At 41.6% G+C, this 72089-nt stretch overlaps 1 protein-coding gene and 2 pseudogenes across 1 annotated transcript; all 3 read right to left on the bottom strand.

Moving 5' to 3' along the window:
- Positions 1 to 21732: 21732 nt before the first annotated feature.
- LOC115637881 lies at positions 21733 to 22721 on the bottom strand (annotated as a pseudogene).
- Positions 22722 to 31092: 8371 nt separating this feature from the next.
- On the bottom strand, positions 31093 to 31978 carry LOC115637969 (annotated as a pseudogene).
- Positions 31979 to 42786: 10808 nt separating this feature from the next.
- On the bottom strand, positions 42787 to 55735 carry LOC115637879 (olfactory receptor 10A4-like). The gene is given in 2 exon segments (XM_030539478.1): positions 42787 to 43768; positions 54915 to 55735. Coding segments are annotated over 2 exon segments (1803 nt in total).
- Between the last annotated feature and the right edge of the window lie 16354 nt (positions 55736 to 72089).

Below are 72089 nucleotides of genomic sequence, written 5' to 3'. Positions count from 1 at the left end.
ACTGACTGCACCACCAATGAGCAAGAAGCGGGATGTACATAGAGGTACTCATATCCCTTGGATGGTAACATACATTTTCTTTCCACTCCGCGGGCCGTGGGTGGAATGGAGGCCGAAGACTGCCATATGGTGTCCGCCTTCGCTTGTATCGTTTTGATGAAGGGGAGGGCCACCCTAGTCGGTGTCTCCGCAGAGAGAATGCTGACCACGTGGTCCTCCACTTCAGGGACCTCCTTTACAGGGAGGTTCATGTTTTGGGCAACTCGCCGTAGAAGGTCCTGATGCGCCCGGAGGTCAATGGGCGGGAGCCCTGTTGAAGATGTGCCCGCTACAGCCTCATCTGGGGACGAGGAAGACAACAACCCAGAGAGAAGTGGTTCCTGTATGGAAGCCTCATCCTGAGGGACCTCCGTCTCCAGGGCATCCTGTTGCTCCGTAGGATTTGCAGGGTCTTCCTCCAAATCTGAGGGGGGGGGGGGCAGCTGACTTTGGCCTCTGGTGCACGACGCTCCGAATGACTGGAGCGGGCTGGGCCGAAAGGTTCACCCTGGGCTTGGTGGTATGCCCAGGGCATCCAAAAGGGCCATTGTGGTGGTCCCTGGTCCGGGTGGGCTTGTACGTCCGAACCCCCTTAAGAGGCGCTGTCCATACGAGAGGAGGCGGACGAGTGCCTTGAAGGCCATGGAGGAGCCGTAGATGACTGCAGCAGGGCCCTGTGCATGCCGATGTCCTCTCTGCGTGGTGCCGGTGATCGGTACCAGGAGTCATGGCGGTACCTAGATCTTGACAGGGACCTGCTACCAGCTCGGTGCTGGGAGGTCGACCGGTGCTGCACGCTGCCGTGCCGGGGCCGGCTGCGGTAAGAACGCCAGTGCTTGGATCTGGATCGGTGCCAAGAGTGGTATGACGGCGACTGGGATCTTGATCGGTGCCGCGAGTACGACCGGTACTGCGGGGAGCAGTCCCGGGACTGCTAGTGGCGTCCGGATCTTGAGCAGCGACGCTGAGCATAGTCTCTTGATCTAGAGCGGGACTGATGCTCAGTAGTGCCTGGTGAACACGGCCGCACTATGGCGGGCTTGCCCATCAATTGGATAACCCACACCGAAGGTGCCAGGGGTTGGGGCAGCTCGGGCTCCGTCAGGGTGATGAGGTCGTGTGCGACGGACAAGGTCTCTGGTGTAGAGGGCGCGACAAGCTCAACCGCTGTTCTTGCTGGGGAGCTGAGAGGCACTGGACTCAACGGCTGCTGAGAAGCCGGAGTCGACAGTGCGCCGCAGCGGATGACAGTGCCGGGTGGTCAGACTTAGAAGCACGCTCCGACTGCAGTGCAGCTGTAGGTACCGCAGGAGTTCTATGCTTCTTGCTCCTCAGGGAGAGGGAGCAGTGCCGGCTAGGGTGCCGGGCTGGTGACGAGTGGGATGGAGTATTTGCTGGCATTGGGTGATCCGGAGCGGATGCGACGCTTGGTCCTGGTGCTGAAGTCGATGCCGACGGTGGGGGAGTGAGCGCTGCCTCCTTCAAGATCTGCTTCAGGCGACAGTCCCGCTCCTTTTTTGTACGGGGCTTGAACGCCTTGCAGATCCGGCACTTGTCCACAAGGTGGGACTCGCCTAGGCACCTCAGACAGGAGTTGTGCGGATCTCCTGTGGGCATCGGCCGATGACAGGCTGCACAAGGCTTAAATCCGGGTGAGCCAGGCATGGGCCCCGGCAGTGCAGGGAGGAAAAGGGGCGAACCCCCGATCCTCTATAACTATTTACAAACTACTTTTAACTAACTTTATACTAACTATAACTAATACTATTAAAGAACTCTATACACAATACTATAGAAGAGTGAAATGCTAGGGAGGTGGAGAACAGCTAGCCGTGCTCCACAGTTCCAACGACCGACACCGGTGGTAAGAAGGAACTGAGGAGCGGGCGGGCCAGCAGGGGTATATATCAGGCGCCATACCAGCACCACTCCAGGGGGCGACCTGCTGGCCCACCGAGTGTTGCTAGGGTAAAAAGTCTCCTACGAACATGCACGCGGAGCGCGCACACCTAATTGGAATGGATATGAGCAAGCACTCGAAGAAGAATAATGAGTTTCCACCCTATGGAAATGTGCAGGCATGAAGCACAAATCTAAAGATGTACATTCAGAAAGACCAGAGAATCACAGAATCATAGGATTGTAGGACTGGAAGGAACAACAAAAGGTCGTCTAGTCCAGTCCCCTGCACTCAAAGCAGGACTCAGTATTATTTAGACCATCCCTGACAGTTGATAGATGCAGCTAGGCATGTAACCGTAACAACTAGGATTTAGCCATTTACTTTAAAGGGATCTGGATTTGGCCAAGGGTGTTTTATCCCACAAGGATCCAAAGGTGACAAAACATGCCCCGTATCACAGAAGTTAGCTGCTTATTGTTACTGTTATTATTACTACAATATTTGTGCATATAAGTGACATTAAAGGAGAGTGTGATAGATAGATAGATAGATAGATAGATAGATAGATAGATAGATAGATAGATAGATAGATAGATAGATAGATGATCCATTTAAATTACTGTGCTTCAGCTTCTTTCCTGACTACCAAATGTTGAGATCATGATTTTCTTAAAAGGATTAATGTCACCATTATTCACCACAGAATTTCTGTGACCATTTCATGCCCAGTGCTCATTTACAATCAGGTCTTGATTATTATTAAGTGTTTGAACTTTTAGCTGTTTCATCTGGTCACATTTTAACATGCTTTGATTCTCTTTCCTGACCAGATATATTGACAAATTACAATCCAGATTCTGGAAAATGGAAAGGCAGATTGTCAGTTGGTATAAACCATAGAATCATAGAATATCAGGGTTGGAAGGGACCTCAGGAGGTCGTCTAGTCAAACTACCTGCTCAAAGCAGGACCAATCCCCAACTAAATTATCTCAGCCAGGGCTTGGTCAAGCCTGACCTTAAAAACCTCTAAGGAAGGTGATTTTGCCACCTCCCTAAGTAATCCATCCCAGTGCTTCACCATTCCTAGTGAAAAAGTTTTTCCTAATATCCAACCTAAACCTCCCCCACTGCAACTTGAAACCATTATTCCTTGTTCTGTTATCTGCTAACACTGAGAACAATATAGATCCATCCCCTATAAAACCTCCATTCAGGCAGCTGAAAGCAGCTATCAAATCCCCCCTCATTCTTCTCTTCTGCAGACTAAACAATGCCAGTTCAGTCAGCCTCTCCTCATAAATCACATGCTCCAGCCCCATAATCATTTTTTATTGCTCTCTGCTAGACTCTTTCCATTTTCTCTACATACTTCTTGTAGCGTGGGGCCCTAAACTGGACACAGTACTCCAGGTGAGGCTTCACAAATGCTGAAGAGAGGGGAACGATCACATCCCATGATCTCATGGCAATGCCTCTGCTCATACAGCCCAAAATGTTGTTAGCCTTCTTGTCCGAACACAACGTGATTACGAAGTTAAAACTCATCTCCTTTAAATATTCTGAACTAAAGGCACTGAACTAGAAAAAGCAAGTTGTTGACTTTAAATGTATGGGAAGTCCCATTGCAGGCTTAAAGATAAATTTATGAATGAGTCCTTTTCTGGATTTGGGCATATGAATAAGACTGTCAACTGGGCCTGTGGTAATTAGACATGAAACTCCTGTAGACTTCCACTGGGTGTTCAACACCCAACTTCCCTGGGCCTGTTGATGAATCCCATCCCAGTTCCTTCACATTCTCTGCTTCTGTCAAAGGTTTTTTCCCCACTTTGAACTTTAGCATCCAAAAAGTGGGGACTTGCATGATCACTTTTAAGCTTAATTACCAGCTTAAATTTGGTACGCTGCCACCAGCCAAATGTATAGTGTTTGGCACATTTCCTGTTCCCCCAAAACCTTTTCTGGGGAACCCAAGACCCAAACCCCTTGGGTCTTAAAATAAGGAGAAATAAACCATCCCCCCTCCTTTCCCACCCAGACTTTCCGCTCCCTGGGTTGCCCTGGGAAGCTACACAGATGCAAACTCCTTGGATCTTAAAACAAAGAGGAATTAACCATTCCCTTCCTTTTCCCCCATCAATCCCTGGTGAGTTTAGACTCAATCCCTTGGATTCCAAAACAAGGAAAAATCAATCAGGTTCTTAAAAAGAAAGCTTCTAATTAAAGAAAGGAAAGGTAAAAATTATCTTTGTAAAATCAGGATGTGAAAATGCTTACAGGGTATTCAGATTCATATAGACTAGAGGGACCTCCCTTCCCAGCCTTAGATTCAAAGTTACAGCAAACAGAGGTAAAAAACCTTCCAGCAAAAGACACATTTACAAGTTAAGAAAATAAACATAAGATTAATCTGTCTTGCCTGGCTATACTTACAATTTTGAAACATGAAAGACTGATTCAGAAAGATTGGGAACACCTGGGTGTACCTCTGGTCCCTCTTAGCCCCAAGAGCAAACAACAAACAAAACAAACAGCACAAACAAAGACTTTCCTCCACCGAGATTTGAAAGTATCTTGTCCCCTCATTGGTTCTCTGGTCAGGTGTCAGCCAGGTTTATTGAGCTTCTTAACCCTTTACAGGTAAAAGAGACCTTAACCCTTAAATATCTGTTTATGACAGCTTCCTTGAACATTCACATCTGCATTGGAGTAATATTCATGGAATGTAACCAAAAAGAGGCCATGACCTTACCTCAGTCAAAAGTATTTTAAAAGTAACATTACTACGCACACATATATGGGTTGCTGTATTCATTCAGTTCTTCATATGAAAGTGGGTAGAAGCTCACTCAAGCATCTAGGAGACATAAATCAAGATGCATCTTTTGTATACTGCTATGCTATAATATATATTTCAGTAAATACCAATGTCCATTCATTGCCTACCAGGGCTAACTCCTGACTACACAAGAGTAACACCTTCCAAAGCTAGGCCTTATTTTAACATCATGTTATAGAGTTTCTGCTCTCATCTAATAATTTACACCAGTGTAACCAGAATCTGCTGAGGCAGGTGATCTAACAGCCGATGGTTCATTGACAATGGAATTATCTTCTTGTGCTACATCCCAATTCTTTTGACTTTAATGATGTGCTGTATGGCCCATGTATTTTTCCTAGCTTAGGAGAGGCCTAAAGACATGGACCTAGGCTTCCAAACTTACTTACCACTTTATAAATAGAGAGAAGTTAGTATTTTTTGATGGCTTCATGGTGGCCCTCAGAAATGGACTAGAGATCCTTGTCCAATCCCTAGAAAATGTGTCTCTGCCACACAAACATCAACATCACTGGAATTATATTTGCACCTCTGTGTTCTGTTACTATAGAGATGTCAAAGTATGGAGAAGGGAATCCTCTGACATATCTGGAAAGGATCCCTCAAAGGCAGGGTAGAAGCACATTTCTAGGGAATGCAGAATGGCAGAAAACTGCTCAGCTGCTCCTGGGTTTCTAAATATACTACAGAAAAATGTGAGACTTCAGACCATTGGGTGAATCATCTGGCCACTCAGAGTTTGGGCAATGCAAAGAAAAGTAGAATACAAGGGGACAGGACAGAAATCTCTGTTCATTAAGGCTGGTGTATTCCAAGGGATGTAAGATGTTTAATTCCCATTGACCAGTAGATATGAGTTGGGCACCTAATTTCATGAAGTCACTCTGGATATCCCAGTCTTAGCTCACAGCTTGGAGCAAGACTCCACTGAATCATTTGTGCCACATTCGGCAGCCCCTTGTTTGTGCTCTAATTGCTCAGGATGCTGCTCAGAATGCTCAGGTTCAGCCACAGGACCAAGATCATTCCTGGTGCCTCTCCAATGAAATCAGCAGATTTGTACCCAAGATACATTGGACCCATGCTGTTGAGCTGTTTTCTTCTCAGTCCCCTGCTAATGCCCACTGAGGACAACCACAGCTCTGTGTCCCTGATGATGGGAGGCAGCCTTTTTCATAATCGTTAGCTCTGGAGTTAAAGCATTTACCCAGGAGGTGGGAGACTCAAATTCAATACCTTACGCTGCCTGGTGAAAGGGATTTGAACAACTGCTGTCCCTTCCAAGGAACTGTGATGTTATCTGATTGAAATATGACCATGTAAATCATTGTTGCTACCACTGTTATATAATTGCAACAAATCTTATACAAAGTGTGTCAAATAAGGTGTCAATAGAAACACTATGATTTGCTGAGTATGCAATTGGTATGCATGGCTCATTTTTGCATCTGAAGTTATGAGCTTTAGCTCTATTCCTGTATTTCAAATGTTTGCTTCTGGGTAGCGTCCACAAGGTGTTTAGCGAGCACATTGTGAATGAACTTTTCAAGTGAATGGCCCATTAAAGAACACTTAACTCACAATGGAAGATGGCTACCTACACTTAATGGACTTTCCTGCTATGACTAAGTGAAATCATGCTTGGACATGATAGCCCATGTGACTCCAAACACCATCTTATTACCTGTAATTTTCCACAGTGAGAACAATGGGTTTCCCTTCACTTGAGTGAAGCTGTAAAAGGTGATAGAAACATCTCTTTTTTGCCTTTTTCCTGCTCTAACCTCTGGACTATGAACGTATACTGAGAGCATTCTAACCAAGGGACTGAGGACCGAAGAGTCCAGAGACTTAACAAACCAGCAGTTTATTCCATCACTGCTACAAGCCTGAACCAAGAACTTTGCCATTACTGTATGTGAATGATTCCTTTAACCAATTTTAACTCTCATATTTCTTTCTTTCTTTCTTGCTCAGCCATTACATTATTTTTTCTCTTACTGGAGACAGCACTAATTTAAAAGGCTCACTGAGCTGCAGATGTAATGCAACATGGCATTTAAAAATATTTAATTTACATTGGTTATGGAGTAGGTGTAAATTGGCTGTAGCTCCTTTGGACATTATGGGCCCTGCTGATAGCTCAACAGAGTTGTGTTAATTGCCCATTTCATTTTAAGTGGTCTCCTACGTGTATGATCCCACTCTGCATAACAATTAGGGCTGTTGATTAATCACAGTTAACTCATGTGATTAACTCAGAAAATTAATCACAATTAAAATTAATCATGGTTAATCACAGTTTTAATCGCACTGTTAAACAACAGAATACCAACTGAAATATATTAAATATTTTTGAATATTATTCTACATTTTCAAATATATTGATTTCACTTACAACACACAATACAAAGTGTACAGGACGCACTTTATATTATTATTTTTATTACAAATATTTGCACTGTAAAAATGACAAACAAAAGAAGTGTTTTTTCAGTCCACTTCATACAAGTACTGTAGTGCAATCTCTTTATCATGAAAGTACAACTTACAAATGTCGATTTTTTTGTTACCTAACTTGATTCAAAAACAAAACAGTACAAAAATTTGGAGCCTACAAGTCCACTCAATCCTACATCTCGTTCAGCCTATCGCTAAGACAAACAAGTTTGTTCACATTTGCAGGAGATAATGCTGCCCTCTTCTTGTTTACAATGTCATCTGAAAGTGAGAACAGGTGTTTACATGGCAGTTTTGTAGCCAGCATTGCAAGGCAACTACATTCCAGATATTCTAAATATTCATATGCCTCATCATGCTTCAGCCACCATTCCAGAGGACATGCTTCCGTGCTGATGATGGGTACTGCCCAATAATGATCCAAAACAGTGCAGAGTGACATTTTCATCATCTGAGTTAGATGACACCAGCAGAAGGTTGATTTTCTTTTTTAGTAGTTTGGGTTCTATAGTTTCTGCATCAAAATGTTACTCTTTAAGACTTCTGAAGCATTCTCTCTCCTAGTTCTCAGGTTATGAAGGGCATCTGCCATAGGTTAGATGCAAGCAGTTGGGCAGCTTCATCTGCCCCGAGGACCTCAGCAAAAGTCACACATCCAATTCCAAAACACCTAGGCATTGGTGCAGTATACAGGGAAGCTGAGGTACACACGGTATTAGTACAGAGCAGTAAGACTCATATGTAACATAACAAGGGGAAAACCCCACTTAGTCACACAGCCTTTTCAACCTTTTAAAAGGGTATGATATATTTTGACAAAGTATGCCTTGTGAGATATCATTTGAAAGCTCATAGAATCATAGAACTGGAAGGGAGCCCGAGAGCTCTTCTAGTCCAGTCCCTTGCACTCGTGGCAGGACTAAGGATTATCTAGACCATCCATGACAGGTGTTTGTCTAACCTATTAAAAATCTCCAATGATGGGGATGCCCCAACTTTCCTAGGCAATGTATTCCACCCTGAGAGTTAGGAAGTTTCTCCTAATGTCCAACCTAAACATCCCTTACTGCAATTTAAGCTCATTGCTTCTTGTCCTATCCTCAGAGGTTACGAAAAACAATTTTTCTTCCTGTTCTTTGTAACAATATTTTACATACTTGAAAACTGTTATCATGTCCCCTCTCAGTCTTCTCTTTTCCAGACTAAATAAACCCATTTTTGAGTGAAACTTTTAGTCATAATTATCTTATTTTTGACATTTCAAAAGTTCATTTGGCATTTTTGATGTATTGAAAATAAGATGACAGTGAAATAATAGAAAGAAGCCCATTTGTGTGTTCTTGTTATGAGCAAAGGTGTGTGTGTGTGTGTGTGTGTGTGTGTCCATGTGTAAAAGATTAGTTTTGGGCCTGGTGACAAACAGGGAGAGACAAGAGCAAAAGGAAAAAAGCAAAGCAGCAGTCTGTAAGTACAGTGTGAACCTGGGAAGAGCCTACAAGGAGGTTCTGGGCTTGTGGATGAACTAAGCTTGGATCTGTAAATTAAGAAACTGCTCCTTTTGTCTTTGGTTCCTCCTCCTACAGAGAGGAGGAATTTGTACATTCCTTGTAAATAAACAAGATTGCATCAAAGAAAGTATTGCATCAAAGATTTTATTGTCATTTTCTACCTCCAGTTGGAACGAGCTATCAGGTCCCAAACTCTGGCTATCCACTTGTGTCAAAAAGGGGAAACATATCCAAAATCATGTTATTGAGATCAATGCAGGGGTAAACAGGTGAAATCTAATGGTTTGTGATATACAGAAAGTCAGACCATATTATCTCTTGGTCCATTTTGCGCTTAAACTCTAGGAATCTATGGCTTTATAGAGTTCCTTTCCACTATGTTGGCATCTAGTTCTAACAGATATTAGCACATTGATTATTTCCCCCTAAAAGGTTGGACTGACACAAAAAGGAAACAACCATGGTGTCATAATGACCCTTGAGAAGCGTAATTTAACATTGATAAGAGGAAGCCATTTCCCCTTCTGGATTAACACCCACCAAAAATAGCCCAGATATTCATCCAGGGTCATAAAATGCAATATATAAAGTACAGGAGGAAAAAGGCATACAACCATCAGCCAGCTGCTCTGTATTAATGAATTTATGGAAATTAATACCCTCAAAGAACACAGAAGAAACATGAATATGCAATTGTTTGCTTTATTGGGACTAAAAACTTTCTAATACAATGTAGAAAGCCCAAGTTTTAGAAGAATGTTAACATTGATGAACTCACTAATTAATGAAAATGACACCTCAAAGGGCCTGATTCTCATTGGTAGGCCAAGCCTATGAAGATCTTACAATCAACTTGACAGCATTTCTCTATCTGTCTGTCTGTATACTCTGAAAACTTTTGAAAATTACATCTGATAAGTTCCAAAAATTCAGGGACTATTTTAGGAATCAAAGGCAGACATAGAACCACTGCTATGGCGGAAGGATGGAGGCTCTGGTATTGGAGGAGGGCAGGATGAGGGGCACAAAAAACTTCTGGTGGAAGGGAGATTGGTGGAGCTCCAGGGAGGAAGGCTAAAAACACATCTATTTGTATAACTATTCACGCAAATTATTATCAAATACTTCCTCTATGGTAATTCACTCTACTTAAGACCAATTAAATCTTATTCTCTTTAGCATAAATTGCATACGTTCCCCACATCTGAAATAAATATAGTTACTATAATGAGATATCCATGGATTTTGGTGATTAATTTTAAATATCTCTATTTAAAAGCTGTGAACACCAAAATATTTCCATGAATGAATCGAGATATAAATATTGAAAACTACTGTGGGGTTATGGATGCTCAACTCCCATTAACATTTTCAAAAATGTGTAGAAGTAGTTGGCAAAAAAAATGTTCCCAATAATGTTCCCAAGAAATAGTCAGTATTTCTAATTTTTTATGGTTAAATTTCTAAAGCAAGAAAATGAAAATGTTCACATCATTGGTAATCAAATCCCATTTTTCATTTAATTTATAAATAGGATTTGTTTTTTTTTAATTTCAAATTGAAATTTACTTTTAACTTTAATTCTTTTTTATTGGTGGGGAGTCAAACATATTTGAAATTTGTTGTTATGAAGAATACTATCAGTACCTGGCTCTTTATATCTAAAGACCTCAAAGTGCTTTACAAAGGAGGTTGGTGTCATTATGCCTGTTCAACAAATGCAGAACCAAGGCACAGGCAGGTGAAGTGAGTTGTACAAGGTCCCCCAGAGAGACATTGAAAAAGCCAGGAAAAGAACAGAGACCTCTGCAGTCCTGGTTCCATGCTCACTCCACTAGGCCATGATTCTTTCAGTCTGGCAACATTCCCCCATTTTTATCCCTTTTTTTCATTACTTCAAGATTTTCCTCTCCAAACATTGGGTTTTGAGGAAAGCGTATATTTCTACAGGAAATAGATTTTGCCAAAGAATGTCAGCCAGCCTGAAATGTCTTCTCCTTTATGGATAGGGCCATGTTACTATGTGACATGTGTAAGGAAAGGCCATACTGGATCAGACAAAAAGTCCATTTAGCCCAGTATCCTGTCTTCTGACAGTGGCCAATGCCAGGTGCCCCAGAGGGAAAGAACAGAAGAAGTAATCATCAAGTGATTCACTTGTGCTGTAGGGGTGATGACTCTGTGGATAAAATACTGGCCTCAGACTTTGGAGATTTGGGTTAAGTTTTTGCCCTGCCATGGATACCTTCTGGGACCCTGGGTAACTCACATTTGCACTCGGTCTATGATTTTCAAGGAGTCAGAGAGTTAGGCGCAGGGAATCTCATTCAGGTTTTATCTCCAGATCAGGGCACTTCCCTGGGTTTTTTCCAGTTTTCACGCCCCTGCTCCAGAGATAAAACCTTTCAGATCAGAGCAGCACAGACCCGCTGACATAGGAAACTCCTGGTCAGACAGAGCTAGTCATATAATTTCGGGTGGTAAAGGATCTATGGATTGTTCTCCTTCTAACTCACTTAGGCTCTTGTAAGATCCAAGCCAGTATATGAGCTCACCAGTGCCCACTTCCTCTCTGCAGTAACAATGCCTAACGCTAGTACCACATTGTAGATCTTATACAACACGAATCATTACCTCACTCAACCTTTGTGCTGTTGATCTCAGAACCGGCCTCCTCTAAACAATTGAGATGATCTGGGGAAGTCACATCTCACAGCTGAAACTTGCTCTTCTTACTGGCTGGAGCAGGGGACCTGGTTCCAAACAGGAGAGAGTGGTGGAAATCTACCTCTTATATCCCATCTGAGCCAGGCACCAAGACTGGTGCTAGGATCACTGAAATCCCCCTGAGCTTTTTACTGAGCCAGATCAAGAGAGTTGCTGCTTGGGAGATTTGAGAATTCAATCTCAAGGGAAATGATTAATACGTTCCTGGAGTTTTTCATTTTGTTTATGTTTCTTTTTAGCCACTCAAACTGAACAAGTTTTGGAAATTGACTAGATGGATTGAGCCTGAGACAAAGAGGCTGTATGGGGCACAGAGATTTCTTACGTTGACCTAGCTGTTAATATCTCTTCACTTCAATTTGGCTCCCACCAAGGTAAGTGCCCCGCCACACTGATTTAATAACACCACCTCCCTGAGTGTCACAGAGTCATGGGCAATGTAATTGATGCATTGTAGATACTTAAACATCAACTGTTATTGGTGTCCCAGAGTTGTCCCACAACACCCACCACTAACCATTCTAGTCACAATTGTGAATTCAGCTGTCCAGGGTTCAGGTGGACAGGAAGCCCCTCCTCCCCTTTAAAGCACTGGACATTTTTTGAAATTATTTTTTGCCTGATAAGGAGAGCCCACCTAGCAGCTCTCCTTTGTTCTGTATAACTGCCTTGTTGACTATACCGGCTACATGTTCCAAACGCATTCCCGCCTGTAGTATGCAGAAGTTATTGGATTTCTTGGGCCTGTGGGGAGAAGAGGCTGTGTAAACACAACTCAGATCCAGACATAAAAATGTGAACATCTACAAAGCCTCCCTCAGTCAGGAGCGGCAACAGGGTTTCTGGTGCCCTAGGCAGAATTGAGGGGGCAGCATTTTGTGCGCTCCCCACAGGGTGCGTGGGAGCTTCCAGTTCCACTCCCATGGCGCCGCCGAAGAAGGACCCTCTGCCAAAATGCCACAGGCGACAGAGCCAGTCATTGAGCTGCTCAATTGCCTGCCGCTGTTTTCTGTGGCATGTTGGCAGAAGGTTCTTCTTCGGCAGCGCAACGTTAGCGGAACCGGAAGCTCCCATGCACCCCGTGGGGAGCTCACAAAATGCTGCCCCCTGAATCCTGGCACCCTAGGGACCGCCTAGGGTCACCTAATGGAAGTGTCAGCCCTGTCTCAGTCATCTAACTCTGGGTTGAGCTCTTTTATAGCCCTTGTATCTGGCTGTTCAAATTCAGCAGACAGCCACTCCACCTCCACCCCAATGGAAACTTCTCCCCCTTCACTTCACAGATGTTATGAAGGACACAGGAGGCAGCTATAACCAGTGGGATACTTTTCTCCCTGAGTTCCAATCTTGTAAAGTATCAGAGGGGTAGCCGTATTAGTCTGGATCTGTAAAAAGCGACAGAGTCCTGTGACACCTTATAGACTAACAGATGTATTGGAGCATAAGTTTTCATGGGTGAAGTGGGTATTTACCTATGAAAGCTCGTGCTCCAATACCTCTGTTAGTCTATAAGGTGCCACAGGACTATTTGTCACTTTTTACCAATCTTGTAAGTAAACAACATCAGTGTCCCTTCAGATGGCCAAGGGCCCATTCATTTGTCATTCTATGCCTGTAGTTGAAGCAGTTCTTGGTGCTGTTAAGGTGGCTGGTGTATGGCTTCATGAACTATGGAAGCAAGGGGTTGTCCAGGATGACTATTGGCATTTCAACATTCTCAATGGCAATCAGTTGCTCAGGTTAGATAGTCTCTGCTTGCACCTTTTTGAACTGGCCTGTGTTCTTAAATATGTGAGCATCATGCACCTTCTCTGACTAGCCAACACTGATGTTGGTGAAGCATCCCTGATGACCCACCAGCACTTGCATAGCCATAGAAAAGTAACCCTTTCTGTTGATGTACTCTGTGACAGGGTGGTCTGATGCTAAAATAGGGACACGTGCCATCTATGGACCCACAGCAGTTTAGGAATGTCTGCAAATCCATCTACTATGTCCTGCACATTGCCTAGAGTCACAGTCCGGCATAGCACGAGGCAATTAATGGCCCTGTACAGTTGCATGACAGCGGCCCCTGAAATGGATTTCCTGACTCCAAAATGATTCCTGAGTGACCTGTGTTGCATGTTTCCACAGTGCAATCACCATTCACTTCTCAGGTCAGCACAGCTTCATTTTGGTATCCTTGTGCTGAAGGGCTGAGGCGAGTTTGGTACACAGATCCAGGAATGTGGTCTTGCACATCCAAAAGCTCTGCAGCCACTGCTCATCTTCACAAACCTGCCTGACATTGATCCCACGAGTCAGTGCTTGTTTCTCAAGCCCAGAAGCACTGCTCTGCAATATCCAGCTGCTCCGTGAACTCCAACAGCAACCTTGAATTGTTTCTTTCTAAGTCCCACAGCAAGTTAGCCCCTAAGGAATCATTGTTTTCTCCATGGCTCCTCTGGCAGCTCCACAAAATACTGAAAGATCAGGTGCCCAGAACTTGTGATGCTCATAACAATAGTGCAGATCTGTGCAGTCTCCATGCTTCTGTCAAAGATGGTGGACAGCGAGGAAGGATATGCACATTTATGGGACTTTGAAAAGAAGGTGTAAAATATTATGGGCTGCAGATGAAATTATGGGATGGAGAACATTGCATTATGGGATGTTGACTCTATGCTCCCAGTCATCATGCAAAACTTGTTTCAGCTTCACCAGGCACTGCAAGAACTTCGCAAAAGATCCTATGCTGGAAGGCAATGAGTTGCATGCTGGAATACCTACCCAAGATGTCCTGCTCTCTGAATTATTACAAGTGCTCCTGGTGAGGATGCGCACCATTGACACAAGGAGTGTAGTGTGCACATGCACCAAGTGATTTAATAGCTGTGGCTATTAATTTATAAAAGTATATATTTATTTATAAATTTATAGAGTAGACATGGCCTTAGAAACATCATTCTTTAGACAGCAAGGCTAGAAGAAGGACGAAAGGAAAGGGCTCCTCTGCACACCCATCTGCAGCACTGGGGGCTCTGAGAGGTGTGACAGGGCCAGTTCATCTGAATAGGATGGTCTTTACTGAATGAGAACACTCTATGGAGATGATACAGCCTGGGACAATAGCTTTAAGATGTGGAAACAGCTCCATTAATCTCAGTGGCTGTTCTCCGCCCCCTCCTGTGTGTTTCAGAGTCTCTGATAGGTAAGAAGTTTCCCTATTCTCAGCTCCTCACCCAAAAGGACAGGACCTCTCCAGATCCTGGCCACAAGAGGAGTAGGGAGAGGGCCTCCCCTCCCACGTATGGACACAGATCCAGGAAGGGAGAATGCTGGACTGATGGTTGCCCCGGCTGTTATTCTCATTCAGTCCTCCTGACACTCAACTCCTCCTCTCCCTGCCCAGTGTCACACTCCTCCACTCCCCAAATCCCCATGCCTCCCTCACCAGACCTCCCAACCTCTCTCCTATCTTGCATCTCCATTTGTCACCCTTCCCATAAACCCCACCTCTCACTGTAGTCCAAACCTCTTTCTGCCAGTTTCCCCACTCCTCTGCCCTCCAATTACCTCTCCCCTTCCAGGAAAGAATTGCATGTCTATTTTTTTAAATCCAAAGAATGTGATTACAGCCCCCAAAATGAAACGGCCATCAAGAACTCACAAATTCACAGCCAGCAATCTCAGTGAGGTCTGTAATTCCTCCAGTCATTAGTAACTCTCAGTTTAACAGTATCAGGCAGCAGAACAAAACCATTTTGGGTGGGGTGTAACTTGTCAACCCCATGGTCACATGACTCAAATCTGGAACATTAACAGGACCTTGTGCCCCAATGAGACACACTGAATTTCAGATCAAACCAAGTAACTATTTGAATTTTTAGAGCACTTAAAAGAGTTGAGGTTGAAAACATATCAAATGGGGCTCATGGAAACCATCTGTGTTTCTGTATCGGTGTGTACACACTGTAAAAAAGAACAACTTCTTAAACACTATTCTCAGTTTGGGTTCCCCAAAGATTTAGTAGGTGCTATGCGCTATCCCGGGTTAAAAGTTGGCAGATAGAAACCATTTTGACTTTCATCACACCAACAATTTGATCCCCAGGTCTGTGAAAAAATAAATAAATAAAATAAAATAAGGCCATTTTCTTAGGACTTATATATCCGGTACCTCTGCTCAACAGACCCCAAATTTGGGTTGCTAACTTACCCTGGGCTGTCCATAGGAACATCATATTTCACAAGAATGTAACTAAACTGCTGCCCTGCTACAGCATTTTGTTAATGGCTGGGTACACATCTCTCAGATTTCTGTCTATTAACCATGATCTTGGAATCTTCCATGAGGTTTAATATGGGCTAGTGGTCTTAAGAAAAAGAATCATAGATGAAAAGATAGACAACATTAGGCATTACAGGAAGGATACTTAGCTCATGTAAATTACCATAACTCCATAGCACTAAACTAATTCATCCCATCTTTGGAAATGGCACAATTGACTATATGGGGTTATGTCTGGTTTACAGCAGCTGGGAATCTGGCCCCATTCATTTCAGTGGAACTGCAACAATTTACAAAAGGGGGAGAACTGTCCCATTTAATCCAGTGGAGCTATGGATGTTTTATACCAGCTGGAGGTATAGACCCATTGACTCCAATGGAGCTACACTGGTTAACACCAGCTTCTGGTCCTTTATAGATGTTCAGTCTCTCTGAGATAACTACAACCCATATGAATTAAATGTTTTTAAAATGTCATGAACCATTGCACCTGCAGCCTAATGGTGTTTTGTTTTAGTGTTATCTGAGTAAAGAGGAAAATAGTAATTGCTGAGAAAGAAAGAAAGAAAGAAAGAAAGAAAGAAAGAAAGAAAGAAAGAAAGAAAGAAAGAAAGAAAGAAAGAAAGAAAGAAAGGTTGGGCCATTCATCCCAGTAGAAGCTGAAAATCAGATACAAAAAATCTCTGCAACACTGAATTCCTCCAACGTTCTGACCCAGTGGGACTGAATCACTGCATAGCCATTAACAGTTCCACTCTTGTAGTTAATCCCATGGCACAAAGAGCCATGGAAGGACAGATGGGTTAAGAACTTTTGACTCATCTTTGGTTCAGAATGACAGGCAAAGTTTATGGATCTGAAACTGTGTAACGGACTGGATCCCAAACAGGTGTAAATCAGCCACAGCTCCGTGGAAATCAATGGGACAAATCCCCAGGTCATTTAAATCATTGTAGTTCCACTGAAATCCAAGAACTGGATCCTGAGTTGGCATAAACAGCCCTAGCTACTCTGGAATCAGTTGAACTGTGTCAGTTTACACAAGCTCAAGATCTGGCCCTTAGTTTTCAGTCTTTGACTCTGGTTACCTCTTATAGTGTGTCTGCCCTGCAATTAAAAATCTGTCACTGGCCCACGCCAGCTGATTTGAGCTCACTGGGTTCAGGCTAACAAGTTTTTAATTGCAGTGTAGGCGTCTGGGCTCAGGCAGGACCCTGGGCTCCAGGACCCTGCGAGGTGGAGCAGACAGATAGGCCTATTACTTGTCCTAACAATCTCATTTTGTCATAATGATAGATAGATAGATAGATAGATAGATGATAGATAGATAGATAGATAGATAGATAGATAGATAGATAGATAGATAGATAGATAGATAGATTCTCTGTTTGAAACTCTTCCAGGAGTCTGCTGCGTTACCTGGGAGTTTCAATTTTTTGATGCTCCATCTCCATGATGACTCCTTTATTCCTTCACCACAGTCCTCTTTTCTCTGTCCTCTCTTCTACCTTACTCTGGTACCATGTGTTGTGAATTCATAAGGAGGAGAAACATTCTGGAGTCTACAGTGTAACGCATTATTAGAACTAAAACATGTTCCAAAAGCTAAAGGAGAGCCCAGAGCTCCGAGTTGTGTGTCTGGCAAAGGTGACAATAGAATGCTAGTCCCAGTCCAGTGCTCTGCTCTTAAAGACACAGAACGTACTCCTAACACATACTAACCCTGGCCATCCACTTCCCCATCATACTCTACCATCTACCCTGAAAGGACTGTGTGCAGCTCTGTACCTTTAACACCATGTTCTTAGTAACTCCTATGAAGCCCTGTCCTGTCACACCCTGAGAAGTATCATTACTTCATAATGTGCTCTCAGTTACTCCTGTGCATGCCTGTTGACTTCAGGTCTTTGACACAGATGTCCCTGGTGAGAACTTTGTTTGTGATGTTGCTGATGATATTCCAGCCAGGAATAACATCTGTGCTCGCCAGAGAGAAGACCTTCACTGAACCGTAGTTTTTCAGCCCTGCCGAGGACCTGGCCAATTGACTAAACTGGAATGATGTTGATTTACACCAGGTGGGGGTCAGTCTGATTGATCACAATTTAGCTATGCTAATTTACATTAGCTCATTGATCTATGTCATCTGAGAATCTGATTCTTTATCATCAGCAGAGTGATTCCAATCTACAGCAGTGGTGGAGCTGTCCCATTAGTGTCAACAGTGCTGTACAAATTTACTCCAGCAGAGTATCTGGCCCTATGGAGTATAATGGAGCTACATTGATTTATACTTACTGGAGAACTGGCACATTGACTCTAATGGAGCTGAGCTAATTAACACCAACTTTCCCATGAGTGTCAAGGAAGCTACACTGATTTATGTTGTCAAGCATTACCAGTGTAGTGCTCTGCTCCACCCAGTGTTGATATCAGTCAGCTGCACGTGTTCCCCCTGTGTGCTTCCACGGCTCTGCAGATCGCTGGCACACCACACCCTGAGAGAAACCCCAATGACCACAGACTCTGCTAAGGTACGAAGGCACTCGGCCAGGTTTATTGTAAAACAGTCTCTAGCTCCCCGGATCAGATGTCTTCAATTCTGCTAGTACATATGTGCTCCCTGACAATGGGCTGGCTTAGTCAATGGTGGGATCTACCAGTGCCCCCCTAGGCCAGACAAAGATAACCCCTCAGGGATGCATTCTTATACACAGGTACAAAAAAGTGTCCTGATGTATTGAGGTACAACCCCTCTATGTAGCAAAGTGCCGCCTCTCACCTTTTACATGTTGGTTCGATTAAAACAATCTCATTCATCATAAAAAACAATAAGGAGTACTTGTAGCACCTTAGAGATTCACAAATTTATTTAAGCATAAGCTTTCTTCAATGGATGCATGTAGTGGAAAATACAGTAGGAAGATATATATATACACACAGAGAACATGAAAAAAAGTGGTGGATCTGTGGCACCATCCACCCCCCTCTTTTTCCCCCGCCCCCGCACACACACATAATGTAGTTTCTGTGGGTGGAGGATGAAGGAACCCCACATGGCAAACCCTGAAATTGACCCAAAAGAGTGGAAAAGACTCCCCTATAGTCCCATCCTCCCCTAGCAGAGGAAATAGAGGATGAAGAGCGGCAAACCTGGCAGTTGGAGAAGGGTAGGAACTTTCTTCCATCAACCTAGCTACCATTACTCAGGGAGATGGAGTTGCAACAGTGACAGACGAACCCCTTCCATTGCTGTGATATCTCCTAGGTAGTGTCTACACAGTACATTATGGCAGTAAAGCTGAGCTCTTACCATTGTGCTCCCTTGAGACAAAACTCCCCCAAATGCAGATGGCCACCACAATGCATCACTTAAGAGCCAAATCCAGTGCTCAACAGGTGTCTTTCTATTGACTTTAATGAGTACTGGGTCAGACCCTAAAGGCCAGTTTTTCAAAAGTACTTAGGTGTCTACAGATGCAGGATATGCACCTAATGGGATTTAGAAAGGTTCCTAAGGAGGTTAGACACCACATTATTTCAATTAAACAAGAGCTAGGTACTAGGCATGGTTGAAAATCCCTCTAGGCACCTATGTGACCATTAGACACCTACATACCTTTAAAAACTAGGGCTCATAGGCACTTAAAATGCAGATAGGCAATTAATGGGATTTTTCATAATCATTCAGGTGACTAAATCCCACCTCACTAAAAACCTTTCTGTATATTTGAATGCATTTCAAAATCTAGTCCTAGACATGGTTAGGTGCTTTGAAAATCCTACAAGGTGCAACCCTAGGCACTGAGTTTCCATTTGATTGTTCAAATTCCTTAGCTGGCTTTGAAAATATTCAGTTTGACCCTTTAAACCATATATTACTTGAACAAGTTTCTTAGAACCTCAGGCTATCTCCCTTCAGGTTCAAAGGAAAGGAAAAATTATTTGGTTTAATTTAAGTTGTTGGATGGATGTGAGGGTGCTGGGTGGTGGTAGTGGCTAGTAATATACTGGAGGTTGAACTAGATGATTTGATGGTCCCTTCTGGCCTTAAATGCTATGCTGCTTGCTTATGTTGCTAATTTGTTTTCTAGACCACCAAATAGTTTGCTTTTGTCCTGAAGAGACAAACAATAAGTAATTGTACTTGATCAAGTTACTTTTTATTTACAGAACATTTCAACTGCCTTTGAGTGATAATTTTTTTTCCTTACAGAGAGAAATACTTGAATTATTTTATTGCCAATTACAAACAAACAAACAAACAAACAAACAAACAAACAAACAAACAAACAAACAAACAAAAACATTTCTTTCTTTCTTTCTTCTACATTATTGTGCCATAACCATACATGGAAATTTATAGCAATTTAACAGAATGAAATAGTTCTCTGGGCAGTTATGATCTATAGCTCAATTAAACACAGAATGAAAAAAATAATTATGGAAGAAAAGGGGAAGATGATATTACTTTAAGATATTTGGGCATGTCTACCAAATAGCTGGAAGTTGAAGCTAGAAATAAATTGTATATTTTTAATTAACCATTGGAAAAAATTACTGAGGTAGGTGGTGGATCCAATCAAGACTGGATGTTTTTTTCTAAAAGTTATGCTCTAGCAATTATTTTGGGGAAGTTCTATGGCCTATGTCATACCGGAGGTCAGACTAGATTATCACTGTGGTTCTTCTTGGCCTTAGATTCTATGAATCTAGACAGACTCCAGACAAGATATATTAAAAGTGCCTATGGGAGAAAACCCTATAAATGAGGTTACCCAATATTTTGCATTACAAGACCCTGTTTTTAATTCCTTATAATTTCCTGAAACTTTAACCATTTGGGCTGAATTTTTTCATGTTGGGTGTCTGCCTCAGTAGGAAATTTTCTTAAGAGTTCCGCAAAAATAAATAGGTTCAGTCATTTCCAAGAAAGAGATTATGGGAAAATATATTGGTTCCCCTGTGTTAACAAAGGGGAAGAATTCTCTTTTCAGACATGCTAACTCTGGTAGGCACTGAAGCAGGAAATGAAATATGAGGTGGGGGCACTTTGGTGTCAGGGATGAACTTTTTGCTGGTTCCATGAAACAGCACCCAGATTTGGCTAAGTTATGACTATTTGGAAGAACCTTGGTTTCCACATGCTCAATAGATGTTTCTTAAGAGTTCTGGGCTTAGAGCTCCTATCCATCCCACAGGGTGTGCTCCAGCTCCAGGCTAAACTGGCAATGTTGGACTTCCCTGGAAATTGCTGATATCACACTAGATGATCAAAATGGTCCCTTATTACCTTTAAATCAATGAATCTATGATATACACCATAATCTTACAATCTGATCTGCTAGTAAAAAATGCCATGGAAGTCAAGAGCCATCTCCCAGAGTTGTTGTGTGACCTGATCAGGTTAGGCATTGAAAAATCTATCCGTGTCTTATATAGGAAGTCTGCATAAGTGGGGAGCAATGTTATTTAAAATTAGGCCAGAGGGAACCCTAACCCAACCCAAAACCTAAAATGCTGCACTGAGCAGCCAGAGCAAGAAAAGGGGAAGCCTAAATGGACTTTTCTGTAGAGCTGGTTGGAATTATTCAAGTATTAAAATCTTGGTGAAAATTGTTAAATTTCAACACACCAAGGTGAACATTTTATGAAATGTTTCTTACGTTAATTTTTTTTTTTTTTTGCTTTGACATTTCAAATTTTGAAGATGTAAAATCAGGATACTAGTTTGACTAAAGATTCTCATTTCATTTTTCAATTATCTTTACACCTGGTCAAAAGGTTCTGACTATCAAAAGTTTGACAAAAGTTTATTTATTTATTTATTTATTTCATTTTTTAAAAAGTTTCTCTTATCATTTTCCAAACAGATTTAGAACAGGTCAAAGTTTTTCAAATGTTAAAATTCCAATTAAAAAAAGTGAATGTCATCAGAAGAAATTCAACAAAATATTTATGAATTTCCCTCATTCCCCGTTTTAACTAACTCTATCTTTCATTCTCTGATTTCTCCACTTGTGTGAAAAGGTACTCTTTTCTATTGTTTTTCTAAAGGCTTCCTTCACCTCTTTGTTCCTCAGAATGTATATTATGGGTTTCAACACTGGGGTCACAACTGTGTACTTGGGGAAATCATTTGATCACTCACTGGGGTGGAGATAGACTTGAGCCTCAGGTAGGTGAAAAGGGCTGTTCCATAGAACAAAGTCACCACCATGAGATGGGGGGAGCAGGTGGAGAAGGCTTTACGTATTCCCTTTGCTGATGGCACCTTGAGGATGGTGGAGATAATGCAGATGTAGGACACGGTTATCAACAAAAAAGGGCCCATGATGAATAAAACTGACACAGTCAAGACCACAATTTCATTTCTGGATGTGTCAGTGCGTGCCATCTTTACCATCAGTGGGATGTCACAGAAGTAGAGGTGGATGTGGTTGGAACCACAGAAGGGCAGGCTAAAGATCCACGTGGTCTGAACTACTTCCACTGAGATACTGATTGTCCATGAAGCAGCCACGAGTTGTGCACACACCCGACCACTTGTGATGATTCTGTAGTGCAAGGATTTGCATACGGCTATGTAGCGGTCATACGCCATGGCTGCTAGAAGGCAGCATTCTGTGAAGCCCAGGATGGTGAAGACATACATCTTTGCTGTGCAGCCCACAATGATGATGATCTTTTGCTCCATGAGAAGGTGAGCCAGCAGCTGAGGGACCACACTGCTGGTGTAGCAAACTTCCAAGGACAAGTTCAGCAGGAAGAAATACATGGGGGTATGAAGTGATGAGTTTAGCTTTTAAAGGAGGATAATGAGCAGGTTCCCCACCAGAGTGACCAGGTAGGTGAGCAGAAACACCAGAAACAGAAGGATTTGGAGTCTGGTAAGGTATGAAAACCCCACCAGGATGAACACATCAGAAATGGTCTGGTTCTCATCAGGCTCTCTCTCAGAATATGTCATCTGCAGGGGTGACAAAGAGAGAGACATTGGAGCTGAATCTGAAGAATACCATATATGTGCATATGAATCATACAATTCATACTGGTTTCCTATGTGTTGGGATGCTTCAGATAAAAACCTGCTGCAGTTCTACATGTAACTGGGCCCAGTCATCATTGGGTGTAAACTGGTGTAGCTGCACTGATATCAATCAAGCCATGACAATGAAGATCAGCTGGAGATATGACTGTGATGCTGCTCCCTATATTTTTCATAGTAATAGTATGATATGATTGTGTCATAATCCTAATGTATTTTATTTGAAATAGTTTATATGGGGTATCATTAGAAAGGTTATGATTTACTGAATATGATTAGCTTATTAGTGTGCATGTATAATTGTTGTATCTAAAGTTAGCAACATTGACTATACATCTGTACTACAAAAGTGTTTGCACCCGGGGAATGCCCACCAGACAGAATGCAATCAGTCTGGCTGGCTAGCTGGGAACAAGTTAATGGACCATTAAGAAGAACAATAGGTCTTTGAAGATGCTAATCTCCCACCTTCCTGAGAAGCTTTCCAGGGATGCTACAAACTGCCTCTAATTTATGGCTGCTTTGACACTACAGGGTCATGTGTTCAAGTCACATGATACTTGTTTCCATGATAAAACATGAGTATTTTTCCACTGAGGGGTATGGGAATCACACTGAAAGACAAAGGATTCTGCCATATGTAAATCTTATTTAAGGGAGGAGGAGTGAAATAATCGGGGTTCATTCTTCACTGAATCCCCACTCAGGATGACTGCTGGAAACATCTAAGGAACAAAGATAAAGGGGGAGATAGGGACTGAGCCGAGGCTGAAAGGTGCCTGACCTGTGAAAGAAATATTTGGAGTTTTAAGCTGCAAGCAAGATCAGCTTGCTTTCAAGAACCTCTGCTATCTGCCTAAATCAACATTTAGCGTGAGAAATTACTACTTGTAACCAGTTTTTTTAGAATATTAAGCTTATATTGTGTTTTTGTTTTATTTGCTGGCTAATCATAGAATCATAGAATATTAGGATTGGAGGAGACTTCAGGAGGCCATCTAGTCCAACCCACTGCTCAAAGCAGGACCAACACCAACTAGATCATCCCAATCAGGGCTTTGTCAAGTCGAGCTTTAAAAACTTCTAAGGATGGAAATTCCACCACCTCCCTAGGTAAACCATTCCAGTGCTTCACCACCATCCTAGTGAAATAGTGTTTCCTAATATCCAACCTAGACCTCTCCCACTGCAACTTGAGACCATTGCTCCTCGTTCTGTCATCTGCCACCACTGAGAACAGCCTAGCTCCATCCTCTTTGGAAACCCCCTTCAGGAAGTTGACTGTTCCTGATCACCTTTCTCTCCTCCAAGTGCTTCCAAATGGATTACTTTAGGAGCTGCTCCATGATTTTTCCAGGGACTGACGTGAGGATGACCAGTCTGTAATTCTCCGGATTCTGTTTTACAAGATGGACACTATATTTTCCAATTGTACGGGACCTCCCCCCAATCTCCACAAGTTTTCAAAGATAATGGCCAATTCCTCTGCAGTCACATCAGCCAATTCCCTCAGCACCCTCGGATGAATTAGATCTGGACTCATGGACTTGTACATGTCTAGCTCTTTCTAAAATAGTGCTTTGATCTGTTTGCTATCCCTCACAATCATTTAAAATCTTTTGTAGTTAATAAACTTGATTATGATGTCTCTAAAACCAGTTTGTGGAATTCATAAGGGGGAGGCAAAAAGTTGTAGATATCTTCCTCTACATCGAGGGAGGGGGTGAATTTCAATGAGCTTATGCTGTACAGTTCTCTGTGTTTTCTTTCAATTTTGGGTTTACACTTCAGTGTGGGGGGGTGCACTTGAGTGCTGGGCAATTCCCTAGCTGAAGCTTCCCATGCAGGTCTGATTTCAGTGTCTGTTTTGTTCCACAGCTGGGTGGGGCCCAACCTGCGTGTGTGCTGGAGGAGGCTTGAGGGCCCGGCTCAGCAGCACAGTGTAAGGGAGCCCAGGCTGGTGGAACAGATGGGCTGAGTGTTATCCCAGTAGATCAGGTGGCACCCCTGGGGAGGGCAACCCATCACAATGTCCACTTTGACAACCAGTGGAAATACAACTGATTTACAACAGACAGGAGTCTGATAAATTTTCTCTAAAGGAGCTACATCAGTTTATACCAGCAATGGAGACATAGCAGTTTCCAGCATCAGGGGTTCTGTTCTTCCTCTTCAAAAACATTTATTTTCTGTCTACATGAAAATTCAAAAGGGGATCAATGCTTTTCTTTCTTTCTTTCTTTCTTTCTTTCTTTCTTTCTTTCTTTCTTTCTTTCTTTCTTTCTTTCTTTCTTTCTACAGCCACATTAATCAAATAAGATTTCTCATATGAGAGCAAATTCTGAGCTCATTTGGATCTTAAACACAGAAATTCTTATTCGAATGCAAATTTTCCAACTGCAGTTACAATTCACATAAGTGAAGACTACTCACATGAGTAAACTGGTGCTGCTGAGCCCAATATCATTGAAGCCCTTTGAAGAATGGAAGCATGATAAATGCTGAAAACAATGGGGGATTTTGGTCTTTTATGTACTATTAAATGTTATTCTTCCCTAAATATTAGAGAACAATTTCAATAATTCCTGCCTTTATCATCACAGCATCCAAAATGCATTGGTTTCTCTCAATATACAGAATAAGAACTAGGGACAGTTCCTTAGCTGGTGTAAATCTTAACAGATTCATGGGTATAAAAAAGTTCTATACTGCTTTACACCAGTGGAGGATCTTTGTCTAATCACCTTGCTACAAAGAATTTTACGAGAAAAAAGATCCTACAATGTACAAAGGGACAATTTCCACAGATTTATTACTTCTAGGTTGTTTGTTGACAAGGAACTTCCTAATAAAGGCATGACACTGAAATGACAGAGTTGAAATAAAAATGAACAACAACAAATATTGTATTTTGCATACCCTTAGCACCTTCAATATGTGCTATAAAAGCAACACGTCAAAGAATAGTGAGCTACTAAGGGGAAAACTGGAAATGATTGGGTGAAGAGACTGGGTTTACACAGCGAGCCATCATTCCTGATACCTGAAACTCTGCCATAACCACAGAACCATTCTCCTGGAAATTGAACGCACTCAAACACTCACACACATTCAATGAAATAGAGAAAATTAAATCCAACAACCAAAGCACACTTTAGTGCGCGCTATGCAGAGTGCACATTTTAAAACAAAAGAGAATGTTTTTCTCTAAATAGGAAGCCTTGGAGAAGAGGTGGGAATTCTTCAGCATCTCTTAAGACCTACTTTGGGGAACCTCTATTGATGTTTGTGAATATTTTCCTCAGCACAACCATTGTAGTACATGTTAAACTGGCTGGAAAATGGAATTTTTATCTCATGGGAAATTCCAATATATATTTTCATCCTGAATTTATACGAAAAGTTGAAATAGTGAAAACCTTAATTTTGATTCAAAGAGTCCACATGAAATTGAATGGAAAATTGAAAACTGCCATTAACATCAATGTTTTCTCATGGAAAGCATCAGTACTGATTAAACTATTTTTTCAGAAGGAATTTGGATATATTTCTTTATTTAATGGCTGGCATTTGGAGCGGCTCTAAATAAATGTAGACATTTACTTACCATTAGGAATAAGGTCTATAAAGATGCTTGTCATTGGCAGTTGAGTGACATTTTCTCAGCTCTTCAAGGCATCTGGACACTCCATTAGTATACAGGAGGACATGAAAGCAATTAAAGAAGCATACATGATGTGGAGGAAGGTTTGAGAAAAATTCAGCTAAAAGAGATCGCCATTTAACTCTTAGGCAGTAGGTGCAGAGCATGTGCCATGGTTGGATTCTGGGAGTGGACTTTCTTATTAGAAGAGGTCAGACTGAATCTTCCAAAACAATTGTATTCAGACCCAAATACAAGAACCACTTCAAGAAACAAAATTTCCACTCAGACTCAGTGAGTGATAATAACATTTGAGGAATAGAGCAGAGTAAGGATGAGAGGAGGGAGAAGCAAGAAACATCAGTGATAGAACAACAACAACAAAAATAAATACCGTCATGGCATGATGATGAGCATGTTTGGTGCTTATTTATCACTTTGGTGGACACTATGGAATTATGGGACCAGAACTTCACTTGGTGTAAATTAGCATAACACCACTGAAGTCAAGCTCACAACCTGACCCATGATTATTAAACTAGATGTATTCGGAATGATAGATTCAGACATGAATAGATCAATTTATATATTAATTAAAAGATAGATAGATAGATAGATAGATAGATAGATAGATAGATAGATAGATAGATAGATAGATAGATAGATAGATAGATATGAACACAGACACAACCCATGTGCTCAGACACACATTAAGATTCTCTGCCCATGTATGGAAAATTCAAATGAAGAAATCAATGATATGATCTTGTTCACATTGCAGACTGGGCCACAGCACCCATGGACTTCAGTGAGAGGATGGTTGGGGCCTTAATTAATTCATTTATAACCTATTTTGTTTAAGAAGAGTAGTTCTATCTCCTAGCTACAAGTGCAAAATGTGTTGAAGGAAACAGAAGTGTTTTTATTTCATTCACTGGCTTCTGGGACCTAGTCCCTGAAGGAAATTTCTTGTAATATTCCTCAGAGGAATAACAATTCTGCATCACACTGCAACAAAACAAAATACACTAGGGCAATAATTTCAGAGGAAGTGGTATCATCATCATCATGATCATGTATTTTCTAGATGAAAATTGTAATGGGATTTACTAAATAGGGTAAATTGTATGATACTATTTTGTCTCGAAAGAGGAATGATTTATCCAACGCACTTACTAAGGAGGCCTCAAGTGATTTGCCCAGTACCACACACTGACTCAGTGATTCAGATGCTTTGAAAACCATGCTCTTCCTGCTTCAGAGCTCTGTGCTCTAAACATTTGACCACACCACTACTTACTCAATGGTACATGAGTATCCAGCTTGAATCATTAGGTTGAATTTTGTGGCAACAAAAATGATTAGGAGGCTGGAGCACATGATTTATGAGGAAAGGCTGAGGGAACTGGGATTGTTTAGTCTGCAGAGAAGAATGAGGGGGATTTGATAGGTGCTTTCAATTACTCTGAAAGGGAGTTCCAAAGAGGATGGATCTAGATCATTCTCAGTGGTACTAGATGACAGAACAAGGAGTAATGGTCTCAAGTTGCAGTGGGAGGTTTAGGTTGGATATTAGGAAAAACTTTTTCACTGGGAAGGTGGTGAAGCGCTGGAATGGGTAACCTAGGGAGGTGGTGGAATCTCCTTCCTTAGAGGTTTTCTAAGGTCCAGCTTGACAAAGCCCTGGCTGGGATGATTTAGTTGGGGATTGGTCCTGCTTTGAGCAGGGGGTTGGACTAGATGACCTCCTGAATTCCCTTCCAATCCTGGTATTCTATGATTCTAACACAACACAAAGAGTCAGGGGCAGAGTCAGTAACAACACCCAAGGGTCATGACTCCAGTTCCCTCACTTTCAGACTATGTGCCACACTATCATCTCAGACCCATGATTACAACATAGGAGATCTGATTCCCAATTCCCATGATTCTAAATATTACACCCCACTCCCCTCCCAGAGCTGGGAGCAGAACCCAGGAATCCTCATTCTCAGACTCTACTGGTCTTACCAAAAGGTCCATTTCCCTTCTTGAGGACCAGATACAAAGTCTTTAGAAGTCACTGAGATTATTCCCTTTGATAAAGTTTGCAGTGGAACTAGAATCAGGACTAGTTCACAGGAGCAGTATAATAAACTCTATGTAGATGCTGAGAGGTGCTAGAGGGTAGTGTGCTTCAGGGAATGGGGTCATGACCTCAGCTGGGAGCACTCTCATTTCTTAGACAGTTCTGACTCCATTTCTTCAGCATGGCCATAGGGAGCTGAGGCTGTGCTACTGCGAGTGAGGTGGGGTGCTCAGTTTAGGGCAATCTTCCCCCTTAGTCATTGTTGCTAGCAATATCCCAGTCTAGCACTAAGGGGTGCTAAAATACAGGCACGGACCTGGAGGATGTTCTTAGGTTGATGGATCTCAATGTCCCTGTTCAGCAGTAGGGGGTGCTGTACTGCAGGGAAAAGGGTGGATGACTCTTTAAGGGACATTCTCCCCTGGGGATCAGTACTAAACCCAGTGCTCCAGCACAGCTCCAAGTTATGACATGCTGCAAGGAGCTGAGTGGGGTCTCACTTTGGGGGCACTCTTGTCTCTTGGTCCATGCTGACCCTTGTGCTTCAGCAGGGAACCATGTAGCCCTGTGCCACAAGGAGCAGAGGGAGGAGCTCAGCTGTAGACCTGCTCCCATCAGAATCATTGTTTACCACAGTGCTCCAGCATAGCACTCAGGAGCCCTGTGCTGCAAGGGTGGGAAGGGTGGCTCACTAGGGGGTGCTCTCCCCTTGAAGTTGGTGCTGACCAGTAGCGATCCATCACAGTGGAATGGAACAGTGTTTCTGGTGGATGAGCTCTAAATGAAAGAACTTTCCTGCACACCTGTGGTCATTGAGAAGTCAGTGAGTCTATTTACAAAAAGAAGGGGCAGCAGTGGCATGTACACACACACACTGAACATGGCTCATTCCCTCCAACAGGGGGTGACAGTCACACAGACAGACAGGCACATACATATACACGTACACATACACACACACTGAGCAGGAGTCATTGCCTTGTGGTTACATATCTGATGTTTGCAACAATTTTGATTATGACAAAACAATAAACAGAGCCTTGTGATGTTTTGTGACTTAAGGTCACTGATACTTTACTTCCTTATGGCAACTCATTGAGCAACTGCTCCTGTTTAGACTGGAAAGCCTTTTACTTACCCTAACTGCTTAAGATATTCTTGTATGCAGTGCTGTTCTAGCCATCTGAGTCCCAGGATACTAGAGACACAAACTGGGTGAGATAATATCTTTTGCTGGACCAATGTCTGTCTCTCTCACTAACAATAAAAGATATTACCTCACCCATCTTATCTTTTTAAGTAATTTTTATAAGTCTAAACCTATAGGTCTCTTGTGTTTCTGCTATCATTTCCTCAACCCTTTATCATTTACTTACTATACAACTATCATTATTTAATGGCTATATAGTCATTACATGGGCTACAAATCTCTCTCTCTCTCTCTCTATCATACACACACACACACACATGGACATAGTTTCTATTTTGCATAAGGTGTTCTTTCCTTCCTGCCTTAAACATCTGTTGAACAGTGTTGTACGATGCATCCCAGACATGACTCCATTTCAGTGGTCCAGCACAGGGACCACCATTTGATGCCTGGCTAAAGTGCTCTGTGGGCCTGTGTGATGAAACTCAACACAATGTGAGACAGAGGAGGTCAGATGAGATAATCTGGAGGTCCCTTTTGTCATTAAACTCTGTGACTCTGACAATATGAAATACACCAGTGATACGCGACTGTAAGTGTTTGGGGTGAAGCAGGCACAGATATGGTAGAAGTGAATCTTAAAAACAAACAAAAGGAATCTCTCACTATCAAACAATGCCAGAAGAGTAGGAACGATTATCTTGTGTTTTTTTAGAGACGCAGTCTACAGCATAAACTCTGTAGGGAAATGTTGTTAGGAGAAAGTTATAGGCTGTTGCATCATTCTTGTTGCTCTACATGAAATGTCCGTTCAAGGGCCATGGGGAAAAGGTTCTGCTCTCACAGGGGATTTATTTGTGTCCTTATTCTCCAGACTCTGATCAAACCCTTGGTTCTAATGTACAGCAATATTCAAGACATGCATCTCCCATTGAAGTCAATGAGACCTCAGCCCCTGTGCAAATCAAGCCCACTCTGAGCTGTGATGAGTGGAAAATGATCAAGGACAATGGCAAGTCTAGGCACATCCTCTGCCCTGGTGACATTCGCAGGTATAGGGGAAAAAGTCCAGCAAAATACATAGGGAATTTTTACATTAGCTGTAGCAAAAAGTTACACTGTAGGAGTAATGAATTCCTCTGGCAATTCCCTTGGTAATAATTAATTTTCCTAGCTGACCTGAGGCTTTTTCAATGATCTTTAGATCTGGTCAAAAGATTCTGGCTATCAAAAATTTGACTAAAGTTTATTTATTTATTAATTTCATTATAAAAATTTTCTCTTCCCATTTTGTCACCATGTTTAGAAGATGTCAAAGTTTCACACATGGTAAAATTTTAATTAAAAATGTGAGAGTCATTCTGAGAAATTCAACAAAATGTTTACGAATTTCTCTTATTCCTCCATTTTGATTGACTCTGCTTTTCATTCTCTAATTTCTCTGTTTGTGAGAAGAGATGCTCTTCTCTACTGTTTTTCTAAAGGCTCCCTTCACCTCTTTGTTCCTCAGTGTCTATATTCTGGGGTTCAACACTGGGGCCACAATTGTGTTCATGAGGGAAATGATTAGATCACTTTCTGAGGTGGAGCTAGACTTTGGTCTGAGATAGGTGATAAGGGCTGTTCCATAGACCAAAGTCACCACCATGAGGTGGAAGGAGCAGGTGGAGAAGGCTTTACGTCTTCCCTTCGCTGACTGGAGCTTAAGGATGGTGGAAATAATGCAGATGTAGGACAGGCCATCTTCACCACCTTTGGGATGTCGCAGAAGAAGTGGTGGATGCGGTTGGAGCCACAAAAGGGTAAGTGGAAGATCCCCGTGGTCTGAGCTACTTCCACTGAGATGCCGATCGTCCATGAAGCACCTGCAAGCGGTGCACACACCCGACCATCATGATGGTTCTGTAGTTCAAGGGGTGACATATGGCTATGTAGAGATCTTATGCCATGACTGCTAGGAGGCAGCATTCCGTCAGGCCCATGATGTTGAAGATATACATCTGGACCACACAGCCCACAATAGAGATATTCTTTTCCTCAACCACTAGGTGAACCAGTAGCTGAGGGACCACACTGCTGGTGTAGCAGATTTCCAAGATTGAAAAGTTCACCAGAAAGAAATACATGGGGATGTGGAGAGAGAGGTTTAGCTTTATAAGGAAGATAACAAGCAGGTTCCCTATCAGGATGACCAGGTAGATGACTAGAAGCAACAGAAATAGAAGAATTTGCAGCTTGTTAAGGTATGAAAACCCCACCAGGATGAATACATCAGAGATGGTCTGGTTCTCTCCAGAGTCACTCGCAGAATAGGTCATCTGTAGGGGCAACATAGAAAGAGACTGGATCTGAGGAATACCAAATATGTGGGTATGAATCAAACAATTCATAGTGGTTTCCTTTCTGTTGGGATGCTTGTGAATAAAACCTGCTGCGATTATATATACAAATATGTAACTGGGCCCAATCATCATCAGGTGTAACCTGGTGTAGTTGCATTGATGTCATTCAAGCTATGCCAATTTAGATCAGCTGGAGATCCGACCACTTTGACACCAGTGGAAATAGAGCTGATTTACAACAGACAAGGATTTGATAAATTGACTCTAAAAGAGCTACATCAGTTTATACTAGCAATGGTGGTATACCAGTTTCCAGTATCAGGAGTTCTATTCTTCCTCTTCAAACTCATCCTTCCTCTTCCTTAATCTTTCCTCTTCAAACCATTTTTTTCTGTCTACATGAACAATTAAAAAAAGAATCAATGCTTCTTTCTTTCTTTCTTTCTTTCTTTCTTTCTTTCTTTCTTTCTTTCTTTCTTTTTCTTTCTTTCTTTCTATCCCCTCTTAGAGTGTTATGCTACAGCCACATTTATCAAATACAATTTCTCAAATGAGGGCAAATTCTGCTCTCATTCAGCTCTTAATCATGAGAATTGTTATATGAATGCAAGTATTCCCTCTGCAGTTACAACTCACATAAGTGAGGACTACTGACATGAATAAACTGATGCTGCTAAGCCTAATATGTTTGAAGCACTTTGAAGAATGAGAAGCACAATAAATGTTGAAAACAATGGGGGATGTTGGTGTTTTGTATACTATTAAATGTTATTATTCCTTAAATATTAGAGAACAATTGAAATCATCCCTGGCTTTAACATCGCAGCATCCCAAATGCATTGGTTTCTCTCAATATACAAAAGAAGACCTAGGGCTGGTTTAAATCTTATTAGCTCAATGGGTATAAAAAGAGCTATATTGATTTACACCAGTGGAGGATCATTGTCCAATCACTTTGCTATAAAGAACTTTACAAGAAGGAACATCCTACAATGTAAGAAGAGATGTTTTCCACAAATGTTTTACTTCAAGGTTGCTTGTTGACAAGCAACTTCCTAATAACAGGCATGACAATAAAATAACAGAGTTGGAATTAAAATGAGTAAACAAATATTGTGTCTTGCATATCCTTAGTAACTTCAATATGTAGCTCTCAAAGCAACACATCAAATAACAGTGAGCTATTAGGGGGAAACTGGAATGATAGGATGAATAGATTTGATTAATATAGCTAGTCAGCATTCTGAGAAAAGGAACTGAGGTGTCCTGCTACCTGTAATTGTGCCATAACCACAGGACCATTCTCCAGGTAATTTAAGAGAAAGAAAGAGAGAGAGAGAGAAAGAGAGAGAGAGAGAGAGAGAGAGAGAGAGAGAGATTCAAAGGGAATCAGACAGATAAAATTTAATTAAACAACCGAAGCAAACTTTGATGGCACACTATGCAAAGTACACTACCTAGAACAATGTAGAACAAAAGGGAATGATGTTCTCCAAATACTGAGATCTGGTGGAGAGGTTGAAATTCTTCTGCCTCTCTTAAGATCTACTTTAGGGAACCTCTGTTGATGTTTGTGGGTACTTTCCACAGCACGACCACTGCAGTACATGCAAAGTTGCCTGGAAAATGGAATTTCCATCTCATGGGAAATTCCAATATTTGTGTTTTCACCCTGAATTGATATGAGAAGTTGAAAACCTTAATTTTGATTCAAAGAGTCCACATGAAATTGAATGGAAAATTGAAACTGCCATCAATAGCGATGTTTTCTCTTGGAAAACATCAATATTGATGACACTATTTTTTCAGAAGGAATTTGGATTTATTTCTTTATGTAATGGCTGATATTTGGAACAGCTCTAAATACATGTAGAAAATTACTCACCATTAGGAATAAAGTCAATAAAGATGCTTGTCATTGGCAGTTGAGTGACATTTTCTCAGCTCTTCAAGGCATCTGGACACTCTGTTAGTATACAGGAGGACATGAAAGCAATTAAAGAAGCATACATGATGTGGAGGAAAGTTTGAGAAAAATTCAGCTAAAAGAGACCGCCATTTAACTCTTGGGCAGTAGGTGCAGAGCATGTGCCAAGGTCAGATTCTGGGAGTGGACATTCTTATTAGAAGAGATCAGACTAAGTCCTCCCAGCTGACGGTATTCAGATCCAAATACAAGAACCACTTCAAGAAACAACATTTCCACTCAGACTCAGTGGACGATGATGACAGTTGAAAAACAGCGTAGAGTAAGGAGGAGAGGAGGGAGGAGCAAGAAACACCAACAATAACAGAACAACAACAAAAATAATAAATATAATCATGGCATGATGATGAGCATGTTTGGTGCTTTCTTGTTACTTTGGTGGACACTATGTAATTATGGGACCCGAACTTCACTTGGTATAAATTAGCACTGAAGTCAAATTCACGACCTGAGCCTTGATTATTAAACTAGTTGAATTCAGAATGATAGATTCAGAGACAAATAGATCAATTGCTATACTAACAGGTAGACTGCCAGATGGATTTGACTAGATTGCATAGATAGATAGATATGAACACAGACACAACTCGTGCTCAGACACACATTAAGATTCTCTGCCCATGTATGGAAAATTCAGATGAAGAAACCAATGATATGATCTTGCTGCCATTGCAGACTGGGGCACAACACCCATGGACTTCAGTGGGAGAATGGTTGGGATCTTAAGTCATTCATTTATATCCTACCTTGTTTAAGAAGAGTAGTTCTATCTCCTAGCTACAAGTGCAAAATGTGTTGAAGGAAACAGAGATGTTTTCATTTCATTCACTGGCTTCTGGGACCTACTCCTTGTAGGAAATTTCTTGTAATATTCCTCAGAGGAAAAACAATTCTGCATCAACCTTCAACAAAATAAAATTCACTGGGGTAATTATTTCAGAGGAAGTGGTATCATCATCATCATCATCGTCATTTGTTTTCTAGATGAAAATCATAATGAGATTTACTAAGTAGTGTAAATTGTGTGATACTATTTTGTCTGGAAAGAGGAATGATTTGTCCAGGGCAACACAACACAAGCATCAGGGGCAGAGTCAGTAACAATACCCAAGGCTCATGACTCCAATTCCCTGATGTTCAGACTGTGTGCCCCGCTCCTGTCTCAGACCCATGATTAGAATACAGGAGATCTGATTCCCAGTTCCCACTATTCTAAACATTACACTCCATGCCCCTTCCAGAGCTGGGAACAGAACCCAGGAGTCCTCACTCTACTGCCCTAATGAAAGGGCACATTTCCCTCCTATAGAGCCAGATCCAAAGCACATAGAATTCAATGGGACTATTCCCATTGACACCAGTAAATTTGCAGCAGGACCAGAATCAGGAGAGTTCCCAGGAACATTAGAATAAACTCTGTGCGGAAGCTGAGAGGTGCTAGGGGGTAGTGTGCTTCAGGAAATGGGGTCATGGGCTCAGCTGGGAGCACTTTCATTTCTTAGATAGTTCTGAGTCCCTTACTCCAGCATGGGCATTGGGGGCTGAGGCTGTGCTACTGCGAGTGAAGTGGAGTGCTCAGTTTGAGGCAATCTTGCCCTAGTGTTGCTAGCAATACCCCAGTGTAGCACTAGGGGAGACTAAAATACAGGGATGGATCTGGAGGGCTCTATGGGATGTTCTTGATTGATCCCAATGTAGCGGCTCAGCAGTAGGGGGCACTGTACTGACAGAAACAGGATGGAGGACTTATTACAGGATGTTCTCCTCTGTGGGTCAGTAGTACTTACCCCAGTGCTCCAGCACAGCTCCAAGGGATAGCATGCTGCAAGGAGCTGGGTGGGGTCTCACTTGGGGGCACTATTGTCTCTTGGTCCATGCTGACCCCCTGTGCCTCAGTCGGGCACCACGTGACCCTGTGCTACAAGGAGTTTGGTGAGAGGCTCAGCAGTGGACCTGCTCCTATGAGAATGGCTGATTACCACAGTGCCCCAGAATTGCACTTGGGGGCCCTGTGCTGCAGTAGGTAGTTAGGGTACCTTAATAGATGACACTCTCCTTTTGGTGTTTGTGCTGGTCCGCAGTGACCCCTCACTGTGAAAGGGGACATTGGTTCTTGTGAAAGTTATATCTTTCAGATGAGTTATAAATGAAATATCTTTCTGTACCACCAGTGATTATGAACGACTCCGTGGGCTCACAAGAGGGGGGCAACTGTGGTGCATGCACTCACACTTTGAGCATGGCTCATTCCCTCCAGCAGGAGGTGAGAGTCACAAGCGCGCATGCACACATACACACACACACAGAGAGCAGGTCTCATTCCCTTGTTGTTTCCTATCTGCTCTTGTTATTATTACACTTGTTATTACGACAAAACAGTAAACTTACGTTCATTGTTAGTTTACTTACTTATGCTAATTCATTGAGCAACTCCTTCTGTTCAGGTTATAAGGCCTTCTAACGCTAATTGCTTACGCTATTTTTGTACACAGCGCTGTTATAGCCATCTGGGTCCCAGGATACTAGAGACAAAGCACATGAGGTAATATCTTTTGCTGGACCAACTGCTGTCTCTCTCACCAACAATAAAAGATATTACCTCATCTACCTTGTCTTTCTAAGTAATTTTTTATGTCTAGATCTATAGGTATCTTGTGTTTCTGCTTTCAGTTCTCACCCTTTTATCCTTTACTGACTATATAACTATCGTTATTGGCTGGCTATATAGTCATTGCAGACTGGGGCACAGTCTCTCTCTCTCACTCTCTCTCTCTCTCTCTTTCACATGCAGACATACCCACACACAATTTCTATATTACATGAGATGTTCTTTCCTTCCTGCCTTAATCATCTGTTTATCAGTGTTGCATGACATTACACATTCTGCATCACAGAGGTACCCCCATTTCAGTGCACAGTTATAGGGACCACCAGGTACATTTCTTTTTTATGTTCACTTTGATGCCTGGCTAAAATGCTCTGTTGGCCTGTGTGATGATATTCAAGACAACGTGAGACAGAAGCAGTCAGACAAGATAATCTAGAGGTCCCTTTTGTCCTCAAATGCTGTGATTCTCTGACAATATGAAATACATCAGTGATGTGTGACTGGAAGTGTTTGGGATGAAGCAAGCACAGATATGATAGATTTTTATCTTAAAAATAAACAAATGGAATTTCTAGCTGCCAAAAAGCCCCAGAGGAGTAGAAGAGATTATCTGCTGTTTTTTCAGAGACACAAACTACAGCGCCAACTCCGTATAGAAATGTTATTAGGCAACAGCTACAGGCCGTTTGCATCATCCTTGTTGCTCTACATGAAATGTCCATTCAGAGGCCTAGGTGCAAAAGGTTCTGCTCCCAAAGGTGAATTATTTGTGTCCTTTCTCTCTAGACACTTATTAAACATGTGGGGCTAATCTACAGCAACATCTGACTCCTACATCTCCCACTGCTGTCAATGAGACCTCAGCCCCTTTGCAAATCAAGCCAGCTCTGAACTGTGATGAATGGAAAATGATCAAGACCATACCAGGTCCAGGAATGTCTCATGCCCTGGCCACACCCACAAGTAGAAGGGGAACAGCTCAGCAAAACACACAGGGAAATGTTGCAGAAGCAAATAGATACACTGTTGGAGTAATGAATTCCCTTGCTATTAATTAATCTTCCTCGCTGCTCTGAGGCTGAGGATTGGCTCTGACAACAAGGAAATACACTGTTCTGTGAGAACAAGAGAGTATGAAGCTGCAGAAGCTGAAAAAGCAAAGTCTTTGACATTATTATGGACCATTGCTTGACCATTCCCAAACCCTCACCCTCTGCTGCCCCTATTATACAGTACACAGTATAGCCATCCCTTTTCCGCCATGTCTATCTGCTTCCTCTACTGCCCCTTTTACAGTATAGCCACCCCATCTCCACCCCTCACCCTCTGCTGTCCTTATTGGCCATGATACAGTATAGCTGCCCCTCCTCACCCCACTCTGTCCTGTCTCTAGTGACCATTATATAGCATAACCACCCCTTCCCCACTACTGTTGGGAGATAGATAGATAGATAGATAGATAGATAGATAGATAGATAGATAGATAGATAGATAGATAGATAGATAGATAGATAGATAGATAGATAGATAGATATCCATGTAGTATGTTATATGCCTAGTGCAGATGAAGTGTGCTGGTTGTGTGTTTCATATTGACAACCAAAGCAAGAATTTGAGGTTTTCTGCGGTCAAGAGGTGTTTGCATTAAAACAAACAAACAAACAAAAAAAAAACAAAAAAAAAACGTTGTTATGAGAAAGATGGAGAAATGCCAGATAAAGAAATAGCATTGGGGGCATTGCCATGACAATGTACCTGTTGCAATGTATCTGCTGCAGTTGTAAATAAGAACTGGGGAAAGAAGAACATCTCCGGCCTGAGACTATTTCTAAACATCTTGAATTTTGGCAATTTGACCAGAACTGTCTTTTGAAATTGCCCAGACAACTGATGACATGATGGGGTGGATTATTAACGATATTCGATAGACTCACAATTTGAAGTTGTTTGTGGATCCAGAGCCCTTTTTAGATTAAGATGTGGTAATGCTGGCTCCCTGCACCTTGTGATCAGACTGAACATCAACTGGCCATCGAGACTTCAGTTCTACCTTCAGACTCTGGTGTAGTATGCTTGTGTTATGAATATGAACTGAATAGTTTATTTTGTAAGCAATAAAGAGTATTTGTGGATTATATACCAACACTGTGTCTGGTATCTGCCTGCTCCCCTATCTCATAGGGTGACTCCTGCTGCGAGTCTAACACCCTCACCTTCTGCTACCCATAGTACCTATTATACCGTATAGCCACCTCTTCCCCACCCCACCCTCTGCTGCCCCCAGTGCCCATTATACAGTACAGCCGCCCCTTCCCCACCCCCACCCTCTTCTGCCCCCTAGTGCTCATTATACAGTATAGCCCCCACTTCAAATTTTTTACCTGTGCAAGTGGCCCTTGTTAAATAAGTCACTCCTTTCTCACTGCTGTGATACAATATAATGGTTAGTTTACTGTTATCCATCATTGGCTGCACTCTGCTGCCTATTGTTGATAAATTGTACAGTCAATTGGTTGACAGTAGAGTTTATTGCTAAAATCCAGTCATAATATAGTACTGGGAAAATGTTCAATATGATACAAGTCTCCAGGAAGCCGTCTCGTTCAACATTGTTAAATTCAACTTGCACAGAAGCTGGGCTCCCAAATTTATACCTTTCAACTAGAAATAACTGTAGTTACAAAACTCTTTCATGGATTGAGAACTGGTTAAAAGACAGAGAACAAAGGTAGAAATAAATGGTACATTTTCAGAATAGAAAACTAGTGGTGTTCAGCAAGGGTCAGTCCTAGGACCAATCCTATTCAATTTATTCATAAATGATCTAGAGAAAGAAGTAAACAGTGAGGTGGCAAAGTTTGCTGATGATACTAAACTGCCCAAGATAGTTAAGACCAAAGCAGACTGTGAAGAACTTCAAAAAGATCTCACAAAATTAAGTGATTGGGCAACAAAATGGCAAATGAAATTTAATGTGGATAAATGTAAAGTAATGCACATTGGAAAAAAATAACCCTAACTATACCTACAATGTGATGGAGGCTAATTTAGTTACAACAAATCAGGAGAAAGATCTTGGAGTCATCATGGACAGTTCTCTGAAGACATCCATGCAGTGTGCAGCAGCAGTCAAAAAAGCGAAGAGGATGTTAGGAATCATTAAAAAGGGATAGAGAATAAGACAGAAAATATATTATTGCCCTTATATAAATCAATGGTACATCCACCTCTTGAATACTGTATAAAGATGTGGTCCCCTCATCTCAAAAAAGATATATTGGCATTAGAAAAGGTTCAGAGAAGGGCAACTACAATGATTAGGGGTTTGGAACAGGTCCCATATGAGGATAGATTAAAGAGGCTACTATTTTTCAGCTTGGAAAAGAGGAGACTAAGGGGAGATATGATAGAGGTATATGAAATCATAAGTGGTGTGAAGAAAGTCAATAAGGAAAAGTTATTTACTTGATCCCATAATATAAGAACTAGGGGTCACCAAATGAAATTAATTGGCAGCAAGTTTAAAACAAATAAAGGAAGTTCTTCTTCACACAGATCACAGTCAATCTGTGGAACTCCTTGCCTGAGTAGGTTGTAAGGCTAGGACTATAACAGGATTTTAAAAAGAACAGGATACATTCATGGAGGCTAAGTCCTTTAATTACTATTAGCCCAGATGGGAAAGGAATGGTGTCCCTAGCCTCTGTTTGTCAGAGGATGGCGATAGATGGCAGGAGAGAGATCAATGATCATTACATAAGAACATAAGAATGGCCATACTAGGTCAGACCAAAGGTCCATCTAGCCCAGTATCCTGTCTACTGACAGTGACCGATGCCAGGTGTCCCAGAAAGAGTGAACTTAACAGGCAATGATCAAGTGATGTCTCTCCTGCCATCCATCTCCATCCTCTGACAAACAGAGGCTAGGGACCTTTGGTCAGACCCAGTATGGCCATTCTTATGTCTTATGTCACAGAAATCCAGCCTGTCTGTTCATCCCTTAATTTCATTCCTTAACTTATTGTTCTGAACCATGACTTTCCATATCTTGCTTTTGGACACAGTATTCTATGGCCTGGTCCATGAAGGTTCCTTACAATTTGTACTAAGCTATTGAATTAATGTATCTTGACTTTTACAAGTTTCTTATCTGCTTATGTTAAATACAAAGTTATACTATTGCTTGGTAGTGTGGGATGTTGGTTAGCATGAGTGCACAGAATACTGGGAAGAACATACACTAATTCAGCTTGTAGAACTGACAGGTATTCACATACTGGGTGTATACTAACTTAACACATATGTGTTCGCTGACAAATCACGGATTGTTGCTCCAATAATTATTGTATGAGGGTCACACCTTTGCTAAATTAATTTACAAAGCAGAGATGAGAGCATTTATGTGGGATTTACCTTTTTTATCAAATTGTGTACATTGTTGGGAGTGTAGAGTGGGAAACGGCGTAATATGTCCATCCAATTTAGGCTTAATCAGTTTTGCTTTTATTTAATACAATTTAAGACAGAATTAATCTTACTTATAGTGTTTGGACATACATTTCTGTCTCACAGGTAATAACAGAGAAGACAGAATAGGTGAATGGGCACAAGTTAACACATTCTGGGGCATTGAAAAGTCGTTCCTTCCTCCATGACGTCAGTCCTTCTCACCTGCCTGGATCTCCTGTTCTCCAGTCCATTTTATATGCATTTTCTTATTTTATATGTATTTTACATATGTATTTTATACATATTTTACATATGTATTTTGTATATGTGCATATATATTTTACATATTTTACATGTATTTTCATATATTTGCACATTTTCTATGGCTTAATTTTCCTCCATTCTTAAGTCAACACATTATCCATTTAATTTTACATAACCTGAACATTATTTATGCACAAATATTAATCATCTAATGTCTACAATTTTCTTGCTGAATTTGTAGTTCCTGGGTCACGTTGCCCTGGGTCACTCTGCTTCTAAGTTTCCAAGAGAAAGAGATTTTTCTTTTGTTTCTCATTACATGTTCTTACTTCTTACTTACATCTTCCAACACGACAGGTTACTTATCTTGCCAACAACATCATTTTAAACAAATCAGCAAATTATATCGAAAAGATACAACAAAACATCACATACTGCCAGCCAGTGCATCTCAGAGTCTCAATGTATTTTAAACTTTGAATGAATGCATTATAGGGATGTTTAGTGAAAGATGCATATAGTCATGTAAATGCTGAACTAGGTATAGAGGTTTTTAATTTGGTGTTTATTATAGGTAGAGAAGCAAACAGAATAGTATCTCTCATCATAAAAATATAGAAAGAAATTTTTATCATATAATTTTACAAAGATGTACCATATACACTGGCATTTGGTGCAATATTGTTATACATTGATATAACCACGTGTAGTTTATGAGTTTATCACATAACTATTATTTTACATATGTAATATAAACTAGGTACAGTGCTTCTTTGACTCAGGAATCACCAGGTGAAACTCTCTGTCCTGTGTTAAGCAGAATGTCAGACTAGATGATCAAAATGATCCCTTATGACCTTTTAATCAATGAATCTATGATATACACAATGATCTGTTAGCATACACTTCTGAATCTGTGCAAAATGCCATGGAAGTCAAAAGCCAGCTTCCAGAGTTGTTGTGTGACCTGGTCAGATTAGGCATTGAAAGATCTATCAGAGTCTTATATAGGAAACTGTTCATAAGTGCTGAGAAATATTATTTAAAATTAGGCAACAGGGAGCACTGGGGAAATCCATTAGACAGCCAAAAAAACCCAGCCCAACCCAATCTAAAACCTAAAATGCTGCAATGGACTGACAGTAGGAAAAGGAGAAGCCTAAATGGAGTTCTTGGGAGAGCTGGTTGAAATTATTCCATCATTAAAATTTTGGTGAAAATTGTTAAATTTTCAAAAAACAAGGTGAACATTTTATGAAAGGGTTTTCATTTTAAGATTTTTTTAAAATTTGACATTCAAAATTTTGAAGATATTTAAAATTTGGAAGGGGAGTTGGTAATAAAAGTTTATCTTCCCATTCTCCTGATAGGTTTAAAAGTCAAAGTTTTTCAAATGGCAACAATTCAATTAAAAAAGTGAAGGTCATTGGGAGTAATTCAACAGAACATTTATGAATTTCCCTCACTCCCTATTTTAACTATTTTTCATTCTTTGTTTTCTCCAACTGTGTGAAAAAATGCTTTTCTCTACTGTTTTTCTAAAGGCTCTCTTCACCTCTCTGTTCCTCAGAGTGTATATTATGGGGTTCAGCACAGGTGCCACAATTGTGATCACAAGGGAAATCATTTGATCACTGTCTGGGGTGGAGATAGACTTGGGCCTCAGGTAGGTGAAAAGAGCCCTTCCATAGAGCAAAGTTACCACTATGAGGTGAGAGGAGCAGGTGGAGAAGGCTTTACGCCTTCCCTCTGCTGATGACAGCCTGAGGATGGTGGAGATAACACAGATGTAGGACACAGTTATCAACAAAAAAGGGCCCATGATGAATAAAACTGGCACAGTCAAAACCATAATCTTATTTTTGGATGCGTCCATGCATGCCATCTTCAACACTGGTGGAATGTCGCAGAAGAAGTGATGGATGCGGTTGGAGCCACAGAAGGGCAGGCTGAAGATCCACCTGGTCTGAGCTACTTCCACCGAGATGCTGATGATCCATGAAGCAAATGCGAGCTGTGCACATGTCCAGCCACTCATGATAGTTCTGTAGTGCAAGGGGTGACATATGGCCACGTAATGGTCATACGCCATGACCACGAGGAGGCAGCTTTCTATCAGGCCCATGAAGGTGATGACATACATCTGGGCAGTGCAGCCTGCAATGGTGATGGTCTTTTGGTCCACCAGGAGGTGACTCAGCAGCTAAGGGACCACACTGCTGGTGTAGCAGATTTCCAAGATTGACAGGTTCACCAGAAAGAAATACATGGTGGTGTGGAGTGAGGCGTTTAACTTTATAAGGAGGATAACAAGAAGATTCCCTATCAGGGCGACCAGGTAGGTGACCAGAAGCACCAGAGAGAGAATGATTTGCAGCTTTTTAAGGTTTGAAAACCTCACCAGGATGAATACATCAGAGATGGTCCGGTTCTCTCCTGGGTTATTCTCAGAATGTCTATAGGGGTGACAAAGAAAGATACTGAATCTGAGGTTCTATGTTTCCTCTTCGAATACATTTTTTTCAGTCTATATAAAAATTCAAAAAGGGATCAATCTTTTTCTTTCTTTCTTTCTTTCTTTCTTTCTTTCTTTCTTTCTTTCTTTCTTTCTTTCTTTCTTTCTTTCTTTCTTTCTTTCTTTCCCCTCTGTGAATGTTATTGTTTATCACATTTATCAAATAAGATTTCTCAAATGAGGGCAAATTCTGATCTCATTCGGATCTTAATTACAGGAATTCTTATACGAATGCAAATATTCCCACTGCAGTTACAACTCACAAAAGTGAGGACTACTCACATGAATAAACTGATGCTGCTGAACCCAATTTGTTTGAAGCCCTTTGAAGAATGAGAAGCACAACAAATGGTGAAAACAATGAGGGATTTTGGCCTTTTGTATACGAAAAATGTTATTCTTCTCTAAATATTAGAGAACAATTAAAATCACTCCTGCCTTTATAATCACCACATTTGAAATGCACTGGTTTCTCTGAACATACAGAAGAGCTAGACCCAGTTCCTTTGCTGGTGTAAGTAGTAACAGCTGCATGGGTATTAAAAGTTCTATATTGATTTATGCCAGTTGAAGATCTTTGTCTTATCACCTTGCTATAAAGAATTTTACAAGAAGGAAGATCCTACAATGTTAGAAGAGATGTTTTCCACAGATGTTTTATTTCAAGGTTATTTGTTGACAAGGAACTTCCTAATAAGTGAAATGACAGAGTTGAAATAAAAATGAACAATAACAAATATCACATTTTTCATACCCTTAGCACCTTCAGTGCTAAGGGTATGAAATTTGCAGATGAACTGAAACTGCTGAGCTTCAGTTCATCTGCAAATTTGACACCATCAGCTCAGGATTAAACAAAGATTGTGAATGGTTTGCCAATTACAGAACCAGTTTCTCCTTCCTTGGTTTTCACACCTTAACTGCTAGAACAGGGCCTCATCCTCCCTGATTGAACTACCTCATTATCTCTAGCTTGCCTGCATATATATACCTGCCCCTGGAAATTTCCACTACATGCATCTGATGAAGTGGGTATTCACCCACGAAAGCTCATGCTCCAAAACGTCTGTTAGTCTATAAGGTGCCACAGGACTCTTTGCTGCTTTTACAGATCCAGACTTACACAGCTACCCCTCTGATACTTGATGCAATAAGAGACAGATCTTCCTTGGATGTCAACCAGCTTCAGAAAAGAGCTACCAGAATGAACTGAGGTCTGGAAATCTAGTCTTATAACAAGAGACTAAAGGAACCTAATCTATTTATTTTACTAAAGAGAAGGTTAAGAGGTCACTTTTATCATGCAGATGTTATTAAGCTTGGGACAGGAATGACTGGGTCCCTGTTATGCTGCAGATAAGAGAAGATGATCATAATGGTTCTTTCTGGCTTTAAATCTATGAATATACAAAGTTAATTGAGGAAGATCCTAAATAAAGTTCTGACCTTTGTTTCATGTTATTTACATTAATTATTTAGGCGGTGGTTTTCAAAAGTAACTAATGAAGCAAAAGAATCTATTCTGATTGATATTCAATGGCTGTAGGATGCCTAACTCCCTTAGGCTCCTCTGAAAACCCTAGCCTAAACTCTTTACCATATACAATATAAAATGGGATCTGGGACTCCTAACATAAAGATGAATGTTCAGTGTCAATAGGTTAGATTGCTGCGTACATTGAGATCAGCAGGGCAACGACATTCATATTGGCTATACAGCACTGGACCATAGGATCATTCCCACCATCTCTCTGGCTCAATGCATATTTAATAATATCTCAAGTGTGGAAGAGTTTTAACAAGAGAAATTCAAAGATATCCACATCCAGGTATTCCAGAGCCCAGTGGGTAGAACACTCAGCCAAGAAGCAGGGAACCCTTATTCAAATGTCTTCTTCTCAGGCCAAATGGGGAATTCAACTGGAATAGCCAACATCTTGGGTGAGTTGCCTATTCACCAGACTAAAGGGTATGAAGGAGGTTATGATTATGTTTTTCCTGTCCCCCCAGCTATTTTATGTGGAGTTAAGTGTGTTACCAGGCTGAGACCCACAGCCCAGATAGGCGTGTGCAGCATGCTGGGGCTTAAGCATGAGATTGAAGTCCAGGTGTCTGCTTGATGCAGCAGTGTACATACTCAGAAGCAGAAACTAAAGTACCTAGGGGACTTTCACAGCAAAAATGTATGTGCTGAGTTAGTTTAGATACCTACAAACTGGAGCAGCAGCCATGTGGGGTTTCATGGCTTGCAGCAGTGCCTAAAAGTAGGATATTGGCATCTGAGTCTCTTTGTGAATCTGGGTGCATGTTCCTCCAAGATAATTGCTAGAGAACACTGCTACCATTGGTGCCCTGAAGGGACATACAGGCTGAGATTCTTGAAGGTGGCTAACTCACTTAGTCCCCATTGAACAGTCCAGGCTAACAATTATCTTCTGAACTGCAGAGTCCTTCCCTTAGCAATTCTTCCTTTATTAATATCTAGGGGCAAAATTTTAAACAACAACATTTTTGTCTGCACTCACGCTTACTTTCATTGGTACAAATCAGAGTCTAAGCTGGACTCCAATCCAAGTAACTGAGAAAAGAGACCAATATTTGGGCCCAATCCTGAAAGCCTTGAAGTCTGTATATGGAGAAACTGGTTCTCCTCTCTCTTACTTCAACTCTTATTCTTTGCACTATGAGACTGCCAAAAAATCTTCATCAGAATCAGGCTCCCATTGTGCTGGACATTATACAAATATATAATAGGACATGGTCCATAATTACATGCATCACAGTTGTGTCTAGAAGCCCCAGTTGAAAATAGGACCCTATTGTGTTGGACAAACACACAGGAAAAGACAATCTCTGTCCCATACTTTTGTCAGTCTAGATAGACAAGATAGACAAAGATTGAGAGGTGAAACAGATGCAGAGAGAGGAAGTGACTGGTCAGCAGGTCTGTGGCAGAACCAGAACCCTGGAGTAGAACCTACGTCTTCTGGATTCTACTTACTAGACTAAACTCTATCTCAATAAACTATGCTTCAAGCCTGTCATACAACAGGCCATTCATAGCTCAAAGGAAATAATTTCATTAGCTTTTCTGAGAGTTGGATCAGGCCCTAACTGGACAAAGCATAAAAATGTATCTAAGTATGCTGTTGGAAAACTGTGTCCGTTGCTTGGGTTCACAATTCAAGAAGGATGTTGATAAATTGGAGAAGGTTCAGAGAAAACCCCTGAAAATGATTAAAGGATCATAAAATATGCCCTATAGAGATAGACTTGAGGAGGTCAGTCTATTCAGTTTAAGAAAGAGAAAGTTAAGGGATGAGTTGGTTACAGTCTATAAGTATCAACATGAAGAACACATATTTAATAATGGGCTATTCCATCTAGCAGAGAAAGGTCTAACATGATCCAGTGGCTGGATGTTGAAGCTAGACAAATTCAGACTGGCAATAAGGTGTAAGATTTAATAAAGTAATTAATCAGTGTAGAAATTACAAAAGTCATGGGGGATTCTCCATCAAGGGAAATTTTTAAGTCAAGATGGGATTTTTTTTTCTAAAAGATCTGCTCTAGGTATTATTGTGGAGCAGTTCTATGGCCTATGCTCTCCAGGAAGACTAGGTGATCACAATGGTCCCTTGGAATCTCTGAATCCATTAATGTATATGGCACCTCTTTTGCATCCCATGCGGGGTTAAAGAGTGAGGTGCTTCTGTCAGGGACAGGCATTTCTTTGGCTTTTAGTGCTTCCTTTCCACCCCCTCTTACCCCCACCCTACCCCCCTCACCCATTCTGACTGGTTACTTGATCTTATCTAGGAAGAGGAGTTGAGACAGAACTGTCCTAGTGCATACTCATATACTGAACTCCTAGTGCATACTCATATACTGAACTCCCACTCTACCCAACAATACTGCAGCTCTATCTCTTATCTCTTTTCACCTCATCTTTTTGTGGGCAGATGTAACACACGGTCTCTTTATTCTTTGTTCACCAGGATATAAGTGCTTTAAGGATATAAAAATATCAAATGTCAAATAGATAAAAAAGACACAAAATATAAGCAGACATACAGTCCTGAATAGTACATTATCATTGCTAATACTCCTAACACCTGCTTTCTTCACATAACATCCAGGGCCCCATTTCAGAACCTAATTCCCTTAGGCCCTTTAGGAAGGTTGTCTTAAGGTTACGACCCTAGACTAAAACATAATCATTATAACTGATCTAACTTTGACAATTTTTTCCTAATGTAGATACACGGCAAAATCATGTAGCTTGATTTATCTCATGGAATTGTGGCTAGGCTAAAAATCAAGTGAAAATTTGGGTTTACCTAGCATGCATTAGCTCAAACTATACTCAATGCCAATTCAAGTTCAGTCTAAATCCCTAGTGTTGGGATTCGTTGCGCATTGATTTTCAAATTTAATGCTACTCAAATTCGAAAGCTTACATTGCTTTAAGTAGAAATAAATCAAGGATGGATATCAACATAATGAGCCAGGTCCTCAGCTTGTGTAAATTGAAATAGTTCAGCTGAAGCCAACTGAGATACACTTGTTTATGGCACCTAACATTTTGGCCCTATAAACTGTTTGCATGAGTGCTTTTATCTAGACCAGGGATAAGCAACCTTTGGCATGCAGCCCATCAGGGACATCCACTGGCAGGCTGGGATAGTTTGTTTACCTTCAGAGGCCACAGATTCAGCCGATCACAGCTCCCACTTACCATAGTTCGCTGTTCCAGGACAATGGGGTCTGCAGGAAGCAGTGGCCAGCACATTCCTGGGCCCGTGCCACTTCCTACAACCCCCATTGGCCTCGAAAGGCAAACCGTGGCCAGTGGGAGCTGCGATTGGCTGAACCTGCAGATGCTGAAGGTAAACAAACCATCCCAGGCTGCCAGCAGCTCTTCCTGATGGGCCGTGTGCCAAAGGTTGCTGATCCCTGATCTAAACTAAATTGATTGCCAATTGTGTATCAGTGTCAACAAGTTGAAAGAACTCAAAATATCTAGATAGTGCAGTCCCCACAATTCTTTGATTTATATTATAATTTTATTGAAAAAAGAAAAAACCTAGAAATGGTTACATTGCATAAGAAACTTGAATTTTCCCTAGTGTTCTTATCAGAGCAGTTTTCACACCTTTATTTTTCAAGCTGTAGATGATGGGGTTCAACATCGGGGTCAAGATGCTGTACTGGATGGAAAAGAGTTCATCTAGAAACAGGGAAGCAACTGAGCTGGGTTTCATGTACTGAGAAAGAGCTGTCACAAACAATAAACCCACCACAATGAGGTGGGAGCTGCTTGTAGAGAAGGCTTTACATCTTCCCTCCGTGGAGACTATTCGTAGTGGAGATGATGTTAATGTAGGAGACTAGGGTGAAGAGGAAGGAGCTGAAACCAAATATCACAGCAGAAGAAAGAAGAGCTATTTTAATGGTGAAGGTCCCAGTACAAGACAGTTGTAATAGCGGAGGGAGCTCACAGCTGAAATGCCTGATTTCATTGGGCCCACAGAAGTATAACTTTAACACAGGGACAGTGTTGACCAGTGAATACAAGAGCTCCCTTGTCCAGGAACCACCCATCAACTGTCTGCTCACTCGTTTGCTCATGGTCTCCACATAATGCAATGGGTGACATATGGCAGCGTATCTGTCATAAGCCATTGCTGAGAGCACAAAAACTTCAGTACCAGCTGAGAGGAGGATGAAGAACATCTGGGCAAGGCAGCCATTGACAGAAATGGTTTTGTGCTTTGCTAGGAAATTCACCAACATCTTAGGGACAATGGCTGAGGAATAACAGATATCAACAAAGGAAAAATGAGACAGGAAGAAGTACATGAGGGTGTGGAGGTGAGGATCAGCCCTTATCACCAGCATAATTATCACATTCCCTACCAGAGTGATTAGATAATTAACTAAAAACACCAAGAATAGGAAAAATTGAAGTTCTGGGTATTTAGAAAGTCCGACAAGAATAAATTCATTCACATTAGTTTGGTTTTCCATTCACATTTAGTGATCTGTATGAAGAGAAATAGAAATGAAATTAACCAACAGAACAGGTTATGGAAATTCAATTAGATAGATAGATAGATAGATAGATAGATAGATAGATAGATAGATAGATAGATAGATAGATAGATAGATAGATAGATAGAACCCAATGAGATTTTGAAAGCCAGGGGGACTCGGACAAATTCATATTTCTAATTGAACACTCTAAGTTGGATAAAAATAAAGTGGGTCCTATTTCATGTGGATTTACACAAATATTTTCTTTGATTACACTAGCGTCAACACTGTGTCCAATTATTTCTCCTATTTGACCCCATTTCTCATGTTGTGAGCCATACAAGAGAGATCTGCTTTTAGAAACCTCATGTAAACCCTTTTTTCTAAACCAGATCCTATATCATCCATCCAGTGCACTATGTTGGCTTACAGGTAGACAAAAAGTATCTAAATTGAAAATAACCTTCCAACTACTGCTGTTTTTTTGTCAGATAACTTTGTAAAAGCGGCACAGCGATTGGTATAAATAAGTCTCATTAACTCCTGTGTTATTCTAGCTTTTTCCCAGCACAACTATAATGACTTGAGTGGAATGAGCAGTGGTGAATTGAACCCCATAAGTGATAGGTTTGCAAATAGAAGATATTTTTCACTAGTTTCCAACCCTGAACATTAAACATGGGATATGTACATCAGGATGTGTTTTTTCTTTCTAGTGTCATGTTATTGGTCAAGATTTGCCAAAGTAGATGGTGATTTTGATTTTCTCAGATTTGGCTGGTTGACTTGAGAAACCATAAAGGGGCTTGATTTTCATAAATTGCTGAATATCCTGGTCTGAAATTCTGACACGTATTTGACTCCATTGTTTACAAGCATTCTGCCGTCAACCAACTCCGTGTAACCCCACTGACATAAAAAATCAATCCCAATAGACATTTTGATTGATGATACACAAGAGGGAGGAGAATCTTTAACTTCCTTAGCATCACTGTCCCTCCATCTCGTTTTTGGTCAGTAACCTCAACAGATGCTGAAGAGAATGGAGATGACATGAGCTGAAGGATGGGATTGATTGAAAAGTAAGTGTCATTGATACATAAGCAAATGGCAGAATAAACAGCACTTCACAGTCCATTTCACTGAGCTGGATTTGCTGGATGGACCCCTGCATCCATGTGTGGAGTCGTCCCACTGAGGTAAATGGGGTTCCGGATAGGCACAGGAGTCCATTCGTACAGATCCAGTTACCACACCAGGGTCAAAATCTATTGTTCTGTGACTAGTTATGGATGCCTCTCAGAGAGCTCTTTCTGTTTAGCTGATTGATTATGAAATCCTCAGCATGCACATGTTACTAACAAAAGCAATCATGTGTTCTTCTTATTACAGCCATTGTCTTCCCTTCCATTCCCAGCTGAGGACACCAGTTCTCATCCTGTCCTAATTTGGACTATAAGTTCATCAGGACAGAGCCTTTGCCTTTTGAATAGTTTCTAGAGCCATACCGAGGAAATGGCACAAATTTTTGACATGTCTTATAAATGATTGGCTAACATTTTTAAACTTGGGTGCCTACAGTTAGGCATTGAAATCTGCATGTAGGAAACTCAGTAACTGACCTGATGCTCAGAGACATAAAGCTCCCACAAATCTCTATGGATATCAATGGCAGTTCAAAGTGCTCAGCATCTCTGATAAGCAGGCAGTGTATCTGGAGTGATGATGTATTGTATTTTTTTGTACAAAATATTTTTATTCAAAGTTTCCCATTTTTACAGTGAAAATCTGACTCTTCAAAACATGAACAAAAGAATCTGATTCAAAAGCCCAAAGATGTTTTTTATTCATCCTATCAAACACAGAAAACAACAACAAAAGGATTTCAAAAGAAAATCAGTTTTCCATAGAAATGTTTTCTAAAGTTTGATTTTAGCTTTCAGCCAAAATAATAATAATAATAATAATAATAATAATAATAATAATAATAATGGAAAATTAAAACAAACAAATGAAAAACAGAAAACAAAGCAAACATTCAAACCCTCATCAGATTTTTTTAATACATTTTTTTGTCAGAAGTTGGGCAGGGTCGACAGGGGATGGATCACTTGATGATTACCTGTTCTGTTCATTCCCTCTGGGTCACCTGGCATTGGCCACTGTCAGAAGACATGATACTGGGCTAGATGGACCTTTGCTCTGATCCAGTATGGCTGGCCTTACACTCTTTAAATTTCCCTTGAAAAGCTATGGGCAATTTTTGACCAGCTCTGACTATTATTACTAGTTTTGATGGCGGTAATTTGGCAGCTGACTGTTTCAAATATGCATTTTGAGTTGCCCTAGAATAGAGACTTTTGGGGAAGAAGGCCTAAATCTTTATTCTACTGACTTCCATGGCAAAATTCCCATGGCTTCACTAGAGGTAAATTTGACTCCGTGTGTTCACATGAAGCTGCCTTCTTGTAAAGTGCTTTCACATCTGCTGGGGGCAAGTTCTAGATGTGATCTAGGTATTACTAGTCTTTGTCTAGCTTCTTCCTGTTTCTATACTGTCTTGCATATTTTGTTGTGATCAATACCTACATAAACTGTGTATAAATTGAAACCAAATATGAATGTTATCATTTTCCATCCACTTTGTATGGATCCATCTGCCATGTGGGAGAAGCTTCAAGACAGGGCAAACCCAGTGATTCAGATTCTCAGTTCAATGGAACTGCACCAGTTTATACTAGTATAAGAATCAGCCCAATGTATTTACCGAAGTGAGTGGTGTGGAAAAAGTTTACTCACCAAGATAAGTTGATAGTCTCCTTATGATTTCTCTAGGCTTGTTATCACCCTTCTATGAAGTTATCCCCGTGTCCTCAATATGGGTGACTAGTGCTAGAAAGCCTGAGTGAATAGTTAGCAGAAAGATAACTTTCCTACAAAGAGATGAAAAATCAACCAAGGCTTTGTGTTTTGGCTACATTTTTTTAACCAAACTGAATCAAATAGATAGGCAGTGAAACTACCTGATCCAAAGTGTTCTTTAGAAGTTTGTTCTAGCTTTTTTGAATGTTCTACTCCTCTGGGATAATAACCTTTCTATAGCTATATGATTATGTAAAATAACCTGCCTATTTTTTGTATGACTTCTAGTCTTTGGCCATTAATCTTCCTGAAAATCAGGGCCTGTATTATACAAGTGTCCATTCATTTTTAAGAGCCATATTTTGGACACTAGTTGTCATCTTCCTCCTCCTGATATCTTATGAGTCTTCATATTATTGTTATTTTTATTATCCCATTAGTACCAGGGGACCCCAACTGAGATATGGCCCCATTGCCCCCACTCCTGCAAGAACCTTTCCCATTTGCCTTCCCAATGCTGGAGCCTTTCTTTGCAGCATCACAATTACACATGGGCACAGCCTGTCTTTCACTCTGGCATGTAACTACATGTGTACTGTACTCTACACACTGCTATACACTTAGTCATTGCCTGACATGCAGGACTTGCCCTAGAAAGCTTGTCTGTACCTGCCTCAATAAACAGAGAAAGAAAATGTTATTTCACAGCCGTGGAATTCCGATACGCTGCAAGGTCAACTTCAGCACAAGACCCACCTTCCTAGGAGACTGAGGTCTCTCTCAGAATGACAAGCCCTCTGCCAATAAAGCCAAAGATTTTTGAGCAAGAATCTTCAGGCTGCCGCCTCCTATGGCTCTGATTGTTTATATTAGCCAACATTGGCTTTGCAGTCCTGGCTGTTGTCAGAGGTGTTGTGGTCAGATGCTACTGGTGTGGTGCTCTGCTCTCTCTTTGTTGGTATCACTCGGCTGCGTGCGTGTGTTCCCTCTGTGTGCTGCCCCAGCTCTGCAGATAGCTGACACAGCAGACCCGAAGAGAACCCCCAATGATCACAGAGTCTAGTAAGGTATGAAGGCACGTCGGCCAGGTTTATTGCCGTATTGGATACAGTAGTAGTTCCTCTCAGATTGGTACTCTACAGGGCATACTACAAATATGTACCCACGGTCAGTGGACTCGGCTCAGTCAGTGGAGGGACTTTCCACTGCCCCCTCGGCCGGACAAAGACATCGCCCCAGGGATACATTCTTATACACAGGTACAAACAAGTTACACATCACTCCTGACGTATTGAGGTGCAGCCCCTCCATGCAGCAAGGTACAACCCCTCTACGTAGTAAGGTGCCGCCTCTCACCTTGTATATGTTGGTTCGATCAAAACAACACTATCCATCATATTACCCTTTTGCCCCTGTCATTGGGATGGGTCGGCCTGTTCTTTCTTATCTGTGGAATGTTCCAGTATAAGGTGTTCTGGTACCATGTTTATAGTTCGATGTGCTAGGTGAATATATGTTTATGCAATATCAGCCCTTTCCTTGCCAACATCTGTGAACCGAGCTGGCCTTCAGCTCACAGCTTGACTCTGCTCTCTAACTAAATCTTGACATCACTTTAGTTCAGGCCTCAGGCTTCATACTGGGCCTTTATCAGGGCCTTCACTTACTACATTCCCCCACTTTTTGTCTTTTTATGGGGAGGATGTTTACCCATCGTCCCGGAAAATCATAATGCATGGACTTAAGATAACCCAGTGGGCTAAATACTGTTATGTGTTTACCTTATTTTATCATCCATACACTCATGCCCCATCTGTCCTTTTAGTCTGCACATTCCCTTGTATGACTGTTAGACAGATTTCATGATCCAATTATCTTTTAGTCCCTTATGGTGGGCCTGGGAATGTTAGGCCTGGGACCATAAGTTCTTGGGGGTTAGTAGCCTATCTGGTATTTCATCGAGGGCTTTGTGGGGACATACAAAGTATCCAAGGATATAAATGAAAATTATGGATTATATGACTTATATATTGATATTATCTGAATAGGAGTATGTATGTGTATGATATGGTGATTAATATATAAGTTTTGGTTATAACAATTTAACTATTACTAAAAATATGAATACTTGTGTGCTTTAACAGATTTGTTATTTAGTGTGACTTAGTTTTTGTGCCTTAATTTCTTACTTTATGAAGTGATTGTTTGGGTGTACAACAACAGTGTTGATTGCCATTTCCATTCCCTTATTGATTCGACCTTGTAATTTGGCACGTTTTGTTTGATGGATCATATAGCAACACATTCCTATTAGAACCACAACAGTTAGGGCCTGGATCCCCATTAGAAATACGCTTAGAGTGCAGACTACTGGATGCAAAGTCACATCCTCAGGGATTGCCCACCAGGGTGTTTCCACCGCTTGTTGAACCTCATCCACTTCACGCATTTGCTGCTGGATTAAGTGGGCTATTGGTATTAGGGATTCCTTTGTTCTTGCTACTAATTCATGTATATCTAAATGTAAGAATTTTATAGGTGGAAACAGATCAACCAATAAGCTTTTCAGCTGTTCGTGCATAATAACCGTTTCAGTGACAGCCTTCCCCATTTTTGTTGGCCAAAAAGCCTGGGCTCCTATCTCAATACTGCCAGTGATAGGTACACAAAATCCTGCCTCACTTGTGGGGCAGATATTGCCATTGATGGAAAAATTATGATACCCTATGGCACAGGCCATGTCCTGAATGCGCACTACCTCATTAACCAATTCCTTTTTTACTAGTCGTGCCCAGCCTTTTTTAGTGGCATTGATGTTAATATTGGCATAGCACTCACACAACCACCAGCCATTATGTTTTGTACAGCATGCCTGATTGATTTCGGAGCCAGTTTCCGTTACTAGATGCACAATGGGGTAGTGTTGCACATATGTCTTATCTACCAGAGTCTCCACACTATTAGCATAGTATACTTTAACTGGCTCTTGTACCCATCTAGGCACGGCCATCATGAGGTGTATGCATTTGCGTTCCTCTTGATTTCGTTTTGGAATGCTGTAATGTAGTAAGTGAAGACCCTGATAAAGGCCCAGTATGAGGCCTGAGGCCTGAACTAAAGTGATGTCAAGACTTAGCTAGAGAGCAAAGTCAAGCTGTGAGCTGAAGGCCAGCTCGGTTCTCAGATGTTGGCAAGGAAAGGGTTGATATTGCATAAACATATATTCACCTAGCATACCGAAGTATAAACATGGTACCAGAACACCTTATACTGGAACATTCCACAGATAAGAAAGAACAGGCCGACCCATCCCAATGACAGGGGCAGAAGGGTAATATGATGGATAGAGTTGTTTTGATCGAACCAACATATACAAGGTGAGAGGCGGCACCTTACTACATAGAGGGGTTGTACCTTGCTGCGTGGAGGGGCTGCACCTCAATACGTCAGGAGTGATGTGTAACTTGTTTGTACCTGTGTATAAGAACGTATCCCTGGGGCAATGTCTTTGTCCGGCCGCGGGGGCAGTGGAAAGTCCCTCCACTGACTGAGCCGAGTCCATTGACCGTGGGTACATATTTGTAGTATGCCCTGTAGAGTACCAATCTGAGAGGAACTACTACTGTATCCAATACGGCAATAAACCTGGCCGACGTGCCTTCATACCTTACTAGACTCTGTGGTCATTGGGGGTTCTCTTCAGGTCTGCTGTGTCAGCTATCTGCAGAGCTGGGGCAGCACACAGAGGGAACATACGCATGCAGCCGAGTGATACCAACAAAGAGAGAGCAGAGCACCACACCGGTAGCATCTGACCACAACACCTCTGACAACACTGGTGACCCCGACCGCTGATCTGAAAAATACGCAGAATAAGCAAGTGCCGTAAGTACCATGGAAACCTTCCAACTAAACAATGGAAGTTTTATAAGTTTTAACCTTAGAGCCCCATCTGTACCCCGTTTACTGTTGCATATCACTTGAGGACAATTAAAACGCTTTGAATTGACTAGACCCTACCTGGTCAGACAATTAAGGGTGAAGGGTCAGTTCGCTTGGGGCATTGGTAATACACTCACTATCTGATGGAATGATGTAAACACTTCTGTGTGGACATTGGAACAAGAAGGAAAACAGCCATTGTGGATGGTAGGGCCAGGAATTTCATGGATTAACAATGTACCTATGGTCCCCATGGGAACAAGATTCCTATTCTTAAATCCACTAAGCAATGAGGTCATACTGGCTTTGTTAAATAGGGATTATACCCAGCAAGAGCCAACATTGTCATTCTGAGAGAGGTCTCTCTCAGAATGACAAGCCCTCTGCCAATAAAGCCAAAGATTTTTGAGCAAGAATCTTCAGGCTGCCGCCTCCTCTGGCTCTGATTATTTATATTAGCCAACATTGGCTTTGCAGTCCTGGCTGATCCCTGAAGAGGGCTGACCTGTTAATTTCCACAGGGAGATACAGATTCTGAGGATAAGGTTCAGTGTTCACAGATAAGAGTTTCTTTTGAAAGGCAGCATCCCTCTATAGATTTAACAGGCTAAAGAGGAGTAAAATAAAAGCAAACTCACCTAGCTTCCAGAAAGAGATCATTGACCTTCGGACTTGTAATGCATACTCACCGCCATAGATAGATAAAGAGACAGATTGATTGTGACACCCTCACTGAAGTTGAAAAGCGCTTTACTTAATGATGCCACTGAAGTTAGTGGAACTATATATAATGTATATGTAAATAATGTATATAACATAATGGAATTGGGAGTAAAGTATTAATTGTAGTGACTTTGTTATCACCATATAGCCTTGAAAGAAAAATCTTTCTCTCTCTCTATCCCCATACACATTATCTATCTATCTATCTATCTAATTAATATCTCCCTCCCTTCCTTCTCTCTGTCTCCTTCTCTCTCTTTCTCTCTGGGTCTCATAAATACAACATGTAACACCATCAGCTATACTTTACTCTGCAAAGTCAGCTCCCGCAGGGTGAGGGGGCTATATGTGGGTGTTGATCAAATGTATATACTTCTCTTCTCTTGGAAAAATATAGCCCTCTCCTCTTGGAAAATAAAATCCTTTATTCATCTGACTCTAAGAGCAAGAGTTAATTACTTCTGGGGAGTCTGAACACTTTCTGGTTTCCTCTGGGACAAGAATCTCTTGTGTAGAAAGCTAACAGTGTTCTGCATCAGTAATGAATGAGTATTTTGCAATGGGCAATATGACAGACCCAGAAAGTTCTATATGCTTTGATTTATTTATTTATTTATTCATTTCTAGATACGGACTAGATCCTTAGATAATGTGAATCACTGCCTCTACAATGAAAACAATGGCACTACACTGCATTATACCAGCTGAGTCATTGGGCCAGATTTCTAATAACAATTATACATTATCCCAGTGAATCTGCTCTTGCTAATGGACAGTGATTGTGAGGCAGGGCAGTGCTATTATTTCCATATACAGAGGGAGATTTGAGGTCAGCTGAACATGAGCTCCCAATGTGATATTGTGGCCTGCAGAACTAATGTGATTTCAGGATGCAGAAAAAGGGGGAATCTTGGGTAGAGGTTATTTTACCTCTGACTTTGGTACTGGTGAGACCCCTGCTGGAATAGTGTGTCCAGTTCTGGTGCCCACAACTAGAGAAGGATGTTGAAAAGTTGGAGAGGGGTGAGAAAAGAACTATGAGAATGATTAAAGGATTAGAAAACATGCTTTATAGTGAATGACTCAAGGAACTCAGTCTATTTATCTTAACAAAGAGAAGGTTATAGGGTGAGTTAACTACTGTCTATAGCATCTCGGTAGGGAACAACTATTGAATAATGGGTGTGATGACGACAAACTAGGTGCCATATCTTGCCAAGTCTGTAGGTGTTAGCTGAGCACTGACAAATTCATAGGAATTCAGACCAGCCAGTGGCACGGGAGCACTTTTTCTAGTGAGGGTGCTGAACCCTGTGTGTTCAAAATTATGAACAAAGCGCAATTCCCGCTTACACCACATGGGAGTAGCACAGCTCTGGGATTCTCCAGCATCGCAAAATAATGGTAGCTTCGTTCAGACAGCACCAGCAAACTTTTCACAGTAAAATCTGGGGATGCTGCAGCACCCCGACACCCCTAGTTCCCACACATATGAGACCAGCTCTCTTGTATGTTAATATTCTTAAAGACAGATGTTAGACTTGTAAAGATGTGTTTAGTGTTTAAGTTGCTGCATGTGTGATTCATATCTGTGATGCCTATATCTCATGCTATAAGGTAATATGTAAGTTTTGTTTTATAATTGTAAAAATGCCTGCTATGAATTTGTAAAAGCAGCAAAGAATCCTGTGGCACCTTATAGACTAACAGACGTTTTGGAGCATGAGCTTTCGTGGGTGAATACCCACTTCTTCAGATGCATCTGAAGAAGTGGGTATTCACCCACGAAAGCTCATGCTCCAAAACGTCTGTTAGTCTATAAGGTGCCACAGGATTCTTTACTGCTTTTACAGATCCAGACTAACACGGCTACCCCTCTGATGCTATGAATTTGTCAACGTAAGCAGGAAGAGTGGTTTTCCCGTCCATCAAGAAGGACTCTCAAAACTAAACAGTCCATTGTAAGACAAAGCTTTGTTGACTGCCCCATCTATCCACAAAGAAGTTACATGCAGGAGTTGCCATCCCATCAGTTTGAACTCTGGGGGAAGGGCATGTAAAGAAATGGCTCTCTCTTTGCTGTTTGAACTCTTACAAGGGCTGGTGTTAATGAACAAAAAGCAGATATCCCCAGGGTTATCCCTAAAACTCATTCAGTGAACAGATTGCTACACTTCAGTCACCCTTTGGAACCACCTATTATTCATCTGTGCCTATATGTTGCCTGCTGTAATTTGTAAATAACTCTCTCCTTTTTTCCCCTAGTTAATAACTCCTTAGTTATTTTATTATTGGATTAGCTACTAATATTGACTTTGGCATGAGATCTAAGGTACAAATTGATCTGGGGTAAGTGACTGGTCTCTTGGGACTGGGGTCAACCTGAATATTTTGTGTTTTTTGACGTAATTAACCATTTATCACTATGTCCAGCATACCTGGGTGGCAAGATAGACAGGAGGTCCCAACGAGACTGTGTGTGACTCCATAGTAAGACTGTCACTTTGATTCACAGGCATTCACATTTGTTACTGGGTTGGTGAAATGTAATTATAGAACAAACCACACATTTGGGGTGCGTGGCCTGCTTTTAGACAATCTGTCCTGAGGTTGATGAACCTTTCATGGTTGTGAATCACTCCAGACAGTTTGACAATAGGCTCTTCAATGTAGCAGAGAAAAGTATCACATAATCCAATGGCTGGAAGTTGAAGATAGCCAAATTCAGATGAGAAATAATGCATGATTTTTTAACAGTGAGAATAATTAACCACTAGAACAATTTAACAAGGGTTGTGGTGGATTTTCTATACTGACGATTTTTAAATCAAGATTGGATGTTTTTCTAAGAGATTGGCTCACAAGTGAAGAACCGGTGTTAACAGGGCCAATTCAGTCAGAGTGGATGTAGTCCACTCTCAGTGATAGATGAGGAGGTGTCAATTCCAGGAGAGGTAAAGTTGCTTCTGTAATGAGCCAGCCACCCCCATCCCTATTCAAGCCCAGATTAATGGTGTTAAATTTGCAAATGAATTTTAGTTCTGCTGTTTCTCTTTGTTACTCCCTTTTCTTCATGTGTCATTATATAATACCTGCATCTGTAACTTTCATTCCATGCATCTGAAGAAGTGAGGTTTTTTTACCCATGAAAGCTTATGCCTAAATAAATCTGTTAGTCTTTAAGGTGCCACTGGAATCCTTGTTGTTTTCTTAGAGAATATATAAACACCTTTGTCCATACACCAACCACAAGCTGTCTTCTAAACTGTGTCTTTATAGCCACTGTGTAATGCAGTGAGCCACATATGGCATCGTATCAGTCATAAATCCAGGATGAAAAGGTGAAAACTTCAGCACTAGCTGACAAAATCTTTTATATATAACAACAGAGTTTACCTCCCATGGCCATCCCTTGCCCTCTCCCTTGATTCACAAATTTCTTCTCCAGCTTCCTCGACAAAGATAATGAGTTGGAAAAGTGCAGGGGAGGAGGAAAATTTGTAAAAAAAATTATAATGTTTTGCTAGTTAAGTTGAAATTCAGATTTTGGTCCAAAAACATAAGAAAAGGCAGAAAACAATTATTTTGAGGGGGCTAATTTCAGTGAAATTTTGAAATCAATAAATGTTGAACATCTCTAAAAATGAATACACAATGTACACCATACTGTACTTTAAACATTTGTAAAAGCAGCAAAGAGTCCTGTGGCACCTTATAGACTAACAGACATATTAGAGCATGAGCTTCCGTGGGTGAATACCCACATTGTCGGATGCATGTAGTGGAAATTTCCAGGGGTAGGTGTCTCTAGCCTGCAAGCAAGAAGCAGGCTAGAGATAATGAGGTAAGTTCAATCAGGGAGGATGAGGCCCTCTTCTAGCAGTTAAGGTGTGAACAACAAGGGAGGAGAAACTGCTTTTGTAGTTGGCAAGCCATTCACAGTCTTTGTTTCATCCTAAGCTGATGGTGTCAAATTTGCAGATGAACTGAAGTTCAGCAGTTCCTTTTTGAAGTTTGATCCTGAAGTTTTTTTGCTCAGGATGGCTACCTGTAAATATACTATTGTGTGTCCAACGAGTTTGAAGTGTTCTCCTACAGGTTTTTGTATATTGCCATTCCTAATACCTGATTTGTGTCCATTTATCCTTTTCCGTAGGGACTCTCCAGTTTGGCCGATGTACATAGTAAAGGGGCATTGCTGGCATATGATGGCGTATATTACATTGGTGGACATGCAGGTGAAGGAACTGGTGATGGTGTGGCTGATCTGGTTGATGGTGTGGCTGATCTGGTTAGGTCCTGTGATGGTGTCGCTGGTGTAGATATGTGGGCAGAGTAAGCATCGAGGTTTGTTGCCTGGATTGGTTGCCTACTCTGTCCACATATCTACACCAGTGATATCATTACAGGACCTAACCAGATCAGTCACACCATCATCAGTTCATTCATCTGCACGTCCATCAATGTAATACCCTTAATCACAAAGCGTGCCACCTCACATGCACACATACAAGCCAAAGGATCAGAGTGATATTGGAAAACCTGCATGATAGTTGCTATTTTGTGCATTTATTAGTTACATTATGGGCCAGATCTTCAGCTTGTATAAAGCAGTGTAGCTCAATAGACTGCAATACAGTGACACCAATTTACACCAGCCTGGAGTGTGGCTCTGTTTATTTACTCATAGCTCCTTTTCCCCACTTTTGTTTATTAAATGCCAAAAACTTCATTAACACACAGTTAAGGTTTCTCAGTGTTGCTTCTTGCTCTTCCAGAATATGGAAAGTGGCTAAACTTAAAACTCTGAAAACCAGGAAATACAAAATTAGTGTATCAAAGATTTGATTGCCAGGTGTAGGGAAAAAATATTCTATCTCATGAGGGGGTTTTATCTCATAAGAAACATAAGAACAGCCATACTGGGTGTCTGGGTTCCTTCCCAACTCTGAACTCTAGGGTACAGATGTGGGGATCCACATGAAAGACACCCTATGCTTATTTCTACCAGCTTAGGTTAAAAATTCCCCAAGGCACAAATTCTTCCTTGCCCTTGGATGGGATTGCTGCCACCACCAAGTGAGTTAGACAAAGATTCAGGGAAAGGACCACTTGGAGTTCCTGTTTCCCCGAAACATCCCCCCCAAACCTCTTCATCCCGTTTCCTGGGGAGGCTTGAGAATAATATACCAACTAAATATAGACTATAAGTCTATATTATAATATATAACTAAATTATTGTTGTATGTAAAGTAAATAAGGCTTTAAAAATGTTTAAGAAGTGTCATTTCAAATTAAATTAAAATGCAGCGCCTCCTGGACCAGTGGGCAGGACCCGGGCAGTATGAATGCCATTGAAAATCAGCACCTGTGCCTACTTTGGCACAAGTGCCATAGGTTGCCTACCCCTGCTCTAATGCATTCCCTTGCTATTACTCACAGTTTCTGTAATTTTAGATGTATTATTTCAGTAGAAACTGGATTACTTGCTTGGCGTCTCTCTTTGTCTCAGAGAGAACAAGAAAGAGCATTGTGACGGGTTTGGGACTCACCTCCGCTGGCATCTCCTGCTGGCATGTCTGGGAATTAGTTCAGTCCATGGGGAGCACCCTCTCCTGGTGGTGTCTCATCCATCTCTCACCCTCTGTTGGCGCTTGGACCTGCATTGCTCCTTTCTGCTCATGGCATTCCCTTCAGGACACTGCCCTCCAGCAGTGCCTCCTAGTCCATTCTCACTCCCTTCTGGGTGTAGGGGAAAAACAGCAGTCTTTCACTTCACCCCAGCCGCAGTGGCCAGCCATATCTCAAAGTCTAACCCTTTCCATCAGGAGTCTGATGCAGTCTGCTATGGCCACTTCCAACAGGCAGGTGTAATACAAGGTGGAAAGGGGAGACCCAGGCCTGCCCCCTACACTAGGTCCAGCCCATAGACCCTCTGGCAGCAGTCTCCCTGCCCTCCTTCATTCTCCTTGTCCATCTCTCTTCCCTGGGCCTCTTCCCCTTGGTCTGTTTGCCACCCTAGACCTGTGTAGACAGCTGGCACAGGATACCTTGAGCCAATGCCCAATGACCACAAGATCCATTAAGGGATGAAGGCACCCAGCCAGGTTTATTGTCAATGAACGGTACTAGTATCCCACAGACTCTACCGGACCACTAATACGTATACCCATAACAATGGACCAGCTCAGTGAACGGCAGGACTTTCCATTCCTCCCTAGGCCAGACAATAATAATCCCTCTGAGGTACATTTTTATACCTGATACAAACAAGCTAGTACTGCGCCTCTGACATAGTTAGTTACTTCCCCCTGACATGGCTAGTTATCACTCATCATCTTGCACATGTGTTTGCATTGTCTGTAACTAGCCATTCTTAGGAATGTATATTTCTGCAATATGAGACCTGTTCTTGCCAAATTCTGTAAACTTGCAAGCAGGCAGAGCCTGACGTGTGCTCACAGCCTGACTTTTGCTAACTTTGCTTTATATTAGAAAAGCTTGCCCACTACTTTAACTCAGGCCTTTTACCATGCCTCTGATACAAGGGCATATATCTTAGGTTCCCTTTCTACTACAGAGAGGAACTTCCCTCTTATCCCATGACAGCTTATTTTGCTAGAGAGACTTTGGTGAGGGAACTTGTGAAAGGGTTTCTGAAAATACAAGCACACTATATCCACAGGAACACCCTTGTCCACATGTTTGCTGACACCCTTAAAGAATTCTAACAGATTGGTGAGGCATAATTTCCATGTACAAAAGCCACGTTGATTCTTTCTCAATAAATCATGTTCATCTCTGTGTCTGATAATTCTGTTCTTTACTGTTTCAATCAATTTATCTGGTGTTGAAGTTATCCTTACTAGCCTGTAATTACCAGGATTGACTCTGGAGCTACTTTTTATAAACTGTCATCACATTAGCTACCCTCCACTGAAGCAGAACTCTCTGTAACCTCGAAAGCTTGTCTCTTACACCAATAGATGTTGGACCAGTGAAAAATATTACCTTGCCCTGTATAGAAGGCAGTTAGACAGATGGATAGATAATTGGCTGGACAAAAAGCAGAAGGAGGAAAAATGGACAGACATCTTGATGGACAGACAAAGAACAAGACAGACAATTAGGTGGATTGGCAAATGATTATATAGATGAATAATTAAATGGTTAGTTAGATAGACTGGCAGATAATTAGAGAGAGCAATAGGAATACAAGCTCACTTACTCGCACATACACACACTCATGCTCCCATCAGACAATGTGTTTCAAAAATGACCCAAAGGAGATAATTTCTATGGGCCAGTACCCAGAAGTTAGTTGACATGTCATGTCTGTCTTCCCTTAATGTGACTTCTGAGCCTACCAGTAAATAGGCCAATTGGCATCATGCACAGTATTGTAGTTTTCATGTGGCTTCCTGTCAAGTTCTTCTGCTTCTTAGCCTATGCTACCTTTGGGAGTATGTGACCAAGATTCTTCACCAAATTTGGTCCAGTGATTGGATCATTATCTTCTCCAGCCTGAGGCCAGGTATTGCAACATGAATGCTGATCCATGTCCCCTTCTGTCAACTCATAACTAGCGACTGATCCGGGCTGTGAAATTCAGTCCTGGGGCCTGAGACGCACCATGTTTATTGGCATTCTTCAGATTCGAGGTTTTCCACTTAGATTCTGAAGTCCAGGAAGCCTATTTCTGCTGGGAATTAGACCAGGACCACTAAGAAATTCACAGAGATGCCAGGACAGAGCTGTAAGATAGACAGTGACACTATCCAGGTGCTGCCAGGGATGTATATGGCCTCACTGATATATCAGGCCATGGTGCACTTAACATCAGTGATTTGCAGTGGTGGTACTGTGGAGCACAGTTCTGCCTGGACATCAGTGCTCCACGGGATCAACCAAGGAGAAATGTGGAACTTCAGGACATAGCTTCAGCTGGTGAAAACGGGTGTAACTCAGTTGTCTTTCAGAGCTACATTCATATCCACCAGCTGAGGACCTGGCTTTAGTTGTCCATGCTACGCAGCAGATCACAGTTCACACACACAGAGCAGGCAATATATTCACGCACACACACATATTAACCAAGCATTCATTCATTGATGCACATGCACACGAACAGGTTTATGCACACACACACACACACACACACACACGCACACACACACACACACACACACTGGCACACTACAGATCCACACAACACATACACTGCAGACACACATATGGAGGTACATACATACAGATTCAAACCCTGAAATGCACGCACTCAAACGCAGCCACACAAACACAATGCACACACACTATCTCTATTTCTCTGTCTAAGGCATAAGCACATGCACATAGAAAATCACTCTGATATATAAACCATCAAATACACACCTCTTCTTTCAGTAAGATATAGAAAGGCTGATTTTTCTCACCCACACATTCACATTAATTTGCATATGTACTCTTATTACAAAATTAGTTTACGAAAGTGTAACAGTGGTCACACCAACAGATTTCCTCCTGGGTATGCCAACTAACGCAAATGCACATAAAGGTATATGCTGTAAACCTAAAAAACTTCCACTTTTGTCTACCTCTCACCCTCTGCTGCCCCTAGTGTCCATTATACAGTATAGCCGCCCCTTCCCCCCACCCTCCGCTGCCCCTAGTGTCCATTATACAGTATAGCCGCCCCTTCCCCACCCCCACCCTCTGCTGCCCCTAGTGCCCATTATACTGTATAGCCACCTCTTCCCCACCCACACCCGCTTCTGCCCCGGTGTCTATTATACAGTATAGTCCCCTGCTCCCTGGTCCTCACCTTCTGCTGCCACTTATAAGGTAGCTAGATGTCCCTATTTTATAGGGACAGTCCCAGTTTGGGGGGCTTTTTTTATATAGACATCTATTACCCCTCACCTCCTGTCCCAATTTTTCACACTTGCCGTCTGCTCATCCTAGCCCTTTGTGGTCATTATAATGTATAGCCACTCCTTCCCCACCTCCACGCTCTGCTGTATGCTGGTCATGTTTTATTACAGTATAGTAACACCATTTGCATCCCTTAACCTTTGCTCCTGTGTAATCTCTGCAAAAAGCAGAGATCCCCTGATTTTCCATGGTCTCCCACCTCCTGTTGTCATTTTCATTTGTGATAAATTATTGCAGAGTGGTTGGGTAACAATCAGCTCACTCTTACTTCTTCATAGCAGTTATAGCATTGGACGGTCACTTCACATTCCCTTTTCACGATATAAAACCCAGCTGATGTTAAAAGCAATTGGCCAGTCACTGACAATCTCTGACACTGCTTAAAACTCTTGAAGTGGGAGGCAAATAGAGGTTGAAATACATATACTTAATTGAAATATACCTATTATGGTCTGAAAAGCCATTTGTTATGTCACTAAAGAGAGACAGACAGATCTCCATCTGATGTGAATCAGAAATACTCCACTGAAGTCACTGTTTCAGGTCCCCATCTTGTGTAAATCAGGTTAGCTACACCGATGTTAATGGGCCAGATTTTGAGCAGGGTGTAAATCTGCATAGCTCTGTTCATATCATTGGAGTCTGTTCCTCAAGAGATATTAATTGACACAGGTAAAGCCAGTGGAGTTATGCAACTTTACACCAGCTGCAGATCTGGATGTAAGCATCCAGATGAATGGCTCTGTCACTGTTAGACTAATGGTTCTCTGCATTTTTATCCTGAGTGCAGTTTAATAAGTAAATAAGCATAACATCTCACAAATCAGCTCACCTTCCAAAGCACCAGCGCCTCTACTGCTGTGCAAATTGATGACTCACTAACCTATAAAAATACATATAATTATGTACTGATGTCAGAGGTCTTTCAGGCCAGAGGTCAGATCCACAGGTGGTGTCAATTAGCATAACTCTATTGGCTTGTTGATCTACACCAGCTGAGGATCTGTCCCAGAGCTCAAGCTAACTCAGTGCAATTTAAATGTCCATGCAACGCACCAGCCAGTGGAGCACTACTGGTTTAGCTCTGCTGTACCTGTGTCACTGCCCCCAAACTCAGATAGACTCATAGACTAATAGGTCAGAAGGGACCAATCTGATCATCTAGTCTGACCTCCTGCACAAGGCAGGCCACAGAACCCCACCCATCCAATTTTATAACAACCCCTATCCCAGGATCGAGTTATTGAAATCTTCAAAACTGGTTTGAAGACCTCAAGCTGCAGAGAAACCACCAGCAAGCGACCCGTGCCCCACGCTGCAGGGGAAGGCGAAAAACCTCCAGGGCCCCTGCCAATCCGCCCTGGAGGAAAATTCCTTCCCGACCCCAAATATGGCGATCAGCTAAACCCTGAGCATGTGGGCAAGACTCACCAGCCAGCACCCAAGAAGGAATTCTCTGCAGTAACTCAGTTCCCATGTCATCCAACATCTCCCCGCAGATCATTGAGCAGACCTATCTGGTGGTAATCCAAGATCAATTGCCCAAATTAACAATCCTATCATAACATCCCCTCCATATACTTATCGAGCTTTGTCTTAAAGCCAGGAAAGTCTTTTGCCCCGACTACTTCCCTCGGAAGGCTGTTCCAGAACTTCACTCCCCTAATGGTTAGAAACCTTCGTCTAATTTCAAGTCTAAACTTCCTAATATCCAGTTTATACCCATTCGTCCTCGTGCCTACATTAGTACTAAACTTAAATAATTCCTCTCCCTCCCTAACGTTAACCCCCCTGATATATTTATATAGAGCAAGCATATCCCCCCGCAGCCTTCTTTTGGCCAGGCTAAACAAGCCAAGCTCTTTGAGCCTCCTTTCATAAGGCAGTTTTTCCATTCCTCGGATCATCCTTGTAGCCCGTCTCTGAACCTGTTCCAGTTTGAATTCATCCTTCTTGAACATGGGACACCAGAACTGCACACAGTATTCCAGATGGGGTCTCACCAATGCCTTGTATAACGGTACTAACACCTCCTTATCCTTGCAGGAAATACCCCGCCTGATGCATCCCAAAATCGCATTTGCTTTTTTAACAGCCGTATCACATTGGCGACTCATAGTCATCCTGCTATCAACCAGCACCCCAAGGTCCTTCTCCTCCTCCGTCGCTTCCAACTGATGCGCCCCCAACGTATATCCAAAATTCTTATTATTAGTTCCTAAATGCATAACCTTGCACTTTTCACTATTGTATTTCATCCTGTTCCTATTACTCCAGTTAACAAGGTGGTTCAGATCTTCCTGAATAGTATCCCTGTCCTTGATTGATTGATTGATTTATAGTGCAGTAAGAAGCTGGCAAGGCCAGTCTCCATCCTTCTTGGTGTCTTTATTATTACAATAGCACCACCTAGAGGCCACAGTGTGGCAAGCACTGTGCAGACATTGTTCTTGTCCTAAGGGGTTATATTTAGGTCACAGTGAACGAGATGCTCGGTTTCATAGGAGACCTGGGTTCTAGTTCCACCTGAGTGCCAGCCCCATGCCCTAGCCATTATAACCACACCATCCCTATTCTCAGTGGCCCATTACAGCACACATGGTAAAAGTTTCAGGTGTCAAAGGGCTATACAAAGGTTCTGGGCCATCAGATCTGTGCATTTCCTTTGCAAAATCAAGGCCATGAGACAAAGGTGAAGAATGGTGCTGTCATTTCCTAGGCAAAGTTGGGATTGGCTTTCACTCTGTACAATATTAGTTGGTTTATAGAGCTACTGAGGTAACTGCATCCAGCAGCATGATAACAGGATGGCTTGGAATCAGATCCCCATATGTATATTTATCTATGTAGCTAAGCCCATCTTCATGGCAGCTGAGTCTCTGTATTTCCGGAGTTCACCATCCAAGATAACATTCCCAATGAAGATCAAAGAATGGAGTACATATCCCAAGGCTGGGATTTCCCAAGGGGCTTAAGGGATTGAAAGTCAATGGAGCAGGGAGTCAAAGGGCCAGCTTTTCAAAGCTATTTATTCATCTATAGATGCAGATAGGTGCCAAGTGGGATTACAAAACTGCCTAAACTGGTTAGGATCCCAAAACCAGATTTTTAAAGGCATTTAGGAGCCTCATTCCCACTGATTACAATGGGGGTTAGGCATGAAATGCCTTTAAAAATCTGACTCCTAACTGCTATTGATTTGTAATGGAAGAGAAACACTTAACCTCCTGAAGTGCTTTGGAAAATTCCACTAGGGACTGCTGTGTATCTTCAGGTGCCCCATAACCCAGCTCCCAGGTTTCATCCACTGATCTCCAAGTAAGTGGACATCTTTCCCAGAGTGGTGCTGGACAGGAGCATTTGACAGTTCCTATTCCAGCTTTAGGTTGGAGCGACAGCTGGTAGTCAGCTGAAGTGGGATTTATGCTCAGCTCTGCCATTGAACCAGCTGGTGCCTCAGTAGAGCCACAAGTAGAGGAGGAAAATTAAGATCACAGGGACCTGATTCTGCTCTTGCTTCCAAAGATCTAAATCAGAACTGACTTTCATTGGGACTAGGGGCAGGAATCATGCTGACAGCACCGTAAAGCAAGGGTAATAATAATCACTTGTAGCTTGCACTTTTCCCTAGTAGATCTCAAAGCACTTTACAAAGGAAGCCACTAGTATTATCCCCCTTTTACAAACTGACTGGTTCAAGGTCACCCAACAAGCTAGTAGCAGAGAGGGGACTAAAACCCGGAACTTCTAAGGCCCAGGCTACTGCTTGCTCCACTACAGGGTGCAAGGATGACCGACCATTTATTCTTCATGCCATAAACTGACGTCTCTCTCAGCTCTGGGAGCAATCATCATTGTAAAATGTGACAAATATACATGCAACAGTGGGGTGAATTATAGGTTTCTTAAGCATTTGGCCTTGGATGGTATTTGAAACATTATTCCTAACTATTGTTCTGGTCTATCCCAGACCGTAAGGTTTGAGTGGAGATGATTTTCAGAGGCGTTGAGTAGAAGACGAGGGTTGTTATGTGAAAGAGAAATGGGGAAGCTATTGGACTGTAAATCTTGGAAGCTCCATCTTTGGTGTTGGTTTCTACTGGTTTGTGTCTCCTGTCTCTTAGATTGCAAGCTTCTTGGAGTAGGGGTGGCTTCTATGCTATGTTTATGCAGTGCCAAGCACAATGGGCCTCCAATCACAGGTGGGACCTTAAGTTTCTACCAGAAGACAACAAGAAATAATAAACATAACTGCTATTTTCTATTTTTTTTCCCTGTTACTGAGCATTTGATTTGGAATTTTCAAAAGACATTAAGAAAAATGGAAATGAGAATTCCATTTTGTGAAAAATGGCACAGTTTTACACTTTGTTTTCATTGCAATATGGAACAAAAATAAGACTCAAATTTGGTCTCTTGCATTCCAAATAAGTGCCCTAAATAATGGGATAGAAAGCTATTTTTTCCAGGTTTTTTTTTTTTAATTAGAAATTTCACTCTGCACCTGAGACACCACCTTGATGAGATTTTCAGTCAAACTTAGTGTGTTTTCATGAACTATTCCAGTTTCAACAAAATGGCATTTTTCAAAAAGGATACAGTTTTCAAGATTTTTTTTAACCACTTTAGGTGCAAGTAACACAAGCCTGGTTGAAGGTCAGAAGACTGTAAAGAATTTAAGGGTAGAAATCCTGTCAACCTTCAATGAGAGTTGTGCAAAAACTCCAACTCTGTCCTGAGTACAGAGCAAAATTGTCTTCCAAGGTTATTAATGAAAAGAATGGGCCAAATTCTGAAACTTTCTCAGGAGTGAGTTGAATGGAGTTGATGGGCTAGACCATTAAGACATGAAAGATACCATATGATGAACATGTATCCTCATGGGTCTTATAAGAATGATAAATTGAGATCTCATCTTAATTGTGGAAAAATGCACAAGGCAAGACAGTGTTGAGTAGCACCCCTTTCCCTTCTGATATCTTAGCTGCATTAACAGATTGTGGGGCCTGCACTACTGCACATCCAAATGTTTGTTCAGGGTATTTAAATGCCTTATGATCTCTCATGTCTTGACAGATGGACGTCATGACTGGGACAGAAATAAAAAATCAAACCAGTGTGCAGGAGTTTATCTTACTGGTTTTCCAGGAACTTGGTATTTCTGGATGGCCCTTGCTGTGATGTTTTCTGTGATGTATGTCCTAACGATCCTAGGGAATGTGTCCATCACAGCCCTAGTGAGGACCCACCCACGCCTGCACACTCATATGTACTTCTTCCTCTGCAATCTCTCTTTCCTAGAGATCTGGTACACCACAGCATGTGTCCCTAAGGCCATTGGCGTCATGCTGGGCACAAGCCAAACCATCTCTTTCACTGTCTCCCTCCTGCAATTGTTTTTTCTCCTCTCCATGGGCTCCACAGAATGTTTCTTCCTGGCCGTCATGACCTATGACCGCTATCTGGCCATTTTCCACCAATTGCGCTACAGCTCCCTCATGAACAGAACTTTCTCTGCTCATCTGGCCCTCGCCTCTTGGCTGTGTGGGTTCCTGGCTATCTCTGTGCTCATTTACACTCTAAGAAACAAGAAGGTGAAGGAAGCCTTGGGAAAGACAGTCAGTGAAATATTAAGTGGTTTTAGAAAAGCAGAAATTTCATCAAAATGACCAAAACTTTAATTATAATGTCCTGAAGGTAATTGATATAGGAAGCAAAAGGATTAAGTCATGGATTTTTCAAAGGACTGCCAACTCCTTTTCTTTTGC

Source organism: Gopherus evgoodei, chromosome 21 (assembly GCF_007399415.2).
Source record: "Gopherus evgoodei ecotype Sinaloan lineage chromosome 21, rGopEvg1_v1.p, whole genome shotgun sequence".
NCBI lineage: Eukaryota > Metazoa > Chordata > Testudines > Testudinidae > Gopherus > Gopherus evgoodei.
The sequence above is the reverse complement of the archived record's forward strand: the minus strand, read 5'-3'. Positions and strand labels throughout refer to the sequence as shown.